The following is a 72,089-nucleotide window of genomic DNA, read 5'->3' on the forward strand; positions in this document are numbered from 1 at the left end:
CCAAAGGAAACAGGGCTGAGTCCCAGTATCTTTGGTAGGTTCATCATTGCTGCTGTTGGGTTTGGGTACTAGGCTACATCTACAGGGCCACTCTCTAAAGAGGAAAGATTCAGAGGGCATAGTGTGCCACAACACTGAATCCTACTGAGACCTATGGAAAGAAAGGGAAAGAGGGAGGAGGAGGGGGAGGAGCAAGAAAAGGAGGGGAGGAAGAGGAAGAGAGGAGAGGAGCAGTCAGTTCCTAGAAAGCTAAGAGGTGGGGAAAACATATTAAGCTACTTAGACAGAGCCTCTGCCAGCCTGGTTCTAGTTACAATCATTCTCTTTCCATTGTTGGGCTCACTCAACAAAGAAAAAATTCCATTCCAGCCTGGCTTCATGGTTAGGTGCCACTGGGGAGGGGACTTAAGGGTCTGGGGTCTATATCTAAGGGGAGGGACTGAAGCTTCCCCTGCTGTTGCTGCTATTTTCACTGTCTGATCCCAGCTGGCTCAGGGATGAGGCATTGGGTATGCTGCCTTAAATATTAGTCTCCTCCAAACTCTGCAGTATAACCGTGCTTGGGAAGAGTGAGATCACATGCCCATTGTTGAGGCTGTGTCTTGGGGCAGCTTCCTTCCTTGCCACAACCAGGTATGTCAGCTTTGGTTTGCTGCCTAGTGCACCCACACACCATTCCCAGCTCTCTGATTTCTTCTTTTTTTAATCTGCAGGACCTCCTCTAAGATGGCAATGGGGTTGGCCTGAATGGGGAGTTAAAGGCGCAAGGGTAAGCTCTTCATCAAAGTCAAAGTCCAGTCAGTCCCCATATCTTGGCCTGTTCCATCATGGTCTCCAATTCTTTTTAGTCCTCCTCCTGCTCTCACTAGCAGTTCCCCACCTCGGACAGCTGGACAGTCAGTATCACTTCAAAGATGTCCCTTGAAAGTCCACATTAGCCTGGCACTGGTCAAGCTCCTCCAGCTAGTGCAGGTTCTCCATTTCTAGCTCGGAGTCCTTGGTCTGCTTCTCCAGAGCCTTCATGAGGATTACTGCATTCTTCATCTTCTCTTTTCTTCTGTACCCTTTTCTCTTCCTCTTCTAGGAGCCTCTCAACCTGGCAGTTCCAGGGGGCTCCATGTTGCATGGTATAATCTGTATTCTCAGGGTCTGTTTTGAAGGTGATTTCAGCTAGACAAGAGGTACACTTGATACAGAAGCGAGACCCTGGGAGTTGTAGATATAGTTCATTCTGTACTGTCTCCTTCTGGGCATTAACTTTCTTGTCTCTGTAAATATACTCACCACATGTCTTGACTCTCATTTTGAGTGGGGCCATCAGTCTCACCACATATTGCTGATCTTTGCACAACTTTGATGGATTGATACCTGGTGGATAGTATTTATTTATGACTCCGGTCTTGGATATCTTGTTGCCACTTGACAAATAACACCCCACCCCAGTCACAAATTCATCAACCACTGCCAGGCACTGGCCACCCCACAATAGTGCTGCCAACCTCTCAGTCCACTTGTTTTGTTTTGTTTTGTTTTGGGGAGGGGCAGGGCAATGAGTTTTAAGTGACTTGCCCAGGGTCACACAGCCAGTACGTGTCAAATGTCTGAGGCTGTATTTGAACTCAGGTCCTCCTGAATCCAGGGCCAGTGCTCTATCCACTGTGCCACCTAGATGCCCCCCCAGTCCACTTCTGTGAAGTACCCCGCTGGATCCACCATATTCACAGTCCAAGTGTATGATGGCTGACCCTTTAGAGATTTGTAAAGACTTTAGGAGGAAGGCACATTTCTCCTTGGGACTTAACTATAACCCCCTTTATTTTAAGATGATGATGATGATCTAATAGGCCTAAAAATAAAAACGGTCAGTTTTTTTAAAAAATTAATTTCAGGGGGTCACTAGGTGGCACAGTGGATAGAGCACTGGCCCTGGATTCAGGAGGGCCTGAGTTCAAATCTGACCTCAGACACTTGATACTTACTAGCTGTGTGACCCTGGGCAAGTCAAAACAAATAGATATATATATATATATTTGAGGGACAGCAGTGCATTGTTGGTGGAGTTGTGAACTGATCCAACCATTCTGGAGAACAATTTGGAACTATGCCCAAAAAGCTATGGGGCTGTGCATGCCCTTTGACCCAGTAATACGACTACTAAGTTTGTATCTCAAAGAGATCATAAAAGGGGGTAAGGACCCACATGTATAAAAATATTGATAGCTTCTCTTTTTGTGGTGGCAAAGAATTGAAATTTGAGAGGATACCCATCAAGTGAGGAATGGCTGAACAAGTTGTGGCATATGAATGTAATGGAATACTATTATGCTATAAGAAATGATGAACAGACTGATATAAAAAAAAAAAACCTGGACTTACATAAACAGATGCTAAGAGAAGTAAGCAGAACCAGGAGAACATTATACACAGCAACAGCAACATTATGTGATGATTAACTATGACAGACTTAGATCTTCTCAGCAATACAATGATTTAAATATTTCCAAAAGACTCATGATGGAATATGCTCTCCACATCCAGAGAAATAATTATGGAGTCTGAATACAGATCAAAGCATACTATTTTTACTCTTTTGTTTTTATTTTTGTTTTTCTTTTCTGATGGTTTTCTCTTTTCTGATTCTTCTTTCACAACATCACTAATGTGGAAATATGTTCAACATGACTACACAAGTATGACCCGTATCAGACTGCTTGCCATCTTGGGGAGGGAGGAAAAAACAATTTGGAACTCAAAATCTTTTTAAAATGAGTCTTGAGGAGCAGCTAGGTAGCACAGTGGATAAAACACTAGCCCTAGATTCAGGAGGGCCTGAGTTCAAATCTGGTCTCAGACATTTGACATTTACTAGCTGTGTGACCCTGGGCAAGTCACTTAACCCTCATTGCCCCACGCCAAAAAAAAAAAAGAATGAAAGAAAGAAAGAAGGAAAGAAAAAAGAAAAAATGAGTATTGAAAAATATCTTTACATGTAATTGGGAAAAAATAAAATTGTATTTATGAAAAAGTTCTACACATATATAAAAAATAAATTTGAAAGCAAAAAAGGGAGTTTGGTAAATAACAAAGTTATAGCCCCACTCTCTTTCCATTGTACATATGCACATCTACTAAAGGCCTATTTTGATATATGGGCTGTGGGGCCAAATAATCCTGAGATGGCTAGAACTATGCAATATGGTAGAGTGGACATAAAGAAGGGCTAAGGGTTGAAAAACCTCAGTTCAAATCCCAATTTAGTCATATATTAGCTGTGCATCCCTACGGAAGTCACCTGTTTTCTCCTCAGTCACATAAGGATGACAATCCACATAACACGTACTTTATAGAGATGTTGGGAAATTTAAATGGGACCACAGGCTCCCATAGCTAAAGAAGGAAGAATCTTCTTTGACCATCTCATCAAACCCTCCTCATTTTAAAAGAGGACTAAAGTGAGGCCCAGGTAGGTGAAGTGACACCCAAAGTCTCACAGGACAATGGGTGCTTTGCAAACTTTAAAGCATTCCATAGGGTGTCCCAAAAGCTTTAATGGTTTAAACTTACTCTAAGACTTTGGGGACACCCTTTATCTAGGACAGTAATTTTTAACAGCTGTCAGAATCATCTCCATTTAAAATATTTAAAATAAATATTTCACTGATCCTTTTTTTTTTACATCACCTATTTCACTTCTCAGTGAGTCCCCTCCCCTCATCCCTTGATAGACCCCTGCCTTGTAACAAAGATGCAGAGTTAAGCTGACTAATCAATTTATCTATTTCTAGCATTAGGTAATAAGTCCCTTGAAGGTAGGGAGTGTTTCTTTCTTGTTTTGTCTCTGTATCCCCAGTTATGGGCATAAAATAAAGCAGGAACTTAGTAAAAACTAATCATATGATTAAGCCACCATCATGTCTCTTTCCACACCTGTTGTTCAACCACCTCTTTAGAGAGGAGAAAGGCATACTTTCAGTCCTCTGAAGTCATTGCATCACTCAGAGCTCTGATCACTTTCAATGTTGGTTTTCTTTCTATTATTGTGTTCGCCCCTGTCCTCTGGCATGAAAATTCCCATTGGGTTCAATTGGAGGGCCCTGATGGAATGCAGCTTCAAATTTTATCTGTCACCAAGATTTACACAGTCACTGAAGTGAAGTATAGTACTGGGTTAATATTTGATGCATTCATCCTAAGACCAGCCTCTGCCTTGATGATGGAATATATCTGAAGTGAAACTATTCCATTATAGTGAAACATGTCATGAAATTCTCATACATCCACTAAAAAAAAAAAAAAAATGGAAATGTCCTGTCTTGGCTGGGGGAAAGAATTAATCCATACATCTAAAATGAAGCAAAGATAGACCTTCCAGATAAGGAAAGTAATGCACAGTATTTTTATTTACAAAATAGAAACCCTACCTCAATTCTACATGAGTAAACACAAAGATGAATGTTGGTGGCTAAAAACTGCTTCCATATACTTTATTTCCCATGATGTTATTCTCTTAAAAATCTTTTCTAATTTCAACAAGATCACTTTTAGGGGGCAAAGAAGGGTTGGGAGGATATGTGCTTCAGGATGAATTATGTAAGTCTCAGACTTCGTATCATTAGTAATATTATACACAAATAATGATCTACTCTGGGAAATGCAAATGAGTGGATCCATTTAATGATGATTTAAGTCAGTAGCATTTTTACATTTTAAAATACTTTCACAGGGAAACCAGCAATTTGGATAGGAAGGCTAAGAAAGACTCAAATTTTAAATAGTGTAGATGAGCACTTTAATAAAGAAAAATGACTTATTGAGTTAGCTAGAATGAATGGCGCCATGGGAGAGGGATTTCCAGGTTCCCGCCCAAATAATCCAGAATGAAATAGGCTTTTTTCCTTAGGCTGCCCCCTAGTGTGCAGGATGGGGAAAGTGATATGCAACCCAAACTACTTTATTTGAGGCAAGAGGCAGTGTGATGTAGTGGAGACCTGAACCAGAAAGACCTGAGTTCAAGAACAACCTCTGATATATACTGAATGAATGGATTATGGCATCACAGATGATAGTAGGATGTATGGAAGCCAATGAGATCACCAATCAAAATAGTATAGAAAAAGAAGAAAAGAGGACTCAGGACAGAGTCCTGCTATTTCCACAGTTAGTGCTGGTGACTTGGACAAAGATCCAGGAAAAGAGACAAGAACAAGCCATCAGACAAGCATGAAAAGAAGCAGGAGAAAGCTGAGTCACAGAAACCTAGGGAGAAAAGAGAATGAAGAAGAGGGTGATTGACTCTGTCAAAATCAGTGGAGAAATCAAGAAAGTTGAGAACTGAGGGAAAAGTTGCTGATTTAGCATCTTAAGAAAAAATTACTTGAAGGAGATGGTTTAAGAGACACCAAAAATAATATGGATGAACTGATGCAAAGTGAAGTGAGTAGAACCTGGAGAGCAATTATACAATAAAAACAAAATCATGAAGACAAACAACTTTGAAAGACTTATTAACTCTGATGACCAACCACAATTCCAGAGAACCCATGATGAAATAGGCTATCCACCTCTAGATAGAGTTGTTGTTTGTCTTTCATTCTCGAAGAGGACCATGGCATCAGGAGGTGGTGTCATGACTTGCAGCAAATCAGATTTAAGTGAGAGAGAGAGAGAGCTGTGCAAAGTCACCAACCTCATTCTTTCCTCCAGAGACATCTGGGTCAAGTGGCAAGATATACATCAAGATGACTGGAGATGGACCCTGATATTTAAGGCAGTTTCAGTTAAGTGACTTGCCCAGGGTCACATAGCTACTCAGAGTGTAGCTTTAAGACTTTGGGGGGGGGGCAGGGGGGAGGTGGCCAATGTAGGAATTTGTTTTGCTTTATTTTACATATTTGTAAGGGGTTTAGTTTTTTTTGTTCCTTCTGTAAGTAGGGAAGAAAAAGAGGGAGGGGAGGAAGAGAGTTCAGCACTAAAAATTAAATTGAATATTTAAAAAGTAGGATGTCATTCAGTTTCATTTTTGTGTTTGTGTCAGCAGTGCCTTGCACATAACAAGGGTTTCATATATCATTTACCAAGTGAAATAAAGGCAGTGTCATAGAACAGAAGAAAACCAACTGGATTTGTTGTCAGAGGACCTAGGTTCAATTCACAGCTCTGTACTTCATTTCCTGTGTTACCTTGGGAAAATCACTTACTGTTTCTTGACCCCAATTTCATTATCAGTAAAGATGAAGGGCTTGGATTATATCGCTCCATGTTTCCTTCCTGTTCTAAAGCTTATGTTTCTATGACCACCAGGGATGAGAAGGGAAGTGATCAAATGGGGGGTGAGGGCGGGAATTGTTTCATATCAAATTTCTCAGACAATGTGTTTTGGTATGTAAGGTACAAAACAATTAAAAGGTGCAGAAATATATCTCTGCATCTGTTAATTTTTTATATATGTTTCTAAATAAATGCACATATAAGCACACATGTGCATGCATTATGTGTATGCATATATACATGTGTGTGCATGTGTATGCATGTATCTGTATGTGCATATATATGACCAAAAGCCATTCCTCAATAAGTGGTCAGAGGAAATGAACAGTTCCCCCAAAAGGTATTGTGAACTATTAACAGTCATGAAAAACAAATCTTCCAAATCATTAATAATAAGAGAAGCACAAACCAAAACCACCTTGATGTTTCTCCTCACACCCTGAAAATTGGAAAGATGAGAAAAACTAGCAAAAGTTGATGTTAGAGGGGTTGTGGGAAGATAGTGCGTTATTGGTGGAGCTGTAAGTCAGTATGGCCATTTTGGAAAGCAATTTGGAATCATGCAAATAAAGTAAATAAACTGTCCATAATCTTTGACCCAGAGATTTCATTATTAGGTGTATACCCCAAGGAGACCACTGATAATGAGAAAGTCAATATCAAAATATTGATAGCAACACTTTGTGATGGTAAGGAACTGGACATATTGTAGACTATTACTATCCTATATGAAATGATGAATGTGACAAATCCAGAGAGGTATGGGAAGATTGATTTGAACTGTTTCAGAATGAAATAATGGAACTGAGATAACCATACATACAATGATGGCATCAATGTAAATGGAGAGAACCACAAAAAAAAGTTTTGAGTGGATACTGAAAACATAAAGAATAAGTATTGCTCAAAAGAACAGATAGGAGTAGGCAATGTGATCCCTCTACGGAAAGTCCACAAGTATTGTACATTGCATACATATAAATCAATCAATAAACTTTTGTTAAGTGCCTTCTATGTGCCTGGCATTGTGCTAAGCAAAAGGCAAAAGATAGTCCCTGCCCTCAAGAAGCTGACCATTTAATGCAGATATTTTGAGACTTTTTAGATATACTGATCAGTTATGCCAATTGTTTTTCTGTGTGTGTGGCTCTCCCTGTCTTTGTCTTTCTCTCTCTTTCTTTCCCCCCACCTACCCACTGTCTTCCCAAAACACTGTTAGTCATATGGAATGGTTCAGGGGGGGTGGGGTGGGGAAGAGGTGATATTGGTGGAAATTGTTGCAATATTTTAAAAAGACAATAATTAAAACGTATTTTAAAGAAGCACTCTAGATGCTATCAGAAAAACCTGGAAAGACCCACATGAACTGAAACAGAGAGAAATGTACTGTATACAAAATAATAGCATTACTGTAAGATGATCTGCTCAGAAGCACATGGTTATTTTCAGCAAGGCAATGATCCAATATAACTCTGAAAAACTTGGGAAAATTGAAGTCCATCTACAGAGAAAGAACTTCTAGTATCTGAAAACAGACTGAAACACATTTTTTTTTGACAATTCCTTAATCTGAAGTTTTGTTTTTATCTGTTTTCTCTCACAACCTAGCTAATGTAGAGTTGTTTTCCATGACTACTCATGTATAATTTATATTGAATTGCTTGAGCTCTTGGGGTAGGGGTGAGAAGGAAGGGAGTAAAAGAAGTTGGAACACAAAGTTTAAAAAAAGTTTATGTCAAAATTTGCTTTTACATGTAATTTGGAAAGTAAAACTCTAAAAAATACAATAAAATAAAATAAAGAAGTCTACAATCAACTTTTAGATGGAAAGACGCCCCTATCCCATGCACACCATTCTTTAAGCCATATGAGATTCTGATACCCCTCCTCCCTCCATTCTAGTTTACTAGCACTAAACTCAATCCAATCCAATAAACATTTAATACATCCCTACTAGGTGGCAGGTACTTTGGTAGGCACTGGGACCCCAAGAACAATAACAAAGCAGTCTTTTCCCCCCACCAGGTGTTGAGATTCCCATGGTGGAAAGCAGCATGAACACAGATTTTATATCTGTATCTATATCTATATCTATATATGTGTGTACATATGCACATATACACAAACATATATGCATATGCATACATACATACATATGTGTGTGTGTGTGTGTATATATATTATAAAATAAATTGTGGGGTGGGAGTTGGAGAAAGCACTAGTACCAGAGGAAATCTGGATAGGCTTTCTGTTGGAGGCTTTGAAGGAAGCTCAGGACTGTGGGCATCAGGACTGTGCAGGCAGTTGATTCCAGGCATACTGGACGGCTTGTACAAAAACACCGAGATGGAAAACTGAATGCCATTTACGGGGAACAGCAAGTTGGCCAGCTCAGCTGGAACACAGAGTGCAAAAAAGGAGAGTAATATGCAATGAGCCTGACAAGGTGGGCTGGGGCCAAAGCGTGAAGGACTGGAAAAGCGAAACAGAACAAAAAAGTCTGTCATTTATCCTAGAGTCAAGGGGGTGTTGTTAGAGCTTATTGAGGAGGGGAGTGACGTGGTCAGACTTGGTTTTTGGCAACTGTGTGAAAGATGGATTGATGTTCATCAAGGTAGGAGAAGAATAAAAGTTAAGCCCCCCAATTCTGTGCTAAGGAAACAAATGCAACTAGGCCTCAAAGTCATCCCTGCCAACATGCTGGCTTCCTGTACTGCAAAAAGCCTATGCTAATTAGTTTGCCTACATTAATAAAACAGAGCTTGACTGTTAGTAATGGGAAACATCCTACACCACACCACCACCCCCTCCCCCCCCCCGCCACCCCACAAACACACCCTCTGAAATATGAAAGGGCTAGACGTCTATTTTTTTTCTCCTTTAAAAAAATGCCTCTCAACAGTTTTATTTTAGAAAACATCCTGAAACTATATGTTTTCTTTGTTGGCTTTCATTTTTATAGTGCAGCCCAATTTTGCTCAGGAAAGAATATAAATAATGGATGTAAACGTGACCTCAAGACACAGCGACACATTCCAAGAGAGGCTTCTGCCGTGAAATAGTTTGTTTAAAGCCATCTGGTACCCAATTTCCCTGGCAGAATGACACAATAACTTTAAAACCTAAGTTCTGTCTCCAGTAAGAGCAAAAGCAGCTAAATAGAGGCCAGAAGACAGCAAGGTCCTGAGAGCCAAATTCGAAGTCATATGATATGCAAACTGGTCTGCAATATTCATGATGGGTGCCTTGGAGAAATCTTAGTTATTGAGTCTGAGAAGAAGAATCTTAACTAGCAAATACTATGAAAGCACATATTGTTATATTTAGACTTCTGGTGATTGGACTGTTCAGGGGGAGCTCAGGAAGAATGGTACTTCAGTTAGGAATTTGTTAACAAGGCCAATTCTTGGTAGGGTAGATTTGAGACTTGGCCAACTTCTTAACTCTTAAGGCTTAACTTAATTTCAACTCTACTCACATTAACCTAAAAAAAATCAAAGTTTGGGTTATTTTTGTTGTTGTTGTTCTTTTAAAGAAAGATGCTAAAATCATACTCAGAAGATAGGAAGAGAAATGGCCACATGTCTCTGTCAATCTTTTAGGGATTCTTTTCCATCTCTCATATGACTGAGAAGCTATCAAGAGCAGCATGTCAGATTTGCAGTTGGAAAGTTCTAGGTTCAAATCCTGTTGTATGTCTCCAGACAAGTTAATTCACCTTCCAGAGCCTCATCTGCAAAATGAACATAATAATAGCAGCAACTATCACCTCCCAGGATTACACTATGGCTCCAATAAGACAATGCATGAAAAACATTTTACAAGCTTTAAGACACAATAGAAATAAGTTGTAATCAATGAATGGTGGATGGTCAAATAGAATTCTATCAGATGAATTACTATTGGCAATTCTATTCAGTTATGACATTGCTGCATGGATCTTCATTGAGATTGGGATGCACATGAGTTTTCTTGTTATGAATATAATGAAGCCCTGTGTGGAGTGAGGGCTATCTCCCCAATAAGTAGCATGGGGTGGGGTGTTGTTGTGTGGCTCAAAGAGAAGAATGGATTTTTCTAACCTGTTCTTTCCCCACCTTTCTCCAAGGGAGACTTTAATAACTACAAGGAAGGAAAGCAAGAGTTTGGGGTCAGATGCCACACTGATCTCCTCAGAGAAAGGAGATCCTGAGGAAGAGAGGGGGTCCTGGGCTAGAATTATATCTATCTGTCCCCTTAAATATTGATGGGTGAGGGGATGTGATCAGGTTCAGTCTAATTTCTAATCTCTGTTTCTTTCTAGGGGAAGGATAGTCCCAAGGTTTATATCCAAGGTGTGACCCCTTTCCCACCAAATAACATTACCACAATGAACACACATAGCAATTATCAAAGAAAGCCATTTATCCAAGTCAAATAGATAAAGAGAAATCAAAGAAAGTATACATGGGAGACTGTATACTAGCCAATACAGAGTAAATGAGCTCTCCCATTGGGAGTAAGAAATAGAACTCAACTCAACGAAGAGAGAAAAAGTCCCAGATCTCACCCAAGGGAAAATTCCGCAAAGTCTTTAGTATAGCAAGCTGGGGATGGGGACATGATGCAAATTACTAGATCCTCTCATGTCTTCCAAGAGTCTTTCCCTTCAGCAACCTGAAGTGGGATTGGTCTCTTCCATTTTCTCTCTCAAAAATGGAAGCCAGAGCACTTTAACACTGGAAGAGTCTTGAAGAAACTAGAGCTCTCTTGCCTGTACCAACTCTGCCTGGCTCCGCATGCAGTGCAGGGTCTCCATCTCCACTAATGAGGAAAAAGTCCCAAACCAACGAGCTTTGGGACAGGCGTTACATTCTTCTTTATTTTCATATGCTTTATATAGACTTTCATAGGGCATATCTATTCTCTCTCTCTCTCTCTCTCTCTCTCTCTCTCTCTCTCTCTCTCTCTCTCTCTCTCTCTCTCTCTCTCTCTCCCCCATCTCCCTCCCTAGTTTCCTCATCTGTAAGAGGAGAAATACAGATCACCTGGCCTTGTAGGTCCCTTTTAGCTCTTCGACTACGATGCTTTGATGATCATTCAAGATTCTCATTTTGTTCCCAGATTCTCCCCTGGCATGGGCTTATTGGGGGATGTTAAGTTAGAAATCACTTTCCCAGGGCCAACAGGTTTCATTGCCATTCCAAGTTACTAGAAAAATAGCTTATATGGATTTTTCTTTCAAAGAGAGACAGGAAAGACAGGGAAAGACAGGAAAATGATGAGGGAAAGGGGTAGCTCCCATGGATTGGGAGCAATACAGCAGCTACATGCCCAGTGCTACTCAACCCTTTCAGAACAAAAAAGCCAAGTCTACAGAACCTGGTCAGAATACAAAGATAATCTCTGTGTGAGGCTGAAAAGACTTTTGCTTGGATAAAAATAATCTGGCTCATCAAATAGTTCGACATTTACTATCTTATGTAGGTAGCATAAAATGCTTATGGGATACACATGTATTAATACACTATATATATATATATTAGAGAGAGTGTGCCCAAAGGGTATGTGGTAACTAGGGGCATCATCGAGGAGATAAATTGATAATACTTTGTAATCCAGCTTTTTTGTTCACTGAAATTTCAAATGAAAAAAAAATTAACTTCAATTTAAACTATTTTTCTAGTATGAATGTACTTTGAAATGAAAAAACTTGATTTAAAAAATATACACATAAATTCTATATATGTATTTGTGTGTGCATACACACATTCATATATGCATATGTGTATACACACATATAGACATATGTATGTGTGCGTACGCATATGCATACATAATTTTTGTACATATTTTTAAAGTAGTTCAATAAAATGACATAGGCTGAAATCAATCATGTTCCTGACTCTCTATTTCCTAAGCTTCTAGAATTTGGAAAACAAAAAAACAAACTGTTTCCAAATCCTTTATAGTCCAATTGCAATAAAGTAGCCAATGATTGCCATTATGTGTCTCTCACATCTCCATGCCTTTCTATAAACTGTCTTGATGCCTGTATAAGCTTGTATAAGCTTGTATAAACTGCCCCTTCAAATACCTAGTCTCTTTCAAAGCTCAGCCCCAGTGCCTACATCCTGAGGACTACTGTCCTGGCTTCCCACTACCCAGACCTTAGAAATCATGTTGTATCCACTTCATGTGTGGTATGGGGTGGCGATACGTATGTGTGCATGTGCATTATGTGTATTCAATGCAATATGTGTGTGTACAATATATAATACATAAAAATTGTATATACAATATCCATTATATAGAGACATATTATATATATATATGTGTGTGTGTGTGTTTTGTATGTGTGTGAAATATATGGAACCAAAAAGATAAAATACCAATCACCTCACTTCTCAAGGCTTCAATGTCCTTACCTAGGAAAGGAAGGGATCAGGTTAGATGATCTTGGAGGTATTTTTAAACTTGGAAACATATGTTTCTACTAATATCAAATCCTTTAAAAGATATCCCCTGAATTTATTACGATTCAAAGCTCAGCTTTTTATTTTGAAAATATTACATGCCATTCAACTTTCTCTGTTTAATGATTAGAATTGGCCACCTCTTGCTACCTGTTGCAAAGTTAAAGCTTATTTTATGGTGAAGCGGCTCCTCTAATTAAGGAGGCAGAGGGATGTAATGAGGAAAAGGACTTGATCTGAAGTGAAAGAATCTAAGGGAAGATGGTGATGATGGTGGTGGTGGTGATGATGTGATAATGGTGGTGGTGCTGCCGCTGCTGGTGATGTTGTTGGTGTTGGTGATGGTGATGGTAGCCATTTCTATTTCATGGTTTGCAGCTGCTTTATACTCATTATCTCAATTGCCCCTTACATCAGCCTTGTGAGGAAGTTACTATGGATATAATGGTCCCAATTTTATGAGTGAGGAAATTGCGGCTCAGAGAGTTTCAATGATTTTGCCACAGGCCACACAGTCTACACGTCAAAATAAGTCCTGAGTTCAGGCCTTCCTCACTCCAAAGTCTGTCTTCTAGTACTACACTGAATGAATATTTCTTTTCCCCTCTCCCCATTCTCCATTCACTCTCATCTTTCTCATTTTCTCTTCTTCCTTCACTTTCTCTCTTTCACCCTCTTCTCCGCTGTCTTCTTTTTCTCTATACTCTCTCCGCCACTCTTATTTCTACTCTCTCTCCTTTATTCTCCTTTCTATTCCCTCCTCCTCTCCTTTTCTCTCTTCTCTGCTCTCTCCTCTCTTCTTTCTCTTCTCTCTCCTCTCTTCTCCTTTCTCTCCCCTCTTTCTCTCCCCCCCAACTATATTGTCTCTCCTTCACCCTTCTTTCTCTTTTCCCCCTCCTCCATTCTCCTCTCTTCTTTCTCTCTCCTCTCCTTTCTTTTGCTTGTACTCTCTTCTCTCCTATACTCTCCTCTTTCTTGGTCCTCCTTTTCAGGTTCTTTTTCTGCTTCTGGTTCATCATCTACCCTATAACCCTTTTAATATGAGTGGCCTTCAAGGCTCCAGTTCTGAAGACCTGGATTTGAAGAGCAGAACTTACCACAAGAAGGACAGTGAGCACCAGTCTCACAAAGTGAGGCCATACAAGAAGAGCAAAGATTCCCTCTACACTTAGAGGAAGAGGCACTATAATCCCCTTATCATTAGCAGTAAAATGGTCATGGTGGTCAAACAAAACCATTTTTTTTTGGCAGGGCAATGAGGGTTAAGTGACTTGCCCAGGGTCACACAGCTAGTAAGTGTCAAATGTCTGAAGCCAGATTTGAACTCAGGCCCTCCTGAATCCAGGGCTGGTGCTTGATGCACTGTGCCACCCAGCTGCCCCCCATTTTTCTTAATATATGTCTCTTTTCTTCCTAATCTCTAAATTGAGGAAGTTAGAAGAGGTGACTTCTGAAGTTACTTCTAGCCTTAAATTTTGATCCCATATTTTCTAAACTGGAAATCTTATGTATCAATGTACCTTATCAATGCCTGTATTAAAGTGACTCTCAGATCTCTTTGTAGCTCATGAATGGAGCATTAGCAGCTCATACCTCTTACACAGGGCATGTGGACATCTACTACTTCTCAAGGCTGCCTTGCTCACTCTAAAAGCCCTAACCAAATGAAGAAGATTGTTCTGAGGCTTAAAGGGATAGAACTTTACTGAAGATTTAAGTGGTTGCCAGCCATTAGAACTAGGAGACAAGAAGACAAAGAGCCAGGTGGTCCAGTTCTCAGCTTCATCTTTTTTGTCTTCATGAGGACAAAAAGACTGGATTCCATTTCTTGGTTTCATATTTGCTATTTTAGAAAGGAAAAGAGTGGAGTAAACTAAGTCCACTGGAAGTTTTTCCAGTGTATGAAAATTTCATACTTGAGGATGTAGCTGAGTGATGCAACTTTAATCAGATTTATATGTGTTTTCTAATGAATCTCATCATTCAGAAAGCCTAAGTGGAGATTTCTGGGAGACTTTAGCAGTTAATGCTATTGTTAAAATAGTTATTGACAGTGGGGGAATCAGGGATATATAGTAATAAAGATAGGGCTAGCTAACTCTAAAACATGGCTTTCAGCAAATCAGAAATGAATTAATTTATCACCTTCAGGGGTTGCCATGTTTCAAAGTATTATCTTAATGAAGTGGCTTTTCATATCTATTTGGTTTAAGTGATGTTCTGTTTTAAAAAATTGTAAAAAAAAAAAAAAGGCAGTTCTGCTACTGCCTCTATGACTTTGGGGAAGTGATCCCTCTGGGCCTCAATTTCTACAGTGCTGAACCTGGAGTAAGGAAGACTTCAGTTACTACTAGCAATGTGACCCTGGGCAAGGTACTTAACTCCTGTTTCCCTAGTTGTAAAACAGGGATAATAATAGGACCTACCCCACAAGGTTGTTGTAAGGATCAAATAAGATAATATTTGCAAAGAACTTAGCATAGCATCTGATATATAGTAGGCACTTAATATATGTCTCTTTTTTTCCTAATCTCTAAAATGAGGAAGTTAGAATTGACTTCTGGGGGCAGCTAGATGGCGAAGTGGTTAAGCATTGGCCCTGGATTCAGGAGTACCTGAGTTCAAATCCGGCCTCAGACACTTGACACTTACTAGCTGTGTGACCGTGGGCAAGTCACTTTACCTCCGTTGCCTGCAAAAAAAAAAAAAAAAAAGAATTGACTTCTGAAGTTCCTTCTAGCCTTAAATTTTGATCCTGTATGCTCTAACCTGACAATCTTGTTTACCAATGTATCATATTAATGCCTGTACTATAGTAACTCCCAGATCTCTATGTAGCTCATGAATGGGATAGACACCCATGTTTTAGCAGCTCCCGTATCTTACACAAGACATGTGGATATTTGGCTTGCTCACTCGAACAATCCCTAAACAGTGAAAGTTCTAAATTCCCAGAGAAGGATCACTACAAGAGGTTATATTCAAACTCTTCTAATGTCCCGAGGAGGTAACACCATTATGGTAAATACAGGTATCCTACTCACCATGATAGAAGATGAACCCCAACCAAAATGTTTCCATTTACACAATAGTGACACATCTAGCTCTTAAACATAACCATTAAATATAGCAATAATAACAGTAACACTGTAACTACACATATATTAAAACAAATGCAGGCATAATAAATGCATGACAATCCACACATAAACCTGGGTCATACATTCCCACCAATACATTCAGTATCTGTGGGGGAGAGTGGGCACACAGAGAAACCTAGGAAAGAGACAGACCATGAGTGAGGAAAACCCAATTGCTTGGGGGAACTCACAACTCTGAAACTAAAATTTACTGACCTCTTTCTATCTCAGGAACTGTCCATAAAAGTTACTTGATCAAAGTGATCAAGATACTTCCACAGCTAAGCTGAGTTGATCCATACCAAGATTGACTAACATCTCCCTAGACATTGTGCCTCAGCTGGTTAATCTGCTAGGTAACTTCTCTGATTCTGTTTCCAAGCTGTTCAGCTGGGTTTACTCATCAGCAATATCTGTAGTGTCCATCTCTTCAAGCTTCATGCTTAATTAATATAGTTCTGAACTATGTCCTTTAACCTCTATTATCTTTTTGGATTCAGACTCTGGAACTTCTCTGTGAAGGACCTCAATTTGGCTTATGGTCAGTTACAAAATTCTCATATTCTATGATCAAGTAAATGACATTAGACACATAATGCTAGGATAGTTTGGACATCCATATTTCACCAGTTATAAAAGTAAAAAGTTCTCTAAATCTTCATATCCAAATAACTGAAGCATACTGTATTCTCCATTCACTTCATTATTCTACATCTTGTCACATTTAAAGAGCAAGAACTATCTCAGAACTCTTAAGTTAGATTTAACTTCAGCAACCGTGTCTCTTGCTCTGAACAGACCTATGCCCCTTGACAAGTGAATTGTAAAGACAAGCAATTCAGCACGGATTTCCCTAGCAGCAGCCTTATGCTTCTGTCAAAAGAAGGATAAAGGGTCACTTCCTTACATCTTTATCCAACCTCAGACTCTTCGGTTCTGTGTCTGCAGTTTTTACTTACCCCAAGCTTTAAATGTTCAAAATACCATCTCTCCATTTAAACCTGATACTCCCAACTCTACTAATTCTGTTAACATTACCACCATCACTCCTACTCACCCAGAATCATGCAACAAAAGCTCAATCTTCTGCCCACTTGGACTACCTTAACCTTTTTCTTCTCACTCTTTGGATCATCTTAACCTCTTCCTCTACTCTCTCTTCCTTTGCCCCAGTCTCAGAGAAAGCTTGGCCCTTCTCTTTGCCAGCACCAATCCTTTTATTTCTACCTTGATCTCATGCCTTCACATCTCTTCTGGAAGCTTGCCCCTCTAATTATCCTTCATCTCACACCACTTATTTTTTTCTCTCTCCATAAGTATATATTCACTGGCTCCTTCCCTACTTCTTACAAAATGTTAGGAACTCCTCCATCCTAAAGAAAACAAAACAAAACAAACTCTTCACTTGATCCTACCATTCCCTTCAAGCTACAGTCCAATATTTCCATGCCTTTTCATATCCAAACTCCCAGAAAAGTTACCTATACACATTGCCTCCACATTCTCACCTCCCCTTTATTCTTCAGTGCTTTGAAACCAAAATATTCAATTTAAGTTGTTTTCTCCAATGTTACCAATGATCTCTCAATTTCCAAACTGAATGGCCTCTTCTGAAATTTGTCCTAACCCTTGTCATTTCTGCTTGCTCTGAAGTATTTGAAATGTTCTACCACTCATTCCTCCTGGGTATTCTCTCCTCCCTTGATTTTTATGACAGATTCCATCTTGGTTTTCCTCCTACTTGTCTGGCTACTCTTCAGTATCTTTTTTGCTGTATTATCATCTTTATCTCTTCTTTGTGTGAACTTAGTCCATGACTCTTTTCTGGGCCCTCTTCTCTCTTTATTTCAGGAGTTCTTAATTTGGGGCCTACAAATACCCAAAGCATCCAATGAATAGATTTCAGATGATCCATAAAATTTTGGGGGGGAAATTGACATCTTTATTTTGACTAACCTAATTAAAATTTAGCTTTTTGTTGAAAGATTTTTTAAAACTTCTGAAAAGGGGGTCAATAATTTCACTAGATTCCAAGAATGGGTAGAGAGGATCCATGAAAAATGAAAGGTTTAGAACCATACTATTTTTTATTTCTCTCAGAAATTTCATCGAATGAGTTCAACTATCATCTCAAAGATTTATACATCCAGCCTGTCTTTTCCTTGAATGCTAGTTTCTTATCAGCTGTCTACTGGACATCACCAAGTGGATGTAGTACAGGCATCCCAAACTCAACATGCCCCAAACAGAATTCATTGTCTGCCCCCTATCTCCCAGCTTCCAATAAGGTCACCATCATCCTTCTTGTCACCAAAGTCATCCTTGATTATTCTATTTTCCTTACGCCTCCTACTCCTTAAGTAAACAAGTATTTTCCATTCTTACTCCATGACATCTTTGGTACCTCCTCCTCTTCACTTACCCACATCTCCTATTACAGGAGAAGCCCCAATCGTTTATCATTTACTGTCTACACTACCATAATAGCCATCTAAGTGGTATCTTCCTCTAATCCATAATCAACACTGCAGCCTAATTGATATTTCTAAGAAACAGGTGTCACTTCCATTCTTTAGAATCTCCAGTATCTCCCTCTTTTCTCCATTTGCCATTGAGAGCCCATGGCAAACTACCTCTACTCTACCTTTCCAGGCTTATTGCACATTAGTCTCCTTTGTACACTTTGCATCCCAGACAAATTGGCCTAATTTTTGTTCCCCATAGGCAACATTCCATCTCCCATCTCCATGACTTTGCACAAGCTGAATTCCATGCTAGGATGCCCTCCCACTTCCCACTTCCCTTCCTAGGATCCTTAGCTTTCTTCAAAGTATAGCTCAAAGGCCACCTCCTGTAGGAAGCCCAATCTAACCCTGTAGTTTTTCTGTACCCCACCAACCCCAATCTATTATTCTGTATCTACTTTCTATCCATTTTGTTATTTTTATGGGTTCGAGTTGTTTCCCTTAATAGGATATACACTCCATGAGGGAAAGGAACATTTCATTTTTTAATCTGTGTATTCCAATACCTAGCACAGAGCCTTGGCAATAGTAGGGCAATAATAAATGCTCATTACATGACTACAAGAACCTTTGACTCTTCCAATTCTCTCACCATCCACTTTCAATCAGTTGCTAAGGTTTATTTTGGGGTCTGTTTTGGCAATAGCCATTCCCTCCATTCCACCATCTTAGTTCACGCCTTCCTGACCCCTTTCTTACTTGGACTATAGTAAAGGCCTAGTAATTGCCCTCCTTGCCTCTCTTCTGGACCCTTGCCAATCCATCCTTCCCACAGCTACCAAAGGAAACCCTCCTAATATGCATGATCAACACATCCTCCTCTGACTCAAGAATCTTCAATAGTTCCCCATTAGCTTTATGATGAAAGACAAATTCTTTAGCCAAGAATTTCAGGCCCTCCACTGTCCTGCTTTTTCCTCCCTCCTGCATTTTTTCATTTTAGCCAAACCAGGCTACTAACTGTATACCCACTATCTCAGTCTTCCCTCTCTGGCCTTCTGCCCTCCCCCACACCTGGAATATCTCTGCTATTGAAATCTTTCTCTGCCAACAAAGTTCAGGTCAGATTCTACCTCCTCTAGGAAGCCTTTTCTTTCCTATCCTACATTCTACTGAAAGTGATTTCTCTCTCCAATCCACCATCCCTGTCCCCAGATTTCCCTTAGCACTTCTGTATTCTTTATCACTTTCTACCTTTGATTATACCTCCTTGGTCTCTCATTGTTTGTTTTTTTAACAATATTTAATTTTTTCCCCAATTACATGTAAAGACAATTTTAAACATTGTTTTTAAAAAATTGAGTTCCAAATTTTCTCCCTCCTTCTGTCCCTCATTTCCCCCCTCCTTGAGAAGGTAAGCAATTTGATATTTTCCACATGCAATCATGCAAAACATATTTCCATGTTAGTCATGGTGTGAAAGAGGACACAGTTGGTCTTTCATTATTATAAATGTTAAGCTCCCTGAAGGCAGGGAATGGGAATAATTTTAACTTCATATCCCCACAGGCTTGAATTAAACCTGATAGGTGTTCAAGGCTTTGTAGTCCTGGTACCTGGGTTAAGATCCTGCCTGCCCTGTTTCTGTAATCTTGTCAAATCAGTTCTTTGTCTGGGCCTCACTTTTCCTCATCTGTATAATACAAGAGGTTTAGTCTAGACGACCTTTAAGATCCCTTCCTGCTCTATGAAACTGTGTGACCCTTGGCAAGTGAGTTAACCACTCTGGACCTCGGTTTCTTCATCTGTGGATATAAAAATGTGGAAATATATTAAGTAGCTGGTTTCCTTAGATTTACGGTTCCAAGATCAGCGGTTATAGTTTGTCCTCCTTTCTTCCTTTCAGGCAAAAATGTAAAGTTTACAGTGCACCTCCCTTAAGAACCCAAAGAAAAGCAGACACAGCTTCCCAGAAAATAATTTGAAAGCTATTTTCTTCAATTAGTCTCAGATTACATCTGCCAGGGAAATGGGGTGGGTTTCAGGTCTTGTGCAAGACTTCTGTAAAGGACCCTGCTCTCTGCACAAGCTCTCTAAGCCCTCCTGCACCGGGGAGACCCCTCCACAGAGGTTGCAATTTCAGAAGACACAATGGGCATGCTAATGCAATGCTAATGTTGACACACCCTGAGGGCCAGACTTTCAAAGGGCCCCAAACAGGCCTCCTGGGGCTGAGAGCCACAATGCCTTCAATTAGTTAATTGCATGTACCTGAATTAGGTCTCAAACTCAAAAGCCTTTTAAACCAGATACCCAGCTCCTTTTCCCTTCTACTACTGCAACCCAGGGCCCTGGGTCTCCAGGCGAGGCTCCTCTAGGGAATTCCTTGAAACTGACCAACATTACCAACATTTAATCCACAGGGATTTTTTTTTAAATGCCCACAGATGATAAATGCAAATGTGAGATGTATTGGATTTAAGTAGAAACAGTGCAGGGAGATGACTCCTCTTTGAAGAAATGCCCACTGGCTGTTTTTCCTTTTAGTCTTTGCAGGAGGCAGGGTTAGAGATTTCTGTATCCCATTCCCTATCTTTGGGTGAAATCTAATCCTGTTTTGCTGGAGTTTGCCTTCTCAGCTCAGTTTGCTGGGCCAGTGGGGGTGAAAAGTTGCATTTTAACCGGAACTTGGGCACACTTAAGCTCATTTGCATCATCTTGCTGGAGCTAAAGACAATCCCCATTGACTGTTCTGGCTTCCCAGAAGCCATATCCACTTTCTCTTGTGATGGGTTATCGTGTAATAAAAGATCATTATATTGGGGGAGGAGATTGCTGATTCTGGGATTCCTGGCCTCTCTGGACAAATCTGAAGTCTTGAATTTTCCTGTCCCTATGGAGGGGGGTGGGATGGAGTTTAAAGGAGGGAACAAAGGCAGGCGCTGGATGCCCTCCACGTCCCAACGGACAGACAAATGCAGAACAGGTTTCACCAGCAGTCAACAGAAGTGTGTCTCAGCTCTTGTTAGGAATAGAAAATAAACTCAGCCAAGGAGCAGGAATGTAAGATCATAGACCTAGAGCTGGAAGGACTCACACAGGCCATCTGGGTCTATGACTGAGAACTGGGAGAGATCTTGAAGGTCAACCTCTTTCTTGTTACAGATGTGGAATCTGAAGGTCACACAGGTAGTAAGACGAGGATTTGAACCCATGTCCCTTCATCCTGGGTCTAGAGTCTTTTTTTTCCATTATAAAACAGTGCCAACTCTAGTCCAACTTCCTCATTTTTGTTTTGTTTTGTGGGGCAATGAGGGTTAAGTGACTCACCCAGGGTCACACAGCTAATAAGTGTCACGTGTCTAAGGCTGAATTTGAACTCAGGTCCTCCTGAATCCAAGACTAGTGTTTTATCCACTGCACCACCTAGCTGTGCCCGCCCCCCCCCACTTCCTCATTTTATACATGTGGAAATTGAAGTTGAGAAAAGGTCACAACAGTAGGAAACATCAGAAGGATAATTTGAACCCAGGACCTCTGGGACTCTGTAAGGTGACTCCCTAACTTCAACAGGTTTGTTCTCAATGGGGAGAGGGGTATTGTTAGGGTTCATTTCTTGACTCTGCTACTTTCCATCGATGTGACCTTAGACAAGTCATCTCACCAAATCAAATCAACAAGTATTTATTAAGTGCCTAATATGTGTCAGGCACTGAGAATACAAAGACCAACCAAAAACCAGAAATTAGTGCCCTTTTTTGTACTTCTAGCTCTTAGCCCAGTGCCTGGCCTGTAGTAGGCACTGACTATACACCTGCTGAAGTGATTTTCCTAAAGCACAGAAATTGTCATTCCTTTGAGACTCAATAAACTCCAGTGACTCCCTAGTACTTTTAAGTTCTTTTGAAAAGTCCTTCATAACAAGGCTCCAACCCACCCTGCTAACCTTATTATGATATGCTATCAGAATATACATGACTTGACTTCTCACAGTCTATATCAGCCAAACTGGCCTTCCTGTTGATTCTCTTAGCACATTGTCTGGCACATAGTAGCCTTTAGCTCAAGGACGCTTGTTGACCTGACTTTGTATACACAACACTCCGTCTCCTGGATCTCCTGTGTCCTCCTCCATTTTGCTCTGTATCTTTGCACACAACATCCCTTATGCGTGGAACGCAGTAGTGCCTACTTGTCCCCACATCTTAGAACAGCTAATTTCCTTCCAAGCTCAAGTCCCATCTTCTATAGGAAAGCCTTTCCTGATTTTCCCAAATGCTGGTAACTACCCACCCCCATTAACTTGTATTTATTTGTGCATGCTTATTTATGAACAATGGGGCTCCCTCAGTATAATTTGGGTTCTTTAAGAGCCAGGATTGTTTCATTTTTATGTTTGTATTCCCAACACCTAACATTGCCTGGCACACAGTAGTCACTTAATAAATGTTCATGATAGGTTGATCCTTTCCAACTCTAAATTCTATGATCCTATATGAGAATAATAATAATAATAATAATAATAATAACTGTGTAGGGTGATGGGAGGGAAGAGACTTAGAGAGAAGAAACATTAGAAAGGAGCTTGCCTCCCATCTCTTGGCAGAGAGATGGTGGACCAGAGATGTGGAATGAGGCATACACTTTCAGATGTGGCTAAGATGTTGATCTATCTTGCTTAACTAATTTGTTACATGAGAGGGCTTCTAAAAGTGATAGGTGACATAATAAGTTATGACCAAGTTGCAAAAATAAAAGTGCCAACAAAACATTAAAAAGATAGAAGAAAACACAAAATCCAAAAGAGAGCACAAACAGGGAAATATTATAACTATCTTGTTAAATGACATGAAATTAAAAAAAACACACAACAATTTCATGGTAAAATATACAATCCTTTTTTGTTCTTATTTGTTTATTGAAATGTGCATTTGTTAATGACTGATCAATAAGTTCAGAATAAAAAAGAAAGTTACGCAAATAAATATTCGAGAATGATAAGAATGACTAGCATGTATGATCTTGACTCAATTCAATCAAACACTTATTAAAAACCTGCAGGGCTGGGGTAGCTAGATGGCGCAGTGGATGGAGCACTGGCCCTGGATTCAGGAGTACCTGAGTTCGAATCTGGCCTCAGACACTTAACACTTACTAGCTGTGTGACCCTGGGCAAGTCACTTAACCCCAATTGCCTCACCCCCCCAAAAAAAAATTAAAAAAAAAAAAAACCTGCAGGGCAGCTAAGTGTCGAAGTGGATAAAGCACTGGCCCTGGATTCAGGAGGACCTGAGTTCAAATCTGGCCTCAGACACTTGACACTTACTAGCTGTGTGACCCTGGGCAAGTCACTTAACCCTCATCGCCCTCCAAAAACAAACAAACAGACAAAAGAAGAGAGCACCTAGTCATCTAATCAATGAGTAAGCTCCTACTGTGTTAGTCAATAAGTTGTAAGCTAGAAGAAAATAACTTTCTTCTTTTTCTTCTTCCTCTTCTGCCTCCTCCTCCTCCTCTTCTTCTTCTTCTGCCTCCTCCTCTTCTTCTCCTTCTCTCTCCTCCCTCTCTCTCTCTCTCTCTCTCTCTCTCCTTTCTTTTTCTTGTCTTGGCAACATAAGGATATAGCACAGTGCCTAGCACACAGTAGATGCTTACTGGACGTTTATTAAAATGAAATTATTTGATTTTACCTCTAATAGAGAAAATATTGAGGGTCAGGAAGTAGATTTTTAGGGATACAGCTTCCTGGCATAGTGGAAAGGATGCCTGACAAGCTCAAGAAAACCTAAGTTGACATCTCTACCACATACAATTACCAGCCATGAGATTCTAGGCAAGTCCCTTAAACCTTTTTCAGGATCTTCATCTGTAAAATAGAGCTAATAATGACACCCACCTTGGCGAGTTGTTATGAGGATCAGATTAAATAATATACATAAGGGGGCAGCTAGGTGCCAAAGTGGATAAAGCACCACCCCTGGATTCAGGAGGACCTGAGTTCAAATCTGGCCTCAGACACTTGACACTTACTAGCTGTGTGACCCTGAGCAAGTCACTTAACCCTTGTTGCCCTGCAAAAAAACAAAAATAAAAACAAAAGCACTGTGCCACCTAGCTTCCTCAGGGTTTTGTAACCCTTAAAGCTCTCTGTGTATGCTAGCTATTATTATTTAAAACTATACATTTTCTTTTCTTTTTTTTTTTTTTTAGAAATCATAACTGAAGGGGGCAGCTAGGTAGTACAGTACATAAAGCACTGGCCCTGCATAAAACTGTACATTTTCACAAAGAAAATAGCTTAACCTTCCAAAATTCTAGTCACCTAAAAGGGTGAGTAATCTACTTCTCCCACCCACCACAATACATATCTCTAAGCCTTAGCTCTGACTGGAGACTACAAAGGTTGCCTGGCCAGAGGCTCTGGCACTCTTGGGACCAGTGGTGAGTACAAAAGCCCTTGATACTACAGACAAAAATAACCCCAAGAAAGCACACTGCTGCTCTGGGTCACTAGCATCCTATTCAAGGAAGGTTAGCACATCAATGCAGAGTCAGAGCCAGTCTTGTAGGGAACTTGCTACTCCTCTATGGCCCATTACTCCATTGCCCCCAGGCAGTCACTTATGTTTTCTGAAGATGCAAAGAAACAGGAGGGGGGAGGAACCAATTTTGATAGAAAAAGTATTTTCTCAAATGGGAATTTTTAAGCAAGATTGTAAGAGAACCAAGGGGTTTTGTCTTCATGTCTGTTTGGTTTTTGTAAATCTAGGATGAAATGAAAAGAATAAATGAGTGCCCGAGAGGTTTGAGATTGTAAATACCCCATCAACGCTCCCAGTCTTGTTTGGTTGGCTTCTTTTTATTTCATTCTTTATAGTCATGCTTCCTTGCCTGAGGTTGCCCACCCTAGCATGTGTTTGTCAGTATAGCCAAACTCAGTTATAGAAAGAAGGAATTTAATAAGCTGAGAAGTAGTTGCTTTCATCATTTCATAAAACAAAACAAAACAAAAACCTTCTCAACAACAGGCCCAATGATCCTCTGGACTCCAACTGAAATAAAAAGCACTACAGGTGAAAAATAGAGACCCTTATTGTCTCAGTCATCCAAAAATTGAATAATCCCAAAAGAAAACAAATTTAGAAAACCTCTCCTGAACACTTTAAATGCATGCATGCAAAGATACATACATACACATATATGTACAGTTCTATGCCTATGACTATTGTGAGAAAATTAATATTAATAATGGAATCCTGGGGGGAGACCCAGTTTCTCTCTACCTCTCCCCACTTCAGAGGTCCATTTTTAGGAGTCAGTTCCAATCCTGTGCAGAGCATGTAGGGTGTACAACAGTCGTGGAGAACAGACTCTCACTAGCTGAGTGAACAGATGGGATTAAACCGCAACTGTCTGAATGCACCTTTGCCCTTCAGGGAGTCTCCCATAAAACGCTGATGTCATCACAGTAGAGCTCATTTTAATAGGGACCAACTTCAAGTCATGTGAACCAATGGGATTGAATGAGGCTAGCCAATCAGTTTTGATCAGTATGTAAGAAGCCTCTGCTATGGAAAGGGGGTTTGCTCTCTTCTTCCTGGGACCCTCCATGAACGTTCTTCTCTTCATTCAATATTCTGGGTATGTAATTGTTTAGGCCCGTAAGCCTGAGACTAGTGGGGAAGTTAGGGAGACACATGGTTAGTACTTTAATAATATGTGATATTAATTAATAATAAATGCTTACTGCCCAAACTGGTACAATAGCCATTAATTTACAAGTAGCAATATTTTAGAAAACACAGCCTAGGCCCCCCATAGTTTAGTGAACACAATATATGTGTGTATATACATGTATGTTTATGTGTGTATATACATATTACATATACAAATATATACATGCATACATATATGGGCATATATATATATATATATGTATATGTAGCCATAGACAAAGAGCTGGAAGGGACCCAAGAGTGTATTTAGTCCAACTTCCTTACTTTATAGATAAGGATCCTGAGGCCAAGAAAGGATGACTTGTCTGTGGACACATGGACAGTGTCTGAGCTGTAACCTGATCCCAGGTCCTAGGATTAATCCTATCCGTTCATTTTATGCAGTTACAAACATTGTCCCAAGAAAGGGCTCCGCAGGCTCCCCTAGATGTCCAAAGGGCTCCATGATACAAAAGGGTTAAGGATATTGGCTCTGAAGTCTCTGCTTCAATTAAAGCCAAGAGAGCTCTGATGATATGGCATTGTTCTTAATACTTCAGCACTGTATGTTCCACACAGTAGGATCTTAGTGTAGGATTGGATTGGATTTCATTCATTTTAAACTGGCCCTGAAGCCTTACAAGGGGTTGGCCAGAGACATTTCTTGGACTTTTATCTGGAAAAATCTAGTACTTTGCCTTCAGTGTTAGATAAAGAGGTGAGCAGATAACTGGGGAGATGGGCAGTTAGAGAGAGCACCAAACAGTATGATACAGGAGAAAGAATGTTGGTTCAGTGAATACAAATGTATGGAAGAGGAAATACCCATGTGTCCAACACTGACACCTTTTTGTAAAGGTAGTGTGGGTCAGTGGGAAAAGCAATGATTTTAGAGTCAGAGAACCTGGGGTTTACTTTGTAACTGATGCTTATTACCCTTATGCCCTTGGACAAGTCTTTTAATGCCCCTGGTCCTCAGTTTGTTTTTTCATCTATAAAAGGAGGGAGTTGAACCAGATGGCTTTTGGGGTCCGTACTGGCTCTAGAGCTTAGAAACTGTAATTGAACTCTTAGACCTGTTTCCCTGTATGTCCTTGGGCAGGTTCTAGACTCTGCATCTCAGTTTCCTCATCTGGAAAATGGAAGGGTTAGAGTTAATTATATCTGAGGTCCCTTTGTGCTCTCAATATCCAATTCTATATGTTGGTGTTCTTATTTCCAAAGTAGATATATAAATCCTGATGACCCAAAGAACCACACCTACTGTAGGCCAAGTACTCTGCTAAGTGCTTTATAAATATAATCTCATTTGATCTTCATAACAACCCTGGGAGGTAGGTGCTATCATTATCCCCATTTTACAGGTAAAGACATTTAGGCAAACAGAGGTTAAGTGACTTGCCTAGGGTCATAGAGCTAGTATCTGAGATCATATTTGAACTCAGGTCCATACGTGCCCAGCACATTATCCACTGTGCCACTTAGCTGTAAGAGATCCAGGTTCTAGACCCAGCTCTCACATTAATCAGCTACTTGATCTTAGTCTAATCATACCAATTCTCTAGGCCTCAGTTTCCCCATATATAAAATGAGAGTGACTAGATCTGGGCTTCTTAGCCTATTTTGTATTGTAGGCCCCTTTGGTAGCCTGGCAAACCCCTTCTTGGGATAAAGTTTTTAAATTCATAAAGTGAAATACATGGGATTGCAAAGGAAACTATATTGAAAAAAGTTAACATAGTTAAAAAAAACAACTTCACAAACGCCGAGTTAATATGCATCTAATTAAATGGTCCCTAAACTCAATTCTAGAATGTCAGTGCCAGAAGGTCTGAAACTGGATTTTTTTTTTCATTTTTTTGTCTTTGTATCTCAAGTACCTGGGGGGGGGGGGCGGCACTGACATATAGTAGTACCTTTAAAGTGCATGTTGAATTGGGTATGATTCAGTGAAATCATCCATTCATTTACTTATGAAATCTTCTCTGATCACCCGGTGGCTAGTTCCTTGCCCATTACTAATTTGTATTTATTGTGTATATTTCACATCTATTCACACCATTTCCACCAAGAGACTCTGCTTTTTGTGGGCAAGGATCCTTTCATTTTAGCTTTTGTATGCCTGGTCTTGGGTTTTGATTGATTTATATCCGTGATGACTCTCATCTGCTTATAACCTCCAACCGAAAAAGCTTTCATTTGGCTAATGAAAAGATCACCAGATGATCACAGAGTTAGAACTGGAAGCACTTTGTTGGGTTTTTTGTTTTTTTTTTTGGTGGGGCAATGAGGGTTGAGTGACTTGCCCAGAGTCACAGAGCTAGTGTCAAGTATCTGAGGCTGGATTGGAACTCAGGTCCTCCTGAATCCAGGGCCGGTGCTTTATCCACGACACCACCTAGCTGCTCCATGGAACCACTTTTTAGATCATTTTGTTCAACCATTTCTTCATTTTACAAATAAGAAGACAGTGGAGGAGATAATGAATTGTCTGAGGTCAGTAGGATGTGTGTGGCAGAGATGTGGGATTGGGAGGGATGCAATATGTAGCAGCTAAGTAAATGCAATGTATAGAGAGGGTTATAGAAAGTAAGAGACAGAGAGAGACAGACGGACAGAGAGACAAAAACAGAGAAAAAGGACACTAATAACTGGAGGGGGAGCAGAAAACACTCCTATAGGAAGTAGCATCAAAACTACTTTAAAGAAAATGAAGCATTATAAGAGGAAGTAAGGAAGGGCTCAATTCTAGACCATGTCCACAAAGTCATGGAGGTGGGAAATTGTCATGTAACAACATTCTAACAAGCACTTTGATTGAATTATGACAGCATGCATCAAGCTTGATTCTACCATAAGCTGTATCTTTGAACAACTACTTCAAACATATTTTTCTAGTGAACATTTTTTTTTTAACTTAAAGGAGGCTCCTTCCCTCCCTGTCCACGATATGCTAGAAGTATGGATCAACCACAACATTTCTGTTGATCCCACTTTGATGCAATGCTCTCTGCTCCTTTCTCATTTTCATTCACAGGATGGGAACTTCGGCAAATGTGGTCAAGGAAGGCACAGAATTAATGAAAAAACAAGCAAACCTAAAATGGAAGAAATCATGAACTTACCCCGAGGGTAAGTACAGCTGGGCTCAGCACTTACTAATTGTGCAACTGTGAACAAGCTATTTAACCTTTCTCAGTTCAGAGAGAGCTGAGGCTGCCTAAGAAAACTAAGGATAACAAAAAAGGAAAAGAGAAAAAAAAGAAGGTGGAGGCTTGATGGACTGGGGCAACGAGGAAGATCAAAGAAAGGGTAAGAACCTACTCTTGCACAGAGTGAAGAGGACAGAATTACCAGACAACAAAGAGAAAGTAGAGGTACTTGGCTCTCATTTGGATTCTGTTTACTTTGCCAGGGAGGATGATTCTTGAACTGCAAAAGGACAGAACAAAAGCGATTACTGGAGATTTGACTTCCACCATAAGTAAGGAGCTTATAAGAAAGCACCAAGCTGCTTTTGCAATAATAATGATAAAGAAGAACTTTAGTGAAGCAATTGGGGTTAAGTGACTTGCCCAGGGTCACACAGCTAGTAAGTGTTAAGTGTCTGAGGCCAGATTTGAACCCAGGTACTCCTGATTTCAGGGCCGGTGCTCTATCCACTGCGCCACCTAGCTGCCCCCTATAGTGGCTTAATATTAAGATTTGGGTATTTTTCCCTTTTTTGGGGGGGTGGGTGGGGCAATGGGGTTAAATGACTTGCCCAGGGTCACACTGCTAGTAAGTGTCAAGTGTCTGCGGCCAGATTTGAACTCAGGTCCTTCTGAATCCAAGGCCGGTGCTTCATCCACTGTGCCACCTAGCTGCCCCAACAACCATGGTATTATTGTGCCCATTTCACAGGTGAGGAAACAGAAGTTAAGTGACTTGTCCAGGGTCACACAGCTAATGGTCTTAGGCCAGATTTGAACTCAGGTCTTCTTGATTCAAGGGTGTAGTGCTCTCTCCACTGTTCCACCTAGCTGAGTTATAGCATCACAAAATCATAGGCCAGAAAGTCCAACACCTTTATTTTATAGACAAAACTTGACCAAGACCACACAATTAGAAAGCAATAAGAAGCAAGATCAGAACTTAGGTCCTCTGATACAAAGCCCAGTGTTTCGGGGTGTTTTTGGTTTTCGTTGTTGTTTTTTCCCCATTGTATCATGTGAACTTTGCAAGAGTGTGGAGAAAATAATAAGTATGGGAAATGAACATCAAAACAATGTTGAGGTTTCACCTCATATACATCAAATTGGCCAAGATGACAAAAGATCAGACTATGAATACTGGAGAGCTTTGGGGAGATAAGCACCCTAACTCCTAATTCATTCTTGCCGCAGTAGTCAATTGGTCCAACTATTCTGCAAAGTAGTTTTCAATGATGTTTTTCAAAATCCACCCAGTGTCCATATCCCTTGACCCAGCAATCTCACTAGCAAGACTATTGTCTGATAAAATCAAAGACTGATAGAAAAGTCTAATGAATACTATAGTATCCAAAATAAACATCACTTTTTTGTGCTTGTAAAGGCCTGGAAACAGCAGATGGCCATGGTTGGGGTAGTACATGGATGACATGGAATATTAGTATGATATAAGAAATGATGAAAATGAAGAATTTAGGGAAACATGTGAAGACTTCTGTGAACTGATGCAAAACGAAAGAAGCAGAACTAGGAAGGAAAAAAAACCCAACAACTACAAAGTTGTTAATGGTAAGGAAAAAAATGAACTTTAGGTCATTATAATGCCCAAGCCAGACCCCAAAGAAGATATGAGAAAATGTATCTCTTGCCTTTTTTTTTTTTTTTTTTGCAGAGGTGAGGAACTACGGTTGTGGAGAACTGCATACACTATAAGACTTAGATGATACATTGGTTAGTTTAGCTTCACTGAAACCCATTATTTTGTAGTTTTATAATTAGGGATGACTCTTTGGGTAGAGAAAGGGAAGACTATATTTGGAAATGAAGATAATGTAAAAAAATAATCATTTTTTAAAAAAGAAAATGCCTAAAGAGAGCTGAAAAGATATTATTAAGTGATAAAGGCAAATTCCAGTTTTCAAGAAAGGGGAGGGAATGGAGTCTACAAAAGCATAGGCCAGTGAACTTAGCATCAATTCCTGGGGAAAATTAAGATTTACAAGGAGATAGTGAATATGTAGTAAAGAATGAAGGAGGGGCAGCTAGGTGGCACAGTGGATAAAGCACCGTCCCTGGATTCAGAAGGACCTGATTTCAAATCCGGCCTCAGACACTTGACACTTGCTAGCTGTGTGACCCTGGGCAAGTCACTTAACCCCAATTGCCTCACCAAAAAAAAAAAAAAAAAAAAGAATGCAGGAGTCATCTATAAACTGGAAGGCTTCATTAGAATTGACAGAATACTTTTATTTAATTCATTAAGAGACTTGCTGGACTGGTAGTTTAGGGGAATGCTAAACTCAATTTTGGCAAAGCATTGAAGTGCCTTGTGCTATTCTCATCAACAACATGGGGAGATGAGAACTACCCAAGAGTACAATGAGGTAGAGAATTGGAACTGGTAGAATGTTCATACCTAAAGAGTAGTTATTAATGGTTATATGTCAGCTTTCAAGGTCTCTAGTGGAAGGCCTCAGGGATCTGTGCTTGACTCTGTATAGTTTAACATTTTTTTAATGAATGATTTTGATAAAAATCATAATGGTATGCTTATCAAGTTTTTTGAGGGCCTAACCCTAGGAGGTAGAGCTAAAACTTTCAAATGGCAGAGTAAAGACTAGAAAATGATTTTGACAGGGTAGAACATTAAGCCAAATATGGGGAATTTAATAGGAACAAAGGTAGTCTTAAACTTGTATTCAAAAATTCAAGTTCACCAGTAAAGGAGGTAGGTGAACAGCAGTTCAGATAACAGGGTTTTAGTAAACTGAAGACTCAGTAGTATGAGTTAACAGTCTGTAATGGCAGCCGAGAAAGGTATGGAAATTCTAGGTTGCAATAAGGGAGATGCAGGTTGCGAGGCTAGAATTTTATTATATGCTCCTAAGTTTTAGGAAAGACACTGATAAGCAAAAATCTAAGTACAGAGTAGGGAAGCTGTGAGGGTGCATGCTTTCAAGTTGATGCTAGATGAGAATAGGTAGAAAATTTGAGGTTGGTTACCCTGGAGAAAAGAAGGCTCAGAAAGGACATGACAGCTGTCTTAATTTGAAAGGCTAGCAGGATTTAGGCTTACTAAAGGCAGAACTAGGTAGAGGGAGGAGGGAGAGGGAAGGGAGAGAGGAAGGAAGGAGGGAAGGAAGGAAGGAGGGAAGGAAGGAAGGAAGGAAGGAAGGAAGGAAGAAGACAAGTATTTTAAGTGCCTACAATTTGCTGGGTTCTTTGCTAAGCGCTTACCAATATAACAACCCAACAAGATTGTTGTTGTTCTTCAGTTGTTTCAGCTACATCAGAATAGTTGCAACCCTATCTGGGGTTTTCTTGGCAAAGATACTAGAGTAGCTGAAGGAAATGTCCTTCTCCAACTCATTTACAGATGAACAAACTGAGGCAGACAGAAATTATGTCTCTTGCCCAGGGTCACACAGCTGGTAAGATCAAATGTGAACTCAGATCTTCTTGACTCCTGGCCCCATGCTCTATCTACTGCACCATCTATCTGCAAAGAAGTAAATTTTGACTTAATGCAAGGAAGGACATGCTAACAATGATAACAACCCAAAAGTGGAACAGATTTGCTCTGACTGGAAAAACTCAAACATGAATTAGATGACCACTTGCCAGGTATAGTATAGGGAGATTTCTTGTCCAGGAACAGCTTGTGCTAGGTAGCTCCTGAAGTCCCTTCTAATTGAGGACCTGCTAGGAACAGAGATAGAACTTGTTGAAGATAATTCCTTGTAGGGACATGGGAGATGTCCCGAAACACCTTCCTGTGCCCATGGCTACACCTGACATGAATGGCAAGTGACGACCATGTCAGCAGTACTGTATGGGTATTTAGGGAGCCAGGTAATGAGAGGGTTTGTGGTTATAACCCTAGGATCAAACCTCCCCACTGTTAGTGCTGAGTGAGGGCTTGATGAGTGTCATAGTGAGTGTGGGCTCCAGACTGACCAGCTGAGCATGAGTGCTGCAATATAGGTACAGGTGGTCTCTATTACCTTTTTCCCATGTTGGCATCATGGTAGTGGTTGTTGGGAGTGGGGCAGGATTACCTGCTGTCTGTATTGTCTAGATTGGCCCAGGGTTGTGGCTTATAAGTCTGAGAACCCAAAGTCTCAGGGAAAGACATGAAGATGAGAAATCTGATGAGTTCAGCACTGCCTCTCAGAATATACCAGCTGAGTTTCCTTCCAATCTCCTCTCCCTAGAGAAAACTCATCAGCACTGGGCATCATCCACAACTGACAAGTGTAGGGCTTTCAGTAATACTCAATATTGTCAATATTGTTATTTGGGTGATTGGGGAGGGAGGAGTGGGACTAATTCCATGGGGCTGATGAGCTGGTAACACATTTTCAGAAGGCTGATAAATTATGGGTGACTTCAAAAGAAAACCTTAGTTATATGGATGCCCGATTTGTTATACTGGCAGGAAAAAAATCAGGCAAAATCCTCCATTCTATGGTTTTAAGGCTATATGTTTAGAGCTTGCAGGGACTTTAGGGACTACTTGATTCAACTTCTTCATTTTACAGAGTTAGTAAAAGGAACCCAGAAACAGACTCACTGTGAACCTTTCTGCCCCTCAAAACTTTTATATGGTTTTCAGTTCCTCTAAACATCGTCTGATTTGCCCATGGTCACAGACATGATAAGAGGCAGAGGCAGGACTTGATCACTTTTGTTGGCTTCTCTCTGCTCTGGAAAAGCTATCTTTGGCCTAATCTTTCCAACTGACTAAGATTGAAGGCAACAACCTTGTGGTAGGGGAGGTATGGACATATCCATAAGCATGGAGGGAATTTCCATACGGATGAAACCTGAGTTACGCCCAAGGAAGATTCCTGTCATTATGATCATCATATCACATCATCCTTCTGTACCTATGCCTCTTGTCTCCTGATATCATCCTCCCTTCTTGACCTAAATCCACAATAAGTCAGAAATAATGGTTTTAGGATGAGGTGGCAGAGGGACTCTGGGCTAGGGAGTGCAGGGCAGAAAAAGTCCTCATTTCTTATTTCTAAAAAAACAAAACAAACCCAAACATCTTCTACTCCAGCCAAGACCATTTATCAGTGCATGTAGGAGTGATACCTGTATTACCACCTCTGCCCTCTTACTAATATTCTGGATGAAATCCTATTGTCAAGGCAGTGCTGGGAAGTAAATAAGACTCCTAAGATCTGGGCTTTGCTCTGATTTGATGTGGCTTTTTTTCAGGCTTCAAGTTTAGACATTTTGTGATATTTTAAATGCTGATTACATTTACCCTGATCAAATGAAAATTCTGACACCATCTTGATTATTAACCTGCATGGGCTAGGAAGAAGACAGTCCCCCTGCCCAGAGATCTTGTTTTTAATGAACCATAGTTCTTGTGCTGAGGGAAGCCCACAGCCACTCAACACAGTTGATTCTCCATCTTCCTGCCATGAGCACGACTGCTAGGTTCTGTCAGACCTGTTTGGGAGCAAAAACAAACTGCAAACCCAATTATTTTGCCAACATCCGATAGGTACCTGACAAGCCACTAATTGCCAGGCTTAGATTTCAGGAAGCAATCTATTTAGTGTTATTGGTGCCAATTAATACAAAGAATAGTGTGTGGTGAATAAGTCCTTTACAATTCACATTGATCTCATATCACAGAATCCAGTTAGTAGGACAAGCTTTGACATGAGCATGAATTTCCTTTTTTTTTTTAGTGTTTTTTGAACATTTCAGATTTATGCAAATTAATTTATGAAACTAAGGTATTCTCTTCCCCACCCCCACCCCCTTTCTTCTATCTTAGTATTCAGAATACAAATACGTGAGGATTTTTGAAAAGCTCTTTGTAAGAAGAGAATGGCTGTCTTGTAGCAGGACAAAAAAAAAAAGATCCCATCACATGACCTTTGGATTTGCTATCCCTCTCCCAGCTGTAAGATAGACTTTTTAGCCAAACGCCTCAAATTTTCCTTTGGATATTGGCTTCAAAGAGAGTCCTGCTGATGTGGACTTAATAGTAGCTGGTTACATGTGCATGAGATGCACCGGATTGTATATAGACCAGTAAGCCTTTGCAAAGAAGATTGACATGCAAGTCATCTAGAAAACCTAGCAGGATGAAGCAGGACCAGCCTTAGTAGAGGTTCAGTGGAAGGGGCCTTTAGCCATCATCTAGTCCAATTCCCTCATTTTCTTTATTTCTCTTTACATTTCCTTCTTTCCTTTTTTCCTTCCTTTTCTGCCTCCCTTCCCCCCTTTTCTTTCATTCCTTCTTTCCTTCCTTCTTTAATTTTCTTCCTCCTTTCTTTCCCTTAGTCCCTCCCTCCTTCCTTCCCCTTAATTTCCTTTTTTAAACATTTGATTAGTACCACTGCTAGGTTTATATCCCAAAGACATCCCCCCAGAAAGACCTATTAGTACAAAAAAAGATTTCTAGTAGCTCTTTTTGCCAGGGATAAAAATTGGAAATCGGGGCAGCTAGATGGTGCAGTGGATAGAGCACCACAGTGGATAAAGCACCGGACCTGGAGTCAGGGGAACCTGAGTTCAAATCCGGACTCAGACACTTAACATTTACTAGCTGTTTGACCCTGGGCAAGTCACTTAACCCCAATTGCCTCACTAAAAAAAAAAAAATTGGAAATCAAAGGAATGCCCACCAATTGGGGAATGGCTAAACAAGCTGTGGTATATGGTTATGATGGAATATTATTTTGCTATAAGAAGTGACAAGCAGGACGATTTCAAAAAGGCTTGGAAATTCTTGTATGAATTGATGTCTAGTGAAGTGAACTGAACCAGGAGAACCTTGCGCACAGAGACAGCCATATTGTTTGATGAAGAACTGTGGAAGACCTAACTATTCCCAGAATTATAATAATCCAAGACAATCCCAAAGGACTACAGATGAAGCCTGCTATCCACCTCCAGAGAAAGAACTGATACTGATTTAACACAGACTGAAGCACGCTATTTTTTCTTTTCTTTCCTTTTTTTCTTTTATTCAAGTTTTCTTATGCAGAATGATCAATGTGGTAATGTTTTACATAATTGCACATGTCTAACCTATATCTGATTGCTTACCACCTCAGAGAGGTGGGGAGGAGAAGGAAAGAAGGAAGGAAGGATAGAATTTGAAATTCAAAACTTTAAGGGAAAATGTTTATTATTATTAAAAGTAATAAATCAAATAAAATAGAGGTTTTATTATTGTCTTTTATTTTCATATTACAGTCATTTCAAGGTATACCTCCTCTTCCCAAGAGCCTTCTCTTATAACAACAAAAGAAGTTAAGCAAAGTCAACCACTCATCAACATGAAAACAAATACAAAATTCAATGTCCATAGTCCCCCACTACTCCAATAGCAGGAAGAAAGTTCATTTTCTCATCTGTCAGGTCCAGGATTACTTTTTATTTTATTATTTATTTTTTTATTTTTGGTGAGGCAATTGGGGTTGTGACTTGCCCAGGATCACACAGCTAGTAGGTGTTAAGTGTCTGAGGTGGGATTTGAACTCAGATCCTCCTGAATCCAGGACTGGTGTTCTATCCACTGCGCCTAGCTGCCCCTCAGGATTACCTTTTAGAAATTATGTAGTGCTCAGTTTCCTTTTACTATGCTTTCTGTTTACATCACTGCAATGGTGCATATTATTTCCCTGGTACCATTTGCTTAATTCTGTATCCATTCACGTAGGTCCTCCCATGTTACTTGGATAGCCTTCAATTTGTCATTATTTACAACAAGGGAATAGTTCATTACATTCACATGCTGCATTTTATTTAGCAATTTCCCAATCGATGAAGACCTACACCATTTCTTTGCTACTACAAAAAATTCTATGCATATTTTTGTATATATGGGACCTTTCTGTCTTTGACCTCCTTGGGACAGATGCCCAGCAGAGGACATGAAGAGTTTGGTCAGGTCAAGCCAAGAAGCATTTATTAAGCACCTACTATGGGCCAAAAATTGTGCTAAGCACTAAGTAATTTAGTCATTTTCCTACATAATTCTAAAATGCCTTCCATAATGGATGGACCAGTTCATAGTTCTACCAACAGTGTGGTAGTGTACCTGTCTTCCTGTAGTCTCAATGTGTGACCACCATTTCCATTTTCCCCAATCTGCTTTGTGTGTGTTAAAACCTCAGAGTAATTTTAATTTGCATTTCTCTTATTAGTCATAATTTAGAGCTTAGAACCTAAAAGTCAGACATCTTTATTTTACAAATGAGCAAACAAAGGCCCGAAGAGATTAAATATATTACCAAAAGTTGCAGGTATAGTAAGAAGCGAGATTGGAACTCAGGTCATCAGACTCCAAAACCAGTTCTTTTCCCATTGCCCCATCTTCCCTCTCAAATCTGTTGTCTGATTTGCATCATTTTCTATCCCATTTCTTTTTAAAAGAAAAAAAAACATAATATTGGGGCAGCTAGGTGGGGCAGTGGATAGAGCACTGGCCCCGGAGTCAGGAGTACCTGAGTTCAAATCCGGCCTCAGACACTTAACACTTACTAGCTGTGTGACCCTGGTCAAGTCACTTAACCACAATTGCCTCACTAAAAAATACAAAAAACCAACATAATATTTTCCCCCAGTTGTATGTAAAAACAACTTTTAACATTCATTTTTTGTTTTGTTTTGAATTTCAAATTCTATCCCTCCCTTCTTCCCCTTGCCTCTCCCTGAGATGATAAACAATCTGTTATAGGTTATATGTGTTGATTTGAATTTCTTTTGAGAATTGTTTTATTATACTTTCCCTACACTTACATGTACTGTGCTGGGGAATGACTTTTGGATGTCTAACTTTGTGTTCGTTGGAATGGAATGGGCAGGATTGAGTAAGTACTTATTGTGTATAAAGCTTCATGCCAAATGATGAGTATATAAAAAGAAAATCAAGATAGTCCTTGTTCTCAAAGAGCTTCTATAATTCCCTCTGATTCTCAGAGGGAAACTAGTTTCATGGATGAGGAAAGAAAGGTCCAGAGAAGGTCTGACCAAGGTCACCTAGCCACATTTTGATTTGGCCAAGGTCACAAGGCAGTAAGTAGGAGATTTGGGATATGAAACTAGGCTGTCTGACTCCAAATATTGGGCTTTTTTGCCTATCCCTCTCTGCCACCCTCTGATATTCAGCCATCACAGAGTGATCCTCTTAACTTCAGGTATTCCCCTACTTGTTCATACCTCATTGGGGTATTCTGGCAAAGGTATGAGTTCTAGACTTAAAGCCAGGAACCTGAAGTTCAGGGCATAGTTCTCCTTCTGCCTGGCCTCACTTTATCCTCATCTATAAATTAAATAGAGGAATATATTTTGAAGATTAAGAGCTAGAAGGGACCTCAAAAGATATCTGGTCTAAGCCTCTTGAGAGACATTCCCAAGGTCTTTTGACTCCAAATCCAGAAGTCTTTTCACTAAATAATGATGCCTCCCATAATGTGATGTCTAAGATCCTTTTCAGTTCTAAAACTGTGATTCAAAGGCATATAAATATATTAGCAGGTCAGCAAACAGTAATAATAGTAATGCAGTCATCAGCATAAGACCAGTCACAGATAGGTCTCTGGCATTCATATTAATAAAATGGGTTTGAATTTCTCTGGTGTGAGCTCAAGATTTGGCTTGATTTTTGGCTTTCAATTTAAGTAACTAACCCACCAAATAGTGGGTGTCAGGGTCCCATTTCAGAAAATGGACAAAGTGATAAAGGGTTCTTTAGGTAACTGACAGAGACACATTCTTGGTCTAGGAAGGCTTTATATCTAGTGAAATTCTGCCTCATCTTACACCAACTAACATCCTGTGCTTCAGTTTCCTCATCTGTAAAATAAGAAGGCTGGATGGACACAACAGCCTTCAAGGCCCTTCTCAGTTGATGATTCTATAATCTTGGTAGGAAGGGTAAGATAAAAGAAATAAATAGCCCTATAAGTGATATTTAAAGAAACCAAAAAGTCAGGGATGTCTAGGTTGCTATCATGCTAACTTTACTCTTCAAGCAATCAATCAGGGGCAGCTAGGTAGCTCAGTGGATAGAACACCGGCCCTGGATTCAGGAGGACCTGAGTTCAAATCCGGCCTCAGACACTTAACAATTACTAGCTGTGTGACCCTGGGAAAGTCACTTAACCCCAGTTGCCTCAAAAAAAAAAAAAAAAAAAAAAAAAGAACCTACTATATGCCAACCATTGGGCTGGCACTGGAGATTTTAAAATGAAAGAATTAAAAATGAAAGTTCCCACCTTCAAGGAGAATATGATCTTCTAGGGAGACACAGTATGTTCACCAATAAGTAAATAGCAGATATATACACTATAAACACAAACTATCATGATTACTATACAATTCTCCCACAACTAATTGGCCTATTCTCACTTAAGTTGCACTCTTATGCTGATTCTCTCCCTCAGAAGTCAAAAACATGTGTAGTGGTGCTCTCCTTTCCTGTCCTGTCCTGCCCTATCCTCTCTTCTCCTCTCCTTTCTTCTCCTTTCCTCTCCGCTCCTTCCTTCTTCTCCCCTCCCCTCCTGTTTTCTCCTCTTCTCTCTTCTCCTTTCCTCTCCTCCCCTCCCCTCCTCTCCTCTCTTCTCCTCTCCACCCCTCCTCTCTTCTCCTCTCCTCCCCTCCCTTCTCCTCCTCTCTCTTCTCCTTTCCTCTCCTCTCCTGTCCTTTCTTCTCTTCTCCTCTCCTCTCTTCTCCTTTCCTCTCCTCCCCTGCCCTCCTCTCCTCTCTTCTCCTCTCCTCCCTTCTTCTCCCCTCCCTTCTTCTCCCCTCCCCTCCTGTCTTCTCCTCTTCTCTCTTTTCCTCTCTACTCTTCTCCTCTTCACTCCTCTCCCTCCCCTCCTTACTGATGATTCATTGCCATCTTCAGTATTTGAAGAGCTATAATAGAGAACAGGGATTCCATTTTTTTTTTTTCTGTTTGGTCCCAGATGACTAACCTAGACATAAGGGCCAAGGCTGCAGAGGAGCATCACAATAGCTTGCTATAACAAAACCTTTCCTAACTGTACTGTCCAAAAGTAGAATGGACTGCCTGAGGAGGCAGAGCATTTCTCCAGCACTGGAAGTCTTCCAGGGGAAGTTAAATGACCGCTGGAATCAAGGATTACAGATTGTGAGAAAGATGTGAAGAGCTCACCAAGCCCAGCTGCTTCATGGAGCAGATGAGCCTGGAGATATTCAATGACTTGGCCAGCATCACAGAAATAATGACCAGAAATGAATCCCGATCCCTCTGAGTCCAGGGTTCCTCTCCCTGTAGCACACCAATTACAATCAGCCAGATGACACAGTGAAGAAAGCCCTTGGCTAGGATGGAGGAAAAATGAGTCGAAAGCCTAACTCAGACCCCTGATACCTGGGCAAGTCACTTGTGGGAATCCCAGTTTTCTCAAATGTAAAATAAAGGGTTTGGACTGGGTGCCCTCTAAGGTCCCTCCCATCTCTAAATTGATAAGCCTATGACTCTGTGGTGGAGGGATCACAGATTTAGAAATAGAAAAGATATCAGAGGTGCAACCTCTTCATTTTTTTAATCAATCTGCAAGTAATTTTATGTTTATTTTTTCTTGGTTGAGTATTTTTAAAAATTTTTTGTTTGCAGGGCAATGAGAGTTAAGTGACTTGCCCAGGGTTGCACATCTTAAGTATCAAGTGTCTGAGGCCAGATTTTAACTCAGGTCCTCCTGAATCCAGGACCAGTGTTTTATTCACTGCGCTACCCAGATGCCCTGAACCTTTTCATTTTCACAGAGCCCAATTACTATTCCCATAGGTGTTGTCTGAGTCTTCTCAAGTTCCATTTTACTCTTTCATTTGGATTAATTGCCCAGCTCAGACCCACCCTTATCTCTCATTATTCCCAGTTCACACTATGTTCCAGCCAAACTTGTCTGCAACCCTACTCACATGCCTTACTTGATCCTACTCTCCTGCCCTTATGCATGAATATCTTCCATATGCAATTCAAATAAACAAATCTCACTGAACTTTTGTGTGCATCACTTTCTGTAGGCCCTGCAGATCCAAAGATTCAAAACAAAGCAAAGCAAAACAAAACAAAACATTAAAACACAGGTGCTTGACCTCTGAAAACTTTCATTCTGTTAGAGCAGGGGTTTTTGAGCTTTTTTGTGTGTGTCTTGACTCCCTTGGTCTGGTGCAACCTATGAACCCCTTCTCAGAAGAATATTTTTAAATGCATAAAATAAAAACATACAATTATTTAAAAATCAATCATATCAAAAGATAGCCATCAGAATATTATTTCCTGAAAAAGCTCACAGATCTCAGATGCTGAATCCCTGTATTAAGGTATATACCATCTTAATCAATTGAGTCGATGTAATGTAATTTGATGAGTGAGGGAGCTCTTAGGTGGCCTTATTCTTTGTGCCTCACTTTTCTATTTGTAAAATGAGAGGGATGAACTAATTGATCCTCTAAAGAACTTTCCAGCTCTAAACATTGGATCTTATGAAGCAGGAGGATCAGGAGAAGCTCCAGGGGGCACTGAGGTTGAGGCTTTACCAAGCCTCTTGGTACTAGGTACCATCCCATCATCAAAACCCTTCTCTAAGATGACCTCCACCAAGAAGTCCTCTTTTGGCCCACCCATCATCTCTGACCATTCTACTATCCCTCTAGTACTTGCTAACATCATGGAGAGGGAGAAAGCATGCTGTAATGGATAGGATGCTGAACCTGGAGCCCAGAAGAAGTCGATTCAAATCCTGCTTCTTATTCCAGAATACTAATGATGATCTTTTTTTGTTTTGTTTTTTGCAATGGGGGTTAAGTGACTTGCCCAGGGTCACATAGCTAGCAAGTGTCAAGTGTCTGAGGCCGGCTCTGAACTCAGGTCCTTCTGAATTCCACTGTGCCACCTAGCTGCTCCCTAATTATGATCTTTTTACCCACCTCCAAATAGAGAGGTGTTGGATTCAAGATGAAAACAGACATTTTTAGTCATGAATAATGTCAACATTTGCTTTGCTCAGATTTGTTACAAGGGTTTTGTTTTTCTTTTCAACTAGGGAGGTGTGAGGGGGAGAAATGAATATTTGCTAATTGAGAAAATGAAATATATATATGTATGTGTGTGTGTTTATACACACACACACACACACACACATATAAATCCTGCCTCATATGGACTAGCTATGTGACCCTAGCCAAGTCACTTAACTTCTTTGACTTTGAGTTGCCTTTCTCTAAAATGAGAGGTTTGGACTAAATGACTTCTTGGGCCCTTCTAACTCTAAATCTCTGGTTCTATCATCATTATTTATGGTAATTATTTATACATTCTCCTTCTTGGTGGCTTTTGGGCTTTTTCATGTGTGTTTGTTCCAGCTTCCTAATTAGAATATATTCTCCTCAGACTACTGAATAAAAGATTTACTCTGAATCTGTTCAGAAAACTTTACATGCCATAGGTGCTCATAAAAATACCAACAACCCACGAACCAATTAGATTTATATCTTTCAATTTTCTCAAAAGGATAATCAGATTTCTTCCCCTTTTCATTACTTAAAAGTTTCATCCTTATGAAATGGCTAAGTAAATTGTGGCCTCTGCCTATAATGGATTATTCTTATAATGGTAAAAAGAAAAGTGATAAGAATAAAGAATTCAACCACGCATGGGAAGATTTATGTGAACTGATGCAAGGTGATATAAATACAACTTGGAAATATCCATAATGATTGCAACAATATAAATGGAAAGAACAAGAGCAAAATAGAAACAAATCTGGATAGTGCATACTTATAATCACCAAGCCATGACCAGGAGGAAAAAAAAATGAGAAAATTAATTTCCCTCCTATCTTTCCATAAATAGGGGAAGCTGGGGTCTATGGGTGTGGAATGGTGCATATACAGACAGACTTAGTTGATATATTTGTTGATTATCTTAGTTGAACTGCTTTTTTATCTCTCCTTTTTATTTTTCTGTTATAAGTGTAGCAATGAGGAGGGAGGAGAGAGATATTTGGAAGAAGATGCAAAAACAAAAGCTACATTCCACCAGCCAGCAGGAAACCAAGTTTGATCGTTATGTTCTCTGAGGGATCTTCAACTCTGACTTGGAGGTTCTGAAGGGGGTCCATTACAAAGAACACCAGAGTGCTGTCCTTTTCTGCAGGGCACTTAGATTCCCTCCCTGAGGGAAACCGCAAGTCCAATCTCTATCTCCTATCCCTAAGGAGATTGTCTACACAATACACTTTATATGGAGTATCACCTCCCTATGAAGCTTGGGAGATGCTATCCCAGAATTCCCCAATCTGGCAACATATCTGAACTTGGCTTTCTCATAAGGGAACTGTCACAGAAATAAAAGTGGACATTGTCAAAGTGTCATGTTATATATAGACCATTTAGCTACCAAGCATGTTTTATACACTTTTTAAACTCAAATAATTTCCCCATATGGTAATTATGGGAACAGTCCATTCCCTTCTTGCAAATAAGGAACAAGGGCTAGAGAGGTTAGTGCCTCCTCAGGGTCACCCAGAAAATAAAGCCCCACTCTGCTGAATGGCATTCCTTACCCAATACTCTTCTACCCAGACTCGACTGCCACTCATCGGAATAGGATTACTCATTTCCAAAAATCTTGAATTGCCTGACACTAAAGGAAATAATTAGCATTAGTTTTCCCTCCTTGCTTCTCCCAGTTTCTATCAATGTCACCATTCTTCTCCCACCCTCCCACCTCCCTCCAAGAGGAAATAGAGGAGCCTATTCCCAATCTCACTTTTGTTTGTTTGTTTGCATACAGTAGCTCTCTGGAAATTTAACATTGGCCAAAAGGGATTTTAATATCATTAACCACATCATCTCCCCTTCTGTTTAATTCTCACATCTTTCCCTGATGCCCTCCAGAAAAAGAACCTTGCCTACAAAAAAGGTCAGGTTTAGAAGTAACCCCCAAGGACAATTTGCTGGAGCTAGCCATCCAATGACTTTAGTCTTCCTCAAATGACTCAGTTCCTTCACAGCAAACGTGTCCAAGGGGACAATTGACTTGAAAATTCATTTCTGGATTCTGGGTAATAATATCTACCTGCTTTTATCTACAGTATCTATAACCAAACAATCTCGGGCACTTTGAGAAAAGTGTTGCTTTCACATCCATAGAGGAAAGCAAAAAGGAAGAACTCAAGAACACCTTCCTCATCTAAGAAAAGAAAAAGAAACATGGGGTGTGTGGGGGGGTGGAGATTCCATGCTGAACTGACTTAAGACAATTATACAGATAATTCAAGCCGAAAGGGAAAAAACCAAAAACCAACAACCCAGATACCCAACAACTTTAGCCTCAGTCATCTGTTTCCTTGAAGCCAATGTGAGGGATAGAGGCATGAATTGTGAAGTTAATTGGCTCAGTTCTCTCTTTTCCTTTGTCTAAAGAACTAGTCTTAGAATGATTATATGAGCCATTTGCCCTTTGTTCATCCTATAGGTCAACTGACAGCAGAAGGGTCCTATGTGGGATTTCTATTTACTAACGCTGAAGACCCCCATCCCCTGGTAGCAGTTTTTAGGTTAGTAGTATAGTCATCGGAAGGTCTCTATCATCAATTGGGGGAATGACTGAGTGTTTTCCTAAAGAAAGAAATCTGAAAGAATTGATCAGCTAGAGCTGACAAGTATCCTCCTTGAAGTTAAGTCCTATAAAGGTAATTGAGAAAAGGGGATCCTATGGGGCCCCAAGAAGGGTTCTGGGCCCTAGTATTAGAAGATATGAGTTTCGGGGCAGCTAGATGGCGCAGTGGATAGAGCACCGGCCCTGGAGTCAGGAGTACCTGAGTTCAAATCTGGCCTCAGACACTTAACACTTACTAGCTGTGTGACCCTGGGCAAGTCACTTAACCCCAATTGCCTCACTTAAAAAAAAAAAAGAAGAAGAAGAAGATATGAGTTTCAATTCCAGCCTCATTTCTTAAAATCTGCCCTGTGTGAGCTTGGGCAAATTGCTGGACTTCTTTGAATGTGTCTTCTCTTCTACAAATGAGGAGATTGGACTAGGCAACCTCTAATGTTCCTTCTAACTCTAAATCTCTGATAGGAATAAAAGATGCTTTTTGGTGTGTTTGTGCTAAGTAACAATTTATTTGATGTCTGTAAGGTATTAATCCCTTGAAATCCACAAGTCTTTAGGTGAGTTGGGGGGGGGAGCTTTTTTAAAAAATAGAACATTTAAATGGTGGTCCTGTAATGATAATATGATGATGTCATTGTCGTAACATTTCCCATTCAAACAACCTCAGCAAACTTTTAATATGTACAATTTATTAAATCAGACAATGCATAGATACACATATACATGTATATATGCACATCAATACATGTGTATATGTGTATGTACATGCATACATAGATGTATATTAGACTGGACTTATGATTTCATTGGTGTGGGGAACATAAGTCAGGAAACTGTTTCTGTCAACCCACAACTGCTCAGCAATTTATATTCTTAGAGAGATGCCTGGGGAAATGAGAGGTTAGTTACTGGTCCAGGGTCACCAAGTCAGGATGAGTCAGAAGCAGGAGGACTTCCTGATGCCTAGGTTGGCTCTCATTACATATGCCTTTATATATATAAATGGTATAGATACCTCAAAAGAAGATAAGTGGGTGGGGTAGGAAAGAAACCTTCTTAAGTTCTACTTGATCATAGTGCCTTTGCTCTCTGACTCCCCAGAATTGATTTTGTCCATTTCCTTTTCACACACAGTTGTTTGTGATTGTATGTGATCTCTTCTATTAGACAGTGAGCTACTTGGGAGCAGGGACTGTTTCTTTCTATGCCTCAGCACTTCATATACTGCCTGGTACATAGTAGGTGCTTAATAAATGCAAATTGACTGACTGATATAGGAGAAAAGATCAGTGGCTTTGAAATCCAAGAACTGAGTTCAAATCCTATCTCTGGCAATACCTGTGTGACTAAACAAATCACTCACTCAACCTTGCTGAGTCTGTTTCCTCATCTGTCAAATGAGTGGCTTGGATTAGAAGGCAGATAAAGTCTCTTCCAGCTCCAAATTTATTACCTTAAGTGCTTCTTAATAATTACTATCAAAATACTACTATCAATTATTACTATCAAAATTGATTTGATAGTAGTGTCATCAAAACAATTTTGAAATTGATATTTTCCCTAAGAATTAAGTAATATTGTGAATTATAAGGACAGCAATGAAATCGATTCTTCTAGATAATGTTTCTATCTGTTTCAATATATATTCTCACTGCTTTATGAGGCAGAAAAAAAGATGACATGGAATAGTAGCTGGATAGCTGGCCTGGAAGCTTGAAGACCTGGATTCCAGTTCTGCCTCTGATACAGACTGGCTGTGTTGTCCTTGAGTGAGTAACTTAACCTTTCTGTGCTGTAGGCAATGGCAGATAAGGTATGAGTAGAAGGAAAATCACAGATCCAATCCATGTCTCTCTTATTGGAAACAGCTTCTCCATTAAGAAACTTCCGGAATAGTTAGATAAGAGGAACTGGTAGCCTAAAATATGCCGTTGTATAAACTGTGCTGTTTAGAAACATCAGGGCTTCTAACAATATTCCCTCTCTCCAAAGCAGAAGAAACCAAGGGACCAGAGCATTTTTAACACAGCCCAGGTTGACTACAATTCACTCAGTTTAAGGGTAGCTACAAAATGGCCATTAGCTTTTCTGTCAAACCCGGGTAGTTGAATAAATGTAAATGTGCTCTGGGTGTACTTAGGTATAAATAGTCAATCCCATGCCAAGTTTCACTGACTAAAAAAATCCCAACAAAACATTCCTCTCTCCACGATTTATTTGTAACTGCCAAAGACTTGCTACAATGTACCAGTTGATGTTATCTTTTTTCTTGCTTTCTTTCCCCCCTTTTTCTTGCTCTTTATTCCCCCCCCATCCCTTCCCTTCCCCTTTCTGTAAACTTTACAAATTAAAAACTGGAAGTGTAATTTACAACTATGATCCCTTTCAAGCATCTGCCTTTGGCAACAATCACAGCTGAGGACAGGATTGAGAAATCGGGGGGGGGGGGGGCAACCACTCCAAGTCCAGCCCTCCCCAACCCCCTCATCTCTAAGCGCCTGGGGTGCGTCTCCCCCCTGCTGCAATGTAATTAAACGCAGAAAAGGCGTCAAAACAGCCCCCACTTCTAAAGTCTCCGACAGCCCCCAACTCTGCCCTGGAAATCCTCTACTGTTCTCTTAAGACTGAGTTAAAACTTGGTCCAGGCAGTCAACTTTTTTTACTGATCACCAACCAACCCAGTGGTGAGCAGGGATTGAAAGGGAAGATGTCCCTTCCCGCGATGGCTTCCACTAAAAAAGTTTTTTTTTTTTTTTTAAGTGGTGGCCGGTTTGGAGAGTACAGTTACTTTCGTCGCTTTCCAGTTAAAATCAGGGAGAACAAACTTTGGGAGCAGCTGGGCACAGCCGCAAGTAGCCAATCGCTTCTCCACCTCCTGAGAGTCTCCTCTCTCTTAAAAAGGAAAGCCCCTGATCCCTCCTCCTGCTAGCTAAGTTCGGGCGCCTCCTCCACCTAAGGGAGCCTCCTCGGGGGTTAGTTAGCTAGCACTAGCACGGCAGCTCTGCTCGCCTCCCCTCGCCTCGGCTCAGCTGCTCGGGGTCCTGAGGTCCTGACCAGCAGCAAGGAGGCGGGTCCCTCCGCGCTCGCATTCCCCTCCCCTCAGCCCCGCTGCCCTCCTCCAAGAGGCGTGCACCGGGGCTATTTGAGCGGCCGTGTTCCCGCGGGCCAAGCCGGCCACCCCCAACGCCCCCCGCTCCGTGCGGCAGCGGCAGCAGCAGCGGCAGCGGCGGCAGCAGCAGCAGCGGCAGCGGTAGCAGGGCGGCTCGCTGGGCTCCAAGTGCCCCGGCGGCAGCGGCGTGCGCCCTGAGAGCCCCGGCGAGCGCCGCGCGCCCCTGCCCCCGGACTCCTACAGCCGGCTGCTGCGGCTGTTCCATTATGCCGGTGCTGCCGGGGAGGCGCGCCCGCTTCTCGCCGCTCGTGCCCCTGCTCCAGTTCTCCGCGCAGTCGGGGCCGTTCGTTGCACCCCCGACGGGAACCTCGGCCCCGGCGCGGAGCGCCTCCTAAGCAGAGGAGCCCTCCGGAAGCCCCGAACTCGCCCGCCTGCCCGCCAGTCCGTTCGCTCGCTCGCTCTCTCTGCTCGCTCGTTCGCTCTCTCCGAGTCCCTTCTCTTGGCCCCTTCTCGGAGCGGTGGGTCGCGCACACGCAGGCGGAGTCGAGCCCAGCCGTGCCCGAGGATCGCCGCCGCCGCCGCCACCAAGAAGAGGAGAGCGGGGGTGGGGGCCGCGGGGGAGGGGTGGGGGGAGCACCATGCAGTTTGTATCCTGGGCAGTGGTATTACTACTGTTACTCCTGTGGGATCTATTGGAGATGACCCTGCAGGCTGCAGCGCTTTCGAAAACGAAACTGCACCCGCGACAAGGTAATGAGTACCCATCACCCATGTGTCCGAGCTTGCCCCCGGCCTCCAGGACTTCCCCATCCCCGGATCCTCCCAGCGCCCGCCCGGCTCGGACGCCCGCGGGGCAGCAGGACCCGTGGGCTGGTCTCTTTCCTCGAAAGAAACCTCCCCCTCCGGCCCGCAGTATCTGTAACTCGCCTTTTGTATTTTGCAGCCAATGGCTAGTGAATGACACTTTCGAGCCGGCTTACTAATTCCTCCTCGCGGGCCGCCCCCCACTCCCACCCCCACCCCCTCCAACCGGGCCAGGCCAAGGTTTAACCTGATCTCTCGCCCCAAAGCTACCTAGCTGCTCCGTGCCCCTCCACTGGAAGGTGGAGGGCTGTGGGACGGATTTTGACAGGCAGAAAGAACTCTATTGAGATAAGACTAGGGGGAATGCTTGCCCCCCCCCCCCCCATCTCTCTTCTCTCCCTCCTTCCCTCCCGCCTACCCTTTAATCAAGCTCGGAGGAAACATGAATTGTGCATTTGTCTGCGTTGCTTTGCAGTTAAACTGTTGGAGAGTCTGAGTGAATATGAGATCGTGTCTCCCACCCGAGTGAATGCCCTCGGAGAAGCTTTTCCCACGAACATGCACTTCAAAAGAAGACGACGGAGCATTAATTCTGACACTGACCCCTGGCCCGCCGCAGCCTCCACCTCCTCCACCTTCTCCTCTTCCCAGGCGCACTATCGACTCTCCGCCTTCGGGCAGCAGTTTTTATTTAATCTCACAGCCCATGCCGGATTTATCGCCCCACTTTTCACTGTCACCCTCCTCGGAGAACCCGGGGTTAACCAAACAAAGTTTTATGCCGAAGAGGACGCTGAGCTCAAGCACTGTTTCTATAGAGGACATGTCAATACCAAGTCCGAGCACACAGCTGTAATAAGCCTCTGTTCAGGAATGGTAAGTGTTCCCTTCCTTTCCTCGAGGCCTCCCTCCCCGTTTGCTGACGTCTTAATTGCCCTCTGATCTTTGTAACCTCATGGGTCTGGGTGCTGGGGGGTGGGGGGGATGCCTTTAAAACTTCCTAGACAAACATCCATTTCTTGTCACATCACTAGGCACTCTATCACAATTCAACAACAAAAAATATTGAGCCTACTATGTGAAAGCCAACCAGCACTTTTAAGGGCCTGTGTGTGAGGCAGCATGCTGAGCACTGGGGATACAAAGAAAGACAAGAGTCCCTGCTTTCAGGGAGCTCACATACAAACAACTAGTAAGGCAGACAACATACAAACATGCAAACAAGATATAAACAGGATAAATTGGAGATAACCTTAAGATTCCGGAGGACAGAGAGATGAGGATAATATCCATACCAGATGCCCCCTGCCCTCAAGGAGCATACAGTCTAGCGGTCCTAGATTGGCTTCAATGTTGTTTAAATTCAGGTTTATCGAGATGAAGTTCGGTTTACTTCTACCTAGCACTATAATTGTGCCTGCAAGCGTCCAGTAAAGCGAAATGCATGTGGAGTTGTTTGGGTGGTTATTACCAGAGGGAAAAGGTGAGGGAAGGGGCGGACCCGCGGCTTTATTGGTGGTCAGGCATGGGCTCTGAGCTGTGAAGGAGAGAGGGCTTCATTCCCAGTCTCTGAGAGAGGGAGCTTCTTGGGACCCGACGTAATGGGACGGGAAGGGAAGGGAAAGGGGAGAGAGAGGCAAAGAGTATGGTCGGTCTTTCCTCTCAGGAAGGAATCCAGTTCTTTTTAGATTAGTTGGACTGAGGACGTGACCGACCGTCACTCTAGGAACCCAAGGGAGGATTGATGGGTTGCGAGCGGGGAGGGACCCAAGGAGTAAGAGAGGGGGCGGAGAGCTGGGGGCGGGGCGGGAAGGGGCTTGCCCAGGGCCTTGGGGAGGAGCCCTTTCCGGACGCGTTTAATTAAGTTGGAGGCTATGGGACGGCCCCCACAGTCTGCCAGGGGGCACCCTGCACCCTGCACCCTGTTGGTGGGGTCCTGAGACTAGTGGCCTAGGAGGCCAGTGAGGGAGGGCAAGGGGCGCGGTATCACTGAGTTCCTTCAGGGAACTGAACACTAGATAGAGATGGGGGGGGTGGGGGGGGGGACGGACGGACGGACGGACTGAGGGAGGGAGGGAGGCAGGGCCAGGAGGGGGAGCTGGCGTCTCAAGTTTCATTTAGGGAGGAGGAAGGGACTGCCTGTTACCCCGGCTGGCGGCAGCTGCGCATTTGGTGGGGTACTTTGCCCCCCGAACTGCAGCCTGTGATGTTTAACCTGTTGGGGGGAGGGGGTGCTGCCCACTCAGAACGAGCAGAAGAGTTCTCTGGATAGGGCAGGGAGGGAGAGTCTCAGCATCCCGGGACAGTTTGCACTTTTGCTACGCATTTAGTGACGCAGAAAGTTTTTTGGATGGCTTTTTTCAATTATACTGCGCGGTGGGTTAGGTAGGGTCTTACACCCTCATCCGAGGGACAGTTCTGCCAACGTAGAGTAACTTTCTGGCCCACCTCCCCTCCTCCCCTTGGCTTTCTCCTGGGGGGGTAGGTCATTCTACTTACCCCTGCCCCGCAGGTACTCAATCCCTCCTTCCTGGGGTAGAGAGTAACCCAGGTGTCCGGCGGTGGGCAGCATCCGGGGGGCTGCGAGTTTGGGGCAGGGTTGGTACATCGTCGTCCCAAACTTCTGGGAGCAGGGGCAAAGCCCCCATACCGCGAAGGTCCCCTTTCCTAAGCCGAGGAGCAAACGCCTGCAGCAGCAGCCAGGCGCGTTGAGTTGTTGTGATTGTGTTTGGGTGGGCGGAGACGAGACTTGGGCGCTGAGGGGGGTGCGGTGAATCATCCCGCCCCCAGCCAGAGGGCAAAAGATCGGCCGCTGTTGGTGGTGCCCTGAGAGAGGATGCTGTGGGGAGAAGGTAGGAAGTCGAGGTTAGGCAGTGTCCCGAACTCTTTCAGACCCCCCTGAAAGCCTCGGCAAGGGTTCTACCTGGATCCCAGGACGATGGGGGAGAGAACTGAGGGTTTAAACGCCCAAACTGTAAACACCCAAAACCCTCCCCTACCCCTCCGGGATGAATCCCAAGGATTCCTTTGAGAGACATAAGAATGGTTCAGATAGAAGGCTCTAAGCTAGTATCTGGTAGTTTTCCGTTGGTTGGTGAGGGGAAATGATGGGGAGAAATCCATTGGTGGGGATCATTTTGCCATTGGTTGTCTTCTCTCTTATTCAATTGAATACAACAAATATCCAGTACCTAAAATATGTGCTTAAGGTGTTGGGGTTAGTTATAGAATTCAAAGAAGAAAGGGGGGGGTTGAAAACTCTTTCCCCAAGAAGCTTACATTCTATTATGTTTAACTTATAAGCTCAAAACTTTTTGGAAGTTCCTGGCATACACTAAGTATTTAGTAAATTGCTTGTTGACTAACTGGAAATAAGTAGGATAGGTCTAAATCAGCACATGTTACCTATAATCTCCTTGAGGGCAGGGACAATTACTGTCATCCTTTGTATTCAGTGCACTCATCCTGTTGTAGGCAGGCCTTAAAACATATTTGTCCATCCCACTGTGAACAATTATAAAACTTGCTTATCTTGATGTATTTTAGGGGCAGAAAGTGAAGATGAACAGTGATTGAAGATGAACAGTGATGGGGGGTCTCAGACTGCCTCAGCCACATTTCATAGCTCCTCTCATGACCCCATACCTCCCCAAGAAACAAAGTTCTACTTTTTTTTGTTGCGGTTTTTTTTTGTTGTTGTTGTGTTTTGTTTTTGTGGGGCAATGAGGGTTAAGTGACTTGCCCAGGGTCACACAGCTAGTAAGTGTCAAGTGTCTGAGACCGGATTTGAACTCAGGTCCTCCTGAATCCAGGGCTGGTGCTTTATCCACTGTGCCACCTAGTTGCCCCTAAGTTCTATGTTTAATACATGATCAGTAAGTTAAATTTGGAGGCTGCCCTGTCCCCCCACCCCTTCCCCCTGACACATCGAAGATAAGTAGGAGACTTCAGTGACAGAGATTTGGTATCTCTTTTTGATCTGCAGATAAAAGGAAAGGGGCTAGAACAATAGTAGGGCCTTAACTTTGGGTGCTGTTTTTTCACTGGTGAGGCAATAATCTGAGTGAACAACCTAGTGATCAGAGGATCACAGATGCAAAGCTAAAAGGCATTTTTCCAGGCCAAACTGTCCAGTCTCCTCATGTTTTCAGATATAGAAACTGAATACCAGAGAAGTGAAGTGACTTCCCCAAACTCACACAGATAGGAAGTAGCAAGCAGGCAGATTTTGAATCCAGTCCCTTTGACTCTAAATCTAGACTTTTCACCTTGCTTCTTTACTTACTACTTGTGTGATTTTCTTGTTTAGTATCTCTTATTTTCCTCATCTGTCAAAGGAAGGGTTATGGTAAGATGAACTCCGGGTCCCTGCCAGCTAAGAAAGCCATCATTCTCTAACTTTTTTGTTTTGTTTTGTTTTTTGGAGCAATGAAGGTTAAGTAACTTATCCAGGTTCACACAGCTAATAAGTGTCAAGTGTCTCAGGCCAGACTTGAACTCAGGTCTTCCTGAATCCTGGGCCAGTGCTTTATCTAGGGCTGGTGCTCTATTCTATAACTTTTTAAAGACCACAGACATTCAATTACTTACCCAAGATCACATGGCTAGGAAAAGGCAAAGCCAGGATGTAAACCTGGGGCCTTGAAATTCTGGGTACTGTGCAAAGAGGTTTAGCTCTGGAATCCAAAGATGCATGGTGAGATCTTTCCTTGGATTCTTACTGCTGCCCATGGGGTATCAGCCATGTTACTTAGTTTCCCTATTTGTTAAATGAAGAAGTTGGACTACCTGGTCTTTTGGGACCCCTCCTGCTGTAGATTTGGGTTCCTATAATTAGTGGAGGATAAGGGATACATGATAGAGGTCACAAGCCCTGCTCTTAATATTGTAAGCTCTTCAAACTTGAAGACAGGACCTTGTGTTATTGATATTTTTATCTTCCCCAGTACTTATTGCATTGTGAGGAGTGGATGCCAATCAGTATTGACTGTTTTCTGTAGCTGCCCCCAAGCCCTGTTAGCCTACCCTCTTTCCTAGAAACTGTCACTTTGTGAATTGAAACTGGCCCTGATAATTCGATGGAGATGGATTGACATTAGTGGTGTGTTGGTCACCACAGAAGGGTGTTAGTGCTTCTCATCATAGATTCACTCCCATGTCTCTGGGACAGACATGAAGGACGAGTTTTCTCTGGTGCCTGGCACCTCCTACTTCCTTCTCTGTCTCTCTCCTGCCCCCCCCTCCCCGAAAAAGTAAGGGTAGAATCATGTTCAAATAGAACATAGTCTATCTTGTAAATCAGTACATATTCATTCCCTCTGCCCCAAATTCCAATTTCAAAATAGAAATGCATACAATAATTCTTTCTTATGAAAACACCAAGTTAAGAACTCCATATATATGACTCACTTTTACAAGGTATCATCTAGGTGTAATTAGTGGATAGAGACTGTCAGGAAGTCTTAAATCCTGCTTCATACTTACTAAATGTGTGGGCCTGGCAAGTCATTTAACCTATGAATCTCAGTTTTTCCATCTGTATAATGGAGAGAGTCATAGCAATCTGTGCCACAGTTGTTGTAAGGGTCAAGTCAGATAACACATAAAGAGTTTTGCAAATCATCTTAATGCTGCCTATTAAGTAGAGCTAGAAAAGGCTTTAGAGGCTCATGGTCCAGCACCTAATTTTAGAAATAAGGAGGAAGTTAGATAAAGCACCAGCCCTGCATTCAGAAGGACCTGAGCTCAAATCTGGCTTCAGACTCTTGACACTTACTAGTTATGTGCCTTGGGCAAGTTGGGCAAGTCACTTAAGCCTCATTGCCCAACAACAACAACAACAACAACAAAAAGGCAGGGGTGAGCCTACCTAATAGAAATAAGGAAACTGAGCCTTAGAGAGACTGTGACTATTGCAGGTTTGCATAGCATCAAAGGAGAAACAAGGGAATTGCATTTTTTACTTGGTGTGTAGATATTGCTATACCTCTCACCAATTTCTCACTCAGAGCCCCCAAAGGTTGTGACCCTCAAATCTCTCCTTCCCTCCTCTGCTTCTTTCTCCTCCCCCTTTCTCCTTTCTATTTTGAAATAGCATGTAATTTCACAACACCCCTCTCTCCAGCCCCATCCAGTTCACTTCCCGACTTCTTGAAAGCAAAACAGGAGAAAAGAGAGATTGCTACAGATAATGAACTACACTTGAACATTTTACACTTCAGCAGTTGGCTGATTTTTAAAAGAAAGATGTTTTCTAACTTTGACACATTAGAAACAATGTTGCAATAGAGCAGCAAGGTGTGCTGGTAAATGTTTAACAACCTGCTCTCAAAAAAAAAATGTACAGACACCATACTTTTAAAGTTTGATACACATTAACATTTTCTCCAGTCTTTCTTAACTCTAGACAATGAGAAAAATAAACAGGTCAAACCCTGATTTGTAACATTTACCAATTTCTGAGGCTTAAATGCTCACACTGAAAATTTTACCATCTGTACTGTTTGAGCTGCGTCTGGATGGCCTGGATTGAAATCCCAGCTCTGATACTTATTGCGTGAGCCTCAGTTTCCTCATGTGTAAATTGGGGATAATAATAGCAATAGCATCTGCCTTATGGGACTGTCAGGAAGCTCAGATGTGAAAATGGATATAAAGCATTCTATAAACCTAAAACAATTTAAATGTCAAATTTTAAAAATTATTTGATCTGACTTTTTTTTCCTGTTTTCCGTTGTCCTCATTTATAACTTTGCAGTCATGTGCTGAGTGGGGAAATGCTCACTTTGATTTTGATGTGGAAAAGACTGAGGAAAACTAGGATTCAAATCCACATCCTTTGACTAAGCCCATCTGCTCCAAGATTAAAAAGCTGTTAACTGGAAGAGCCAGGATTTGAATCTAGATTTTCTGACTCTGGATCTAGTATTCATCAAACTGTGAATGAATGAATGAATGAATGAATGGATGGATGGATGAATGAATGAATGAACGAACTTATTAGGTGCTTATTTTATAACAGGCACAGTACTAAACACTGTGGATAGAAAGGCAAAATAGAGGCAGCCCCTTCCCCTGAGGGGCTTACATTCTAGTAGGGCGAGGGTTTTTAACTGTTTTTTTGTATATATGTCGGACCCCTTTGGTAGTCTGGTGGAGTTCATAGCCATCTCAGAATACATTTTTTTAAACTTCACAGTTGAAGGAAATGCTAAATTTGCTAGAATTTATTGAAAAATAAAGATATCAGGGGCAGCTAGATGGCATGGTGGTTAAAGCATCGGCCCTAGATTCAGGAGGACCTGAGTTCAAATCCAGCCTCAGACCCTTGAAACTTACTAGCTGTGACCCTGGGCAAGCCACTTAAACCTCATTGCCCCACCAAAAATAAAAAATTAAAATAAAAAAAACTACTACCAGAAAAATAAAGATATCTGTTTCTTTTTAAGTTCACAGATCTCCCCATATTGTGGGTCCATGGACCCCAGTTTAAGAACAAAACATATTGGGATCACTCAGGAAGGATGTTTTGCTCTAGAAAATGTGTTCATAGTAGTTATTCCTTAGCCAAGGGGGAATGGAAGAGCATTTCTATTGTACCTACTATGTGCCAGACATTGAGCTAAGCATTTTTCCAAATATTATTTCATTTGAACTTCAAAACAACTCGTTGATGTAGATGCTAGTACTATACTATTTTCACTTGTTTGTTTTCAGTCATTTTTTAGTCGTGTTCAAGTCTTTGGGATCCCAGCTCTCTCTGAACTGCAGGTCTGGTGCTCTATTTATTGGGCCACCAGCTGCCAGGCATCCTAATGCTCCACTGTACTCATATACCACAATTGGTTCTGCGATTCCTTAATGGTTGGGCACACAGTTTGCTTCCAATGGTATTTAAAAAATTTTTTTAAATTTTTATTTAGTTAGTTAGTTGCAGGGCAATAAGGGTTAAGTGACTTGCCCAGGGTCACACAGCTAGTAAATGTCAAGTGTCTGAGGCTGGATTTGAAGTCAGGTCCTCCTGAATCCAGTCCCGGTGCATTATCCACTGCGCCACCTAGCTGCCCCTTTGCTTCCAATGATATTACCCAATTTGCTGCTAGGACTTGTTTTTTCTACAGATAGCTTTTGTGGCCACCAGTAGTCTGCATGGGTATGATGCTGTAGGAAGACTGACCAGTTCAAAGGCTCTGAATAGTTTTGTAATTTTTCATGAATAATGCCAAAGAGTTTTCCCAAAACAGGGAGACCAACTACCAGAGAATTCAGCACCAAACCTACTTTTCTCTATCTCATTTCTGACCCTCTGGTCTCAGTTTGCCTATGACATGAGATACCATATATCTATTCCTTTGAGGTTCTAAAATACTTGATTGCTAATAGTTCCCTATACATCTGAGCTTCAAGAAAGGTGTGTGTGTGTGTGTGTGTGTGTGTGTGTGTGTGTGTGACAAAATTGGAGTAGAATTGGGTTTCATTTCTTGTCATAGATACAAAACAAGAGGTACCTTTGAGGCTGTCTACTTTCACCCTCATATTTTATAGATGTAAAACAAAACTAAAAGTCCCAGAGATGGCAAGTGATTTGCCCAAACCCACACAGGTAGTGATTGGCCAACCTGGGATTTGAACTCAGGTCTCAGTGATATGTTAGGATCAGAGAGTTCAGATTTATCAGGCAGAATGGGCAGGAGAAATAAAAAAACACAGAATTTGAGAGTTGGAAGAGACCATCCAGTCCCACCCATACATAAAAGAACTTTCTGCTAGACCATACCTGACAGATGGTCTTTGCTTGAAGCATGGTCCTAAAGTGAGCAAACTGGTTTTTTCCTTGCTGTGTCCTCTTGTCAATTTCTGTAAGCAAAGGCAGGAGGGAACCTCTGTTTTCTAGAGATGGCTTCTATTTTTTCAATGATTGTGGTTGGCTCTTTGTGAACTGAGGTGAAATTGAATACTTCTTTCTCCCTGTTTGTTCTCAGCTGGGCACATTCCGGTCTCACGATGGGGACTATTTTATAGAGCCACTGCTCCTCCTGGATGGCCAAGAATATGAAGATGAACACAACAAGCCCCACGTTGTTTATCGGCGAAGCACTTCTAGCCAAGACTCGGCCACCAGAAGACGTACTTGTGAGACTAAAGGTAACCTGACTGAATTCATAGCAGCAAACTGGGATCCGGCTGATGTGGCTAATCCTAAGACATAACTTAGAGGATAGCTACCTGGCCCTTGAAGACAGGGTCTTCCTTGTACTCCACAATCCCTTAATTTCTCTTGATAAAATTTCACTTATTTATTTTTACAGAGGCAGCATATTAGGGAATGGGGTAGGTTTGTTGTTCAGGAAGGCCTGGATTTATGTCTGAACTCTGTTTCTTATTAGCTCTGTGACCTTGGACTAGTCAATTAACTCTAGAGGCATCAAGCAGCAGTCTAGGAGTTCTCTCATAAGCTATAGATAGATGGCTTGCAGCCTTGCCTCCAAAGCCCCACACACTGGAAAGTTCCCTGACCCCAAAGAAATCACAGATCTTAGACTTATTTATGCATTTCTGATGCAGTGTCAGGCATGGAAATGGCTCACCCCTGTTTGTCAGTCCACCTAAACCTTGCTTCTGAGATTCTCCCTCACCCCTTCAAATTGTGGGTATGTTGTCTTCTCTATATTGGTGTGCATTTAATGTTCTGTTGTCTGAGGAAGCTTGATCACAAGTGAGCCTGTGGATCATACATTTAGGTATGAATCTGATGTTCATTTCTTCACTTCCTGGTGGTTTTTTTTTTTTTAAGTTCTAGACAGTTTGGGGCAGTTAGGTGACGCAGTGGTTAGAGCATCAGGCCTGGAGTCAGGAAGATCCAAGTTCAAATCTGACCTCAGACACCAACTAACTGTGTGACCCTGGGCAAGTCACTTAATCGTGTTTGCCTCAGTTTCCTCATCTGTCAAATGAACTGGAAAAGGATATGGCAAACCACTCTAGTATCTCTGCCAAGAAAACCCCAAATGGGATCCCCAAGACTTAGATGCAACTGAAAACAACTGAACAAAAAAGATGGTTTCTTTCCAACACTGGTAGCTGTGGTACAAAGATGGCTCTCATCTTAGCGCTATGCCCTTTAACCCGCAATTCTATGGCTTGCCTTCATTTTTTATCTGCTGTCCTACATTGTGCTTACCAACCATTGGGACAATTATCTTTACATCTGTAAGTATTTAAATCAGTGTTTCAGTCAATAATCAAGAAGCATTTTTTAAAAACACTGTGCTTAATGCTGAGGATATTAACCAAAAAAGGGCAAAAAACAGTTGCTGCTCTCAAGGAGTTCATGGTCTCCTTGGGGGAAGGATCCTTCACTAGATTTTTGTGGGTCCATGAATTTGGAAGAGAAAAAAAATGACATCTTTACATTTATTAAGCTATCCATCCAACTGAGTATTTCCTTTAATTATTTAGAACTGTCATTCTGAGAAGGGGACCAGAGGTTTCCCCAGCATACCAAAGAGGTCCGTGTCACTAAGAACTCCTGGTTTAAATGGTTTCTGTATTTGACAATAAATACTCTTCAGATCTCCCTTAATTTGTTACAGAAGATTTCCCAAGCTGTCCTGCTTCCCGAATATGATTGTAGAGCTATATATAGAATTTAAGTTATAAAGGCCCTTAGAGGTCATCCAGTTCAACCCTCTCGTATGATGCATGGGAGAATAGACTCAGAGAAGCACCAGGGTCATAGGTCAAGAGCTGAAAGGAACCTCAGGAAGCCTTCTAATTTTTACAGACGAGGAAACTGAGGCCCAAGGAGCTTAAGTAATTTGTCCTTCCAAGGCTGCACAAGCAATCAATCAACAAGCATTTATTAAGTGGCTACCAAGTGCCAGAGTTGTACTAGGTACTAGAGACACTAATGTAATCATTTAAATAATCCCCACTCATGATAAAGTTATATTCTAAGAGAGACTTGCTTAGATTCTAATGGTAATAAGTAGCAAAGTCAGGATTTGAACCCAAGGCAAGAGCGATGTGGTACATTGGAAGAAACACTGCTTATAGAGTCAGAGGACCTGACCCTGCTTTTGGCCACTTAAGGCTTCTCTGGTCCTCAGTTTCTTAAGCTGTAAAAATGAGAAGGTTGGAATAAAGTCAACCTGAGTTCCAGGAACTTGTGGGGTGATAAAGAAAAAGATTTTGTTTGTTGTATTTCAACCTAATTTGTTTCCATTGTAATCCTAGGTGTTTTATTTTATGCATTTAAAGGCATTATTCTGGGAAGTGGTCCTTAGGCTTCATCAGGTTGCTGTCAGAGGGGTCCAGGACACAAGGAAGGTTGAGTTCCTGCATTAGGTGGCCTGTGAGGCCTCTGCTGTTTCTACATATGTGATCATTAGACCTTTAATCAGGCACCCTTCCCACTCCGCTATATCACATACCCATTTTCTTTATCTTCTGAAACTCCTTTTCGATTCGTTTTGGGGTGCCCCTCAGACATCCCAACTCCCAGCCAATCTAAAAAATATCCAGTACCCTAAAATGGCTAAAAATGATCTCTTCTTCCATCCAGTCATTTTTCACAAACTGCTGTCTGCCCTCAAGTTACCCCACTAATCCACTAAGTCCTGTTGCCTTGTGGGGTTTTCCCATCTCCCCCCATTTCTTGTGCTTTGTTTGTGCTGCTGTGGCTAAACTGGACATGCCTGGAGGGGGAAAAATGTGTTTGCTTAGATCTTCCTGTGCTTGGTGGCAGGGGTCCAAAAGTATTTGTCCTCTTTCTTTTGTAGTACAAAAAGTATTTTGTCCAACACCACCAGCTTCTGGTGTTTTAAAGCCAAGTCAATATGTTGAACCCTCGTCTGAGTGACCCCAGTGAGTAGGCCTTTGCTGAGTGGGCCTTTGCTTCCTGACCTCCCAAATCTCCAGCCGTTCCTGCTTCATTTGAAGCATTGTTCAAATATACAGCAGGGCCAAAGTGCTTGGGGAGGCTTTTATAGCAGGGGAGCCTCAGTTTACCAATGAAAGCCATTTGTTCAAAGTACATGAGGTTGACGTGAACCTTTATTCTCTCTAGTTGAGCTGGTATGCTCAGTGGTACTTCTCTGAGACTGATAGGATTCTAAAAAGGGATCTGATTTCTTTCTTTCTGTGTAGTTGTGTTGCTGGTGGCAGGCTCTGGGGAGTGATAGACAATCATTTGTTACTTTAAATCCTATAAATTGGGCTGTGCCAATCACTGGGGATCCGTGTGCATCTCTAGGTTGAAAGTTGGCCATTGACTGTCAAGTCTTTCTAAACATGATTTTTAGGAACCCAAGGGAGAACCCATTTATTTCCCCCTTAGAACTAAAGGTTGGGAATTCAGGGGCAGTGAAGTAGGCCCAGATTTAATGAAAAGATACCATGAATTTAAAGCCTTCAATGGACATTCTGACCTTTTGGTTCTATCCTGATCAATAGAGGGACTGATTCATTATTGACCCATTGACTGTAGACCTACTATGTGCCGGGCACTCTCCTAGAGCCTGGACACAAAGTGCTTGCCCATGATGTACCACTCTTCTCCACCCCTCTGAGCCCCATTAGTCTAAGGAGGCAGTGTGGTATAATAAAAAGGGGGCTGGTTCTTGAGTCGGAGAACCTGGGTTCAGACTGTGCGGGAGTTTGAAGACAAACTCCTTTGATTCTTCAATGCCACTTTCCCAACCAGAGAAGCCACCCTTGGGTTCTCTTTGGAAGTTGGTCTTTGGAAGAGCCCTGAGGCAGCCCTGACCTTTCCTGGCTTGGGAAAGGGATCAGGAGCCCAGGCGAGTTTGGTCCCCCCCCTCCCCAGGCAGTCTGAATGGTTCTTCCAAAGGTTGCTGCTGGACTATGCCACTCTGGTTTCTCTCTTCCAGCTGCTTCTGCTCCCCTTCTTTGAATTCAGATGCAGGAGGCTCAGAACAGTTGGAAAGAACCATGGAATATGGTACAATCCATCAGCAGCCGTCGAAGGGACGGACGAGCAGGTCATGGAAACCACTGAAACAAGGTAGCCATCACCCACAGAGCAAAAGTAGTAGGGGGCGGGAAGGTTCCCAGGGAGACTTGTCAGGGATGAAACGTGTTGAGTTTTTCTGGCAACCTGTTAAGCTTTGGGGATTCGCCCTTGGCACTTAGTCTAGCACTCCTTGTTTCTTCTGTGTTCGTTTTGTTTTCAATTCTTTGTGTCTTTCTCCTTTCCATGAAATTGTAGAGTATTAGAAGGGATGATAGGGAGAGTTGAGTTCAACCCTGTCATGTTGCAAAGGAGGAAACTGAGGCCGAGAGAGAGAAAGTGATTGGCCTTAAGGTCCCATAGCCAACAAGTGGCAGAGCCAGAAAAGGACCAGCATTCTCTTTTTCCAAGATTCCCTCCACCAGACCATGCAGCCTAATTTTGTTCCTCCTATCCCCTAGCTCCCTTTACATGACATAGTGTGTGTTTCTCCACAGCTGTAGCCACTTATGTATCTGACTTTACACCCATTGGTCCTTTGCGTTCATGTGTATTTATTAGTCTTTGTCCTCTGCCTTTGATTAGAAGTTCCTCAAGGGCAGGGAGTGTCTTCTTCCCTCTTCTTGCTCCTCAGACTATGGGGCATCTATTGGAGTGGCTGGCTAAATACCACACCCAGCAGGAAAGCCAAATGGTTCACTGAGATGAGCCATTTGGAAGACTTTGCTGTTGTTTTGTCAGTTGCCTCCTGCTAACCACAGGAATTGATCAAGTCTGTTACTTTTCCAGATGGCACTGCGGTCACAAACAACCAATAGAATGTAAGGGCTCTGTGCATTGTTTTTTCTTAAGCTTTGATGAAGTGCCGGTCACTAAATACAAAGAATGAAACAATCCCATCTTTCAAGATAGTTCCAATCTTTCAGCATCTTGGAGCAAGATACTCTACTTAATCCTCAGTTTGGGGCAATGGGAGGATTGGGGTCTTTTTGTTGTTGGTGGTGGTGGTTTTCGTTTTGTTTTGTGTTTTTTTTACTGGGCAATGAGGGTTAAGTGACTTGCCCCGGGTCACATAGCTAGTAAGTGTCAAGTGTCTGAGGTCAAATTTGAACTCAGGTCCTCCTGAAACCAGGACAGGTGCTTTATCCACTGTGCCACCTAGCTCCTCCCAGATTGGGGTTTTTTAAATCAGTGAGAAAAACATATAGCCTGGTCACAAGAATTCCTACTGGGAGCTTGGAAAAGAGGGAAGATTTACAGTCAAAAGTCATGGGTTCAAATCCCAGCTCTGCTTCCCTGAATGCCCTTGGGCAAGTCACCTTCCTGCTTTGGACTTTCTTTTCCTTGGCTATGTAATAAGGAGGGTGGAAAACATAAATTCTAAGGTCTTTTCCCATTCTAAATCTTCAATCCTATGAAATCCAAAATTAATATCAATTTATGGGGGCTAAATATGCTTTTAAATTTATGGATTTTTCTTGCTATCCTTTATTCCTACTTTACCTTCATTTCCAAATATATATTCCTCCAAAAAGAGTTATCCCTTGTAACAAAAACAAAAAAGAGAGATTTTTTTAAAGCCATTCCATTTTTTAAAAAACTAAATTATCAATCAAACCCAATGCTTTATTTAATATTCCAAACCCATAGTCCTTCACCTCTACAAAGAAAGTAAGGAGGTACTTTTATCTTTGTTAGGACCATTTAGGACCAAGTGTTTATTACATAGGTACTACATATGCTAGGTCTTCAGGATATAAAGGCAAAAATAAAATAAGTCTCCCCTCAGGGAGCTTACATTTTCCCTTTTTTTCTTCTCATGGCATGAAGAGTTGAAGGAAAATCAATAAAAGGCCTGCATATTTCATTGTTATTCTTACTTTTTGAGTCAATTAGTATTTATTAAGCACTTGCTCATTATATGCCAGGCTAGAAGAAAAATCCCCACAAAAACCCTTCCCTCTCCCTCCCCACCTCTAGCATGTTGGGTGGACCAGATTTCCTGTTGTTTCATCAAGGAAACACCTTATCACACTGTGTTGATGTTAGGATCAGAGGATCACAGACTTCAAGCTGGAAAGGACCTCAGAGGTCATATAGTCCAGCACTCATCTTACAGATGAGGGAACTGAGGCTCAGAGAGATTAAATTACTCAAGGTCATAGAGATATTATGCATCAGAAATTTGAACATGGATCCTTTTGCTGGAGAGCCACTGAGTGCTCTTCTTATCATACCACATAGCCTCCTCTAAATGGGAGGACATGGTGAAGAGGTGCAAGGCATGGATGTATTGTAGTCTGACTCACTGAAGCAAATGCCCACCTTGGTGACATCACAGATTCATTGGAATATTCAAGAGAAGGCTTTGGAGATATTCCTTCCCTGTTTTCTTCTGTGCTGGTCAAGAAAAACAAAAATCTTATTAAGAAAGTCGGTCAGTTCCACACACCATTTTTTTTTTCAGTTGGACTTACAAGCTTCACTTCCTCCAAATGTAAGCTTCTTGAGGGCCGGGGCTGGTTTTGCTTATACTTTTTATCCTCAGTACATGACAGTGTAGCCAGCACATAGTATGGGATTAACGAATGTTGATGGATGAACGGAAGGTCAGATGGAGGGTTGGGACCTGACACAAGGAGCAGTAAGATGGCACAGTGAATCAAGCATTGGACTTGGAATCAGGAAGACTCATCTTTCTGAGTTCAAATCTGACCTCAGACACTTGCTGACTGTGTGACACTGGGAAAGTTATTTAACCCTTTTCACCTCAGTTTCCTCATCTGGCAAATGAGCTAGAGAAGGAAATGTTGAACCACTCCAGTATCTTTGCCAAGAAAACCCCAAATGGAGTCACAAAGAGCTGGGTATGATTGAAATGACTAAATGACAATAACATGGAAGAAGGAAGAGGGTATCTACCCAAGCTTGATTTTAGAGGAAATGCTTATTATTTAATAGGGTTTGATTTCTAAGGTAGGGGAAGGGGAATAGTGACCCCAGCAGCTCGGATATCTCCAACCTCTTGCAATAGAAACTATCCCCCAAAGGAATAGTTTGTCATTTGGAGAACTCATTTTGGGGAAATCCTTGGGGGAAGGGTGAAATTGTGGCTCAAGGATTCCTCCCAGACCAGCTAAGTGGTCATTTCCCTCACTGAAACAAACAAATATTTAAGGATCAGTCAGTCCTCTTCCAGGGCAGGGAGCCCAACTCTTTTTTGGAGGGTGGGGTGGGGAAAGTGAGCATTGAGCCCCTAATCTTCTGTCCTACAGATAGTGCCCCCAGCCTGCAAAGTTCTTGCAGGCTTGGGGAACCTGCCTGGCTATGGCTCATCTCCCTGCATAGTCAGGCCCATGACCTCAGGGTGAACATCCTAAGGCTAGACTGATTGGAACAGATCTGAGAGGTCTGGGTACAAAAGGAAACATTGATGAGAAATCCTAGGAGGAAACTGAGTTCCAGAAAATTACTTGAAATGACTTGCACATGAAGAAAGAAAAGGAATACACATTTATAGATAGCCTACTGTGTGCCAGACGCCATGACACTACCTACTATGGGCCAGGCATTGTGGTGAGTGCTTTTAAAAAATATACAGAATAGGTGGCAGAGCTGGGATTTTAACCCAGGGCCTCTGACTCAAAATCCAGGCCTCTTCCCAACTCCTCCTGATCCCCTATTTATCTTTCTGAGAGATGGTTCTTTTTCATCTTTCTTTTTACTTCTCCCGACTTTGCCCTCTGTATGCCTCTGCTCACAGACAACCATGCTTTATAACAAAGAATTTAAAAGAATGATCAGTATGTTGGGAAAACCTGGCATTATATGCAATGTATAAGTGATATAGTTGTAGATCAGCCCTTCCCCACTCCCCCACCCCCACACACACCTCTGTAAAGGAGTGGGGCCAGATAGCTTTCTGACAAACCCTTCTAATATCTATGTATATTCTCATTTCTTTTTGCGGGGCAATGAAGGTTAAGTGACTTGCCATGGGTCACACAGCTAGTGTCCAGTGTCTGAGGCTGGATTTGAACTCAGGTCCTCCTGAATCCAGGGCAGGTGCTTTATCTACTGCACCACCTAGCTGCTCCCTATTCTCATTTCTAATATTTAATTGATAACTGCTATTTATAGAGCACTTCACAGTTTGCAAAAGTACTTTCTACACAATGGCTCACTTAAGTGGCCAAACAACCACTGGGTGTGGCAGGTGCTATACGTTTTGATATCCCTGTTTTACAGGTAAGGAAACTGAGGCTCAGAAGGGTTGGAGGCAGAGAAAGTTTCATTTTTGGGTCTGCATCCCGAGCACACACAGGACATCATCATGCAATACAATTATTACATGCATGTTGATTGACTAATTAAATGACCTACCCATTGCTGCTCAATCAGATAATTATGAGAGGTGGGATTAGAACCCAGATGTTCCCGAATCCCAAGTCTAACATACTGTCCACCTTACTGTACAGTCTCTAGTAGAGATTCATTTGCCCCAGAGATATTTATTAAGAGTCTACAAAGTGCAAGGCACTGTGGGACATGAAATTGTTGGGGAGACCAAAAATGGATAAGTAGACTTCCCTTGTCCTCAGGAAGCTTACAATTCAATAGCTATATGCAGTTGAGGAATGATTATGTTGAGATATAGAACCAAAGGATCCTAGATCTCCAGCAGGAAGGGACCTCAGGGACCATTTAGTCCAACGTCATTTTACAGATGAGGAAACTGAGGTTCAGGGAGGGGAAATGATTTGCCCAGAGTCAAATAGGTTGTAATCATCAGAGCCAGGATTTGAACTCAGGTCGCCTGACCCCATGTTGCTTTTCTACTCTTCCTCACTTCCTTGGTTTATCTTGTAAGAGTCATGTCTGACTCTTTGTGATCCCATTTGGAGTTTTCTTGGCAAAGATGCTAGAGTGGCTTGTCATTTCCTTCTCCGGCTTATTTGACAGATGAGGAAACTGAGAAAAATAGGGTGAAGTGACTTGCCCAGGGTCACACAGCTAGTAGATGTCTGATGCAGGATTTGAACTCATGAAAATGAGTCTTTCCTGACTCCAGGTCTGGCGCTCCAGCTGCCCACCTCTAAGGAACTAAATGTCTCTGAATGTCAGTTTCTTTATCAATAAAATCAGTGGGTTGGTTGTCAACAAGGGGACTTGAACATCCCTTCCAACCCTAAAGCTATGATGGTATGATTTCAGGGGTGGTATAGCTAAGTGCATGAAAGTCTCACTATTCATCAGTCAATCAACAAGCATTTACTGAGGGCCTCCTATTTGCCAATGCTGGGCAAGGTCTTGGGTTACAAATACAAAAAAAAAAAAGAAGAAGAAGAAAAAGAAAAACCCTTTCTCCTTTAGATTTTGTCAGTGTATCTCCAGAAGGCAGCTTCCTCCTATTAAACAGAGTGGCAATGACTTGAATTTATGTAGCACTTTTAAAATATTCAGTGACATACAATGCTCATTTGAGCTTTATGGTCATTTCTTTGAGGAAAATTGGTGCGACCATTTTACAGAGCAGGAAGCTGAGACTTAATGAAGGTAAGAGGCTTTACAAAGGTCACACTGCTAAAATAAACGAGTCTGAGAGAAGTAAGATTTCCAAACCCACACTCTCTCTCCAATTCACTGGGATACTGTGCTAATCCCATGGCAGTGTTTATTGTCTTTGTACACGAGGCAGTATGACAGAGTAGAAAACCAGTCTTCTCTTAGTTTATTACAGGAGGCTTTTGGACAGAGCTGGGTCCAAAGGGACTGAGTGCCAAGGCAGGTATGTTTTGAGGGAAAGTGATCTGGTGGGGCTAGGGAGGACAGGATAGCTAGGAGTTGGCATGAGGATGCTAGCCAAGGGCACCGGGTTTGAACTACTTTATAATTTTTGCCTCGGTCTGAATTTAAAAAGTCATTATTTCCTAATTCTTGACTAATGGATTCCCAATTTTCTGAACCTTGGAGTTATATGACCTGAGTTAAAATCCTAACTCTGCTACCTATGAGTCTTACTGTGGTCAAATTTAATCTCTCTGAGACTCAGTTTCCTCATAAGGAAAATTAGAGTTTTGGTGAATTAGTCTCTAGAATGTTTTTCCAACTCTAAATCTGTGATCATACACTATGGATAAAGATTAAAGAAACATTTCTTAGCTGCAAGACACTGTGTCCAACACCAGGTATGCAAAGATGTCAAGGAATCAATCCCTGCCCTCAATGAGCTTATATTCTACTTTGCACTGATTTTGTATGGGTGGCATAATTTTTTTTGTAGTGAGATATTTTTCTTTTTCCTTCAATCTATTTTCTTAAATCATATTTCCCTTTTCATTCCTTATATTTTAATCTTCCTTTTGACCACTTTCCAATTGGATCTTTAGTTAATCATTTATTCTCTCCTTTCTATAGGGCAATTGTTTGCATTCTAGTTTCAGCCTTGGTAAGCAGGTGAACCCTCCCCTTCCTCTTCTTCAGTCAAATGGCTGTTCTAATGGCCAAGTAGTTAATTCAGATAACTTTTGAAACAGAACCTTCCCCAATACACACACCTGCCCCCAAAGCCAGGCCAGATCTCCATGAACAGAACTGATGGAGAAATGGAAGCCAGAACCAGGGTAATTCCAATGAAGACAAATGGGGCCTTATTGTGGTTGTTTTCCCCCTTTGTTAATTAACTTGATGCTGGCTCCATTTCTCTCTTTTGTGAACAGTGGGGAAAACCCACCTCTCCCTGGGATTTCTCCAATTCTCTTCCAAAGAATTAAAACAAAACAAAACAAACTCCACCAGAATTTGTCCAAAGCCATATTCTGAGGCGTAGAAGAGTTAGCTTCTAATTAGAAATGGAAATGAAAGAGAACCCTTAGTTTCTAAGACCAGGTCCTTTTTAGCAATGTCCCCTCCCCCCATTTTCCCTCCTCTCCAGCCAGTTTAGCAGCTCCCCCACCCTGAGGTGGGCAGTCAGTTCCTTCTTCTGCTTGCCTTCTGATTTCTAACTGACCCAGCTGCTTTATCCCATGAACCCAAGGTTTAGTGCCTTTGCTCCTTCTCCTGTGAACCCCTACCTGTCTGCTGTCCTAGCTCCAACCATTCTTTGCCCTCTGCCAAAGATGAAGGGATAAGTAAGATAAGAGATCCCTGCTAATCCTGTCCTTCTCTGGTAGATAACCACCCTATCAGCTCAGTAATCCTACTTTAAAATATATGTTTTACCTTAATCAGGTCCCTATGGAGTGGGAACAACATCTGGCCTGATAATGGAAGAGATATTTGAGGTGAAGTGGTTGGGTAGTGGGGCCCACCCAGGCCCTCTCCGAAAATTCCCCAGTAGGCTGTTTCTTGAAGAGGGATAGTGTCTTAAGTGAGAAATCGTGGTAAATACCTTTTAGTTAGTGAGGAGGAATAACCACAATGATTTCTGAATTCAGGTTCTTTCATTGTATAGGAGGCATTGAACCTTTGAAACCCTGTTTCCGACAGAGTGCTCTGCAGCTCTGAAGGACCCTTTGAAAGAGTTGCAAAGCATTTGGGGGAATGCGCCATAAGGAAAAGAGCCTGGCACTGAGTTCTTTTTGCCCTCTGACCCAGGCTTTTGGATAGGCAGGCTATAAAACCAAAACCATCATATTCAGAATTCAGTTTAAAGTATTTATTAAGTGCCTATTATTTACCAGGTGAGTTAACAAGCATTTATTAAGCACTTCCTGTGTTCTAGGTATTGTGCTAAGTAAACACTGAAGATACCAAGAAAAGCATAAATATACCCCCTGGTCTCAATGCATATTCACGATAATGGTGGAGGCCACATGCAGATAACCAGTTACATGAGACATACAGAATACATGGAAGGCAGTCTGGTGTGAGGGGAAGGCATTGGCTTCTAGGGGGGGACTAGGAAAGACCTCTTGTTGAAGATGGGACTTGAGTTGAGTCTAGAAGGAAGTTAGGGATTCTACAAAGCAGAAGCAAGCAGGGAGAACATTGTAAGGAATAGGCAGCAAGGGCTGGAGATGGAGTGTTCTGCTCTAGGAACTGCAGGGAGTCCAGTGAAGCTGGGTCCTAGAGTCTGGTGAAGGGTCTAGGTTTTAAAGAGCCTTAAATACCAAGCAGAAGAGTCTTCAGTGATACTGAAGGCAATAGAGAGACATGGGAGATGATTGAGGAGGGGTGTGACCTGGTCAGACCAATGCTTTTAAATAAATCGGCTTGGCAGATGAGTGGAAGATGGATGGAGTGGGAAGACCCTCAACACAGGGACAAAGTTAGAATGCTGTTACAGTGAGAGGCAGTGATAGTGTGAGTAAAGAGAAGAGGAATTAGGAGAGAAATGACAAGGCTTGACAATACATTGAATTGGTGGGGTGAGGGAGAGTGAGGAGTGGAGCTTGGTACCAAAATTGTGAGCTTGGATGATGGTGGTACCCTCCTCAGGAATAGGGAAGCTCAGAAGAAGGTGGAAAGTAAGCTAATTTCAGAATCAGAAAGTCCCGGGTTCAAATACCCACCAAGATCATAGACTACCAAGTGTCTGATTCTAAGTAAGTCGCTTAAACTCTCTCTATCCCCAATGCAACTCTCTAAAGACTATTGCTCACCTGCATGGGTGTAAGGAGCTCCCAGTCCCATGATAGCCCAAGTCTGGTCTTGTGTACAGGTAAACAGGCCAGTCACTGGGAGTGGGGGGAGAACAAAACCCCGAACATTCTTCAACTTCCAAGAGCATACATTCTTTATTTTTATTCTTAGGCAATTGGGGTTAAGTGACTTGCCCAGGGTCACACAGCTAGTAAGTGTCAAGTGGCTGAGGCTGGATTTGAACTCAGGTCCTCCTGCATCCAAGTCTGGTGCTTTATCCACTGCACCACCTAGCTGCCCCCAAACATACATTTTATTGATGGAGATACATGAACACAGATAAGTAATACAGAGTGTTTGAGAAAAGATGTAAAAGGACTTCATTAAAAAAAAAAGAAACTCATTAAATCCAAGGAATTCTTTTTCATATTCAATTTATTTCAAGACAGAGTAAATCAAAGGCAAATGAATGGTGTGATCGCTGAGTCGGAATCTTTTAAGGGGAAGAAATAGATGCTAAAGGTTTCTGGGCTCATTATCACCCACATCACACCCGACTTCATATTTGTTGTTAAGTCCAATTCGAGATGCTGTGGTAGAAAGAAATGGAAAGTCTGGGCCTCCAAGTGTGGAAAAAAAAATCAATCTGCTCGGACTGACCCCCGATATTTGGCTTCTGAGGCCAGAGTCTTAAAGGCTTGACCTTATTCCAGGAATGTGGCTTTTACGTTTTCCAGGGAGCAAGTCACCCTCCCCTGAAATCAATGTTTGGGTGAAAGGGGGTGATGGTAGCATAGCCTGACAGGTAGAGGAGTGGGAGAAGGAAGGAGTAGGACCTTAAGGGAACGTTAGGTGGGCAGCATGCAATTACAGTTTCGACTGCCCAAGCCCCAGTCGCAGAATACTTATTTGTTACTTTTTATTCTGCACAGGTCAGCCAGTGGCTTTCTGAATTATAAAATGAAAACTTAAAGAAAAATGGATCTGGGAATAATGGCCACAGACATGTTCATTCCTGGATCACGGTGGTCATGTGACTTGGGACATTGGCTTTCTGTATTAATTGGTGTGAAAAGTGAGGCTGGACTTTTTGGTACAGGGGAAATGAAGGTTCAATTGGATGGTTTGAAAGAGCTTGGACAGGGGCAGCTAGGTGGCACAGTGGATAGAGCACCAGCCCTGGAGTCAGGAGTACCTGAGTTCAAATCCGGCCTCAGACACTTAACACTTACTAGCTGTGTGACCCTGGGCAAGTTACTTAACCCCAATTCCGTCACTAAAAAAAAAGAAAAAAAAACAACGAAAGAGCTTGGACAGGTTTGGGGCCTGATGTTCTTGGGAGACAGATGGAAGAGATGTGCTCCCAGCCCCTAAATGTGTTGAACCTAAGTTGCCTTTTCCTAAGCCCACGTGTTTTAAGGATAGAAATTGGCCTGTGGCTCAGAATAATGATAGCTGATGTAGGCTTAGAGCTGGAAAGGACCTTAGAGGTCATTAAGCCCAGACTTCTCAATTTACAGTTGAGGAAACTGAGGCCCACCATTTGAACCTAGGTCTTTCCAGCTTTTCCCAAGCACCTTCATCAGCAGTGGACCACCAACAGAGATCAGCATCCTTGGCATCCCCAACAAAACCGGGGATGCTGGAACAAGCAGAATTTTCACTTGTATGGTTGTGTGTGTGTGTGTGTGTGTGTGTGTGTGTGTGTGTGTGTACCAGTCCTCAGCCTATCGATTAGGGAGATTGTTTGTAAGGGATT

General features: G+C 41.8%; 1 protein-coding gene and 1 pseudogene across 3 annotated transcripts in view; one reads left to right on the forward strand and one right to left on the reverse strand.

Moving 5' to 3' along the window:
• Positions 1-426: 426 nt before the first annotated feature.
• LOC122753923 lies at positions 427-41,870 on the reverse strand (annotated as a pseudogene).
• Positions 41,871-48,605: 6,735 nt separating this feature from the next.
• The window catches only part of ADAMTS9 (ADAM metallopeptidase with thrombospondin type 1 motif 9), a 195,145-nt gene continuing 171,661 nt past the window's right edge, over positions 48,606-72,089 (forward strand). For 2 of the 3 annotated variants that reach the window (XM_043979758.1, XM_043979759.1), the window contains exons 1-3: positions 48,606-48,723; positions 49,253-49,653; positions 57,759-57,921. In XM_043979758.1, the coding sequence (XP_043835693.1) occupies positions 48,612-48,723; positions 49,253-49,653; positions 57,759-57,921 (676 nt within the window). In that variant the 5' untranslated portion in view covers positions 48,606-48,611. Of the gene's footprint in view, positions 48,724-49,252; positions 49,654-57,758; positions 57,922-61,667; positions 61,802-72,089 lie in introns of those variants that run through there. The other variant, XM_043979760.1, reaches the window with a different exon arrangement.

Source organism: Dromiciops gliroides, chromosome 1 (genome assembly GCF_019393635.1).
Source record: "Dromiciops gliroides isolate mDroGli1 chromosome 1, mDroGli1.pri, whole genome shotgun sequence".
NCBI classification, from domain to species: domain Eukaryota; kingdom Metazoa; phylum Chordata; class Mammalia; order Microbiotheria; family Microbiotheriidae; genus Dromiciops; species Dromiciops gliroides.